The following is a 68,611-nucleotide window of genomic DNA, read 5'->3' on the forward strand; positions in this document are numbered from 1 at the left end:
GCTTGTGATAAAGGAACAGGCTAGGCTAGGAAGCGCACTGAAGAGCTGGGCCCTGGTCTCCCAGGCGCTCTGTGGCCTGAGGGAACGTGCCGGTGCACAAGCCCCCACCGTGGCAGTTTCTGGCTGCGCCTTGCAGGCAATGGAAGGGTGCCTGGGCTCTCCTGGGCCTGCGCCCCGCCCCTCCCATACACCCAGTCGAGGGCCTGCGTGGTTGTGAAAAGCATGACCATCACGCACTTCCGGGTCAGGCAGAGCCTCACGCTGCTGTGTGTGCCCACCCTTACCCAGCATGAGAACTGCAACCCTGGCTCTTTGTTCCTGGTGGTGGTTGGGGGGGGGGGGGGTCAGACAGTACTTAATGAACACTGGTTATATGCCAGGCAGTGTTCTATACTGCGCGGGGGAGTTTCGGTGGCATTCACGGAGTCTACACTCTAGTGCAGGAAAATGACAGTGAACGAGCAGGCATGGAGTTGCACACCGAGAAACCAACTGTAAATGAAATGTTAGAAACAGCAAATGTAAGGTGGGGAATCTGACAGAGACTGGGGCGGGAGTGGGGCTGCTGAGCTAGGGCAGCGGGGCCACTGTGAGAGGGCGGCAGCCAGAGTGGGCAGGTGAACGCAGAGGCTGCTACACACTGCAGTGCAGGGGAAGCCAGGCTCGAGACGGGCAGCAGAGGCGGACTTGAGGGCTGCAGGGAAGGCAGGCGGCCTGGGCAGGCCAGAGGAGCAGGCTGGGGTGGGTGGGGCGCCGGCTCCGGCTCTGAGTGGAGCAGGAAGGCACTGTGTTAAGCTCAGGAGTGGCTTCACCCAGGTCACCCCGGCTGTAGTATGGCCTCGGCGCAGCTTTTGCACTGAGGGGCTGTGGGCAGGTCAAGGTTGGCGCAGAGGCGATGATAAGGGCTGGAAGGTGAGCCAGCAGCAACGAAAGAAAAACAGGATGGGGACACAAACCCCAGGGAGGCTGGCTCTCGGGCTTCCCACCCAGGTACCTGAGGCAGGATTGTGGGCATGGGGTGTGGAGGAGTTGACGGTTTTGAGTGTAGCTCATTAGGTTGTGACCTCCATGAGGACCCATCAAAAAGCCTGTGGGAGGGGCCCGCATGGTGGCATAGTGGGTAAAGCCCCTGCCTGTGATGCCAGCATCCCACATGGGCACTGCTTCGTGTCCTGGCTGCTCCATTGCTGATCTGGCTTCCTGATGATGGCCTGGAAAAGCAGCAAAGATGGTCCAAGTGCCTGGGCTCCTGCCACCCATGTGGGAATCCTGGACAAAGCTCCTTGCTACCGCCTGGCCATTGGGGGTAGATGGAAGATTTCTCTCTTTGTAACTTTGGCTTTCAAATATGTAAATCAATTTTTTTTTTTTTTGACAGGCAGAGTGGACAGTGAGAGACAGAGACAGAGAGAAAGGTCTTCCTTTGCCGTTGGTTCACCTTCCAATGGCCGGTGCACCATGCTGATCTGATGGCAGAAGCCAGGTGCTTCTCCTGGTCTCCCATGGGGTGCAGGGCCCAAGGACTTGGGCCATCCTCCACTGCACTCCCGGGCCACAGCAGAGAGCTGGCCTGGAAGAGGGGCAACTGGGACAGAATCCGGCACCCCGACCGGGACTAGAACCTGGTGTGCCGGCGCCGCAAGGTGGAGGATTAGCCTAGTGAGCCACGGCGCCAGCGTAAATCAATCTTAAAAAAGAAAAGTTTGAGGGACATGATGTTGTCTACTTTCTTGCAAAGACTTTTGAAATCCATGCAATTTTTTCACAATAGGCAATTCTATGACTGTGTGAAGATCCTTCATGTGCATGAATTTCAAATTTCGGGGGTACCAAATGAGGCTTATCTTTTAATTCTGCTTTCCACAAACATTAAAAAAGTTTCTAATTTTTGTTTATTTGAAAGGCAGGGCAACAGAGAGAGACTGAAATTCTATCTGCTGGCTTCCATCTGGATGCTCCCAGCAACTGGGGCTGGTCTAGGCCAAAGGCAGGAGCCGGACTCCAACCAGGTCCTCCTCCAGGGACCCGAGCACTTGTGCCACCACCCCCGCCTCCCAGGATGTGCATTAGTAGGAAGCTGGAGGGTCAGCACCATGCACTCGGATATTGGATGTGGGTACCTCACGTGATGCCACAGTGCCCACCCCTCCATGGCTTGCAGTGGACAGCCAGGTGGTGATGTCAGTGGGCAGTTTTTTCATTCTATCAACAAACATCTGTGGGGCACCTACTGCAGATCTTCACTAGAGCAGTCTTCAAAGCTGCTCCTTAGGGAGCCTAGTTTCCAGCTGGGGGAGGCAGACCACAAACGGGGCCTGCTGGGCCTGGATGGCACAGGGTTTTCAGTCTCACGTGTGTCTGAAGTAGAGATGGGGCCACCGAAGGAAGCTCCTTAGGGAGTCTACTCCCCAGTCTTATTAATGACACTAATGGAGAGAGGTAAATTTAATCCAATTATGGCACCCAGAGCTAAGTGCTTAGATTCAACCAGGGCACTGGGGTGGGACCCATGACTGAACCCTGGTGGCTTTTTGTTTTTAATGAGAAAACCATATTTATCAATCACGATTCACCAAGGGCACTTTATTAAATATCCACAGCTTACGTTGACATCTGTCAGCAGAGAAATCTTATACATTGCTCTCATTAAGAAAATTAGTACTTTTGCAAGGTAAATTTAGTTCCTTCAAGTAGCATATTTGCTAATTCTCCAGTAGGGTTTGGTTTTACTTAGCTATTGAAGACAAATCTCTCTGAAATTTATCCATTAAATCAGGTGGGCACAAAATTTATTCTCTGCACATAAGAGACACAGACGGAGATGGTTACTTGCTCCCTGTCTTGTCATGAACCACCTTGGGACTCTCCCAGCAGGAATGCCATCACCAGGGGTCAAACAATGGTGGCCACCGATCTTGGCCTTGAAACTCTAAAACTGGGAGCTAAGTCAACCTCTTTTCTTCATAAAGGAAGGCTGCCTCAGGCACTTAGAGTAACAAAAAGCTGCCTAATGCTGACACTGAGAAGTGACGGAGGAGGGAAGTCGGGCGTGTGGGGTAACAGAGGTGGGTTTCAGGAGGGAGGGGACAGCTGAGCAAATGCAGATGAGGTCAAGCAACATAGAGAACTGACCACTGCTGCTGGAAAGAGGCATTCGTCCAGTGGGAGCTGTTCAGAGGAGCAGTGAAGGCAAAAGCTATGTCCTGGTTTTCATTTCGGCACACTTCACCCAATGCCACCCACACCACCACCAACGCGACCCTGTCCTAGTTTGCTCCGTTTCATGTGACCCCTGATCCACGATCCCTTGCAGGGTGACTTAAATATCTGGTGTTGACTGGGACTCTCTGGATGTGGTCTTACACCCTCCACTCAAGTCCAGGCGCTCAGGCTGTTGGACCAGGCCGGAACTCTTTCTGTGAAAGGTGTCCTGAGGGCCAGATCCTGGCTCTGGAGAGTAGTGTTTCTTTGGGCCAAGCTGACCATGAGACAAAACGAGTGAACTCCACTCAGTGCCTGTCCACTCTGGACCCCTCTGAGGGGCCCCTCAGTGGACGGCTGCTCTGACATTCCTGTGTTCAGCCTGTCTCTGCCTGTCTACTTAGCACTGTTCGTCCTTCACAGCTCAGGAAAAATTAGCAAGAACGTTAGTGACTCTGATTTTAATTTGTCTAGCACTCTTGTTAATGATGTCTATTTAAGACATCCATTAAAGGCCCATGAGGTTAATTAAATGGACAATTCCAATACGGTTCTATTAGAACCCCCTCTATTAAATTAATATTATAGACATTTAACAGATGTCTTAATTAGGCATTATAGCTAAGCAATGCAAACTAAATTAAAGCTAAAGCCATTGTCCAGAAAGAGGCTTTTAGCCATAATTTATAGCTTTTCGGAGGAATGTTCATGTTTACTCTTTAGAACCTGAGAGATCGCTTGTTTGATGATCTTTTCCAGTATCCAGAAAGTGCTGGCCCCACAGTCTGCAATCTTAAATCGCAGCCCAGATGTCAGAGCTGGAAGAGACTTTAGGCACCATCTGGAGTCCACCATCCTCAAACATCGGTGATGGCAGGAAGCAGCTGGGGTCTTGATAAACACGCAGCTCTCCGGGTCCCACCCCGGGAGCTGGCTGCTTTGGACTCGAAGCCTGCTGACTCCGATGCAGGAAGCTTCAGGACGGCATTCCAGGAGAACTGGACCTAGTCACAAGGCCCCACTTGATGGATGGTGACACCGAGGCCCGGGACCTCAGGACTGGGTGTAGTATCAGTGGAATCTGACACCCTGCCCCGTGGGTTAGAACTTTTCTCACAGTTCCTGCCATCTCTCCCCTTCTACTACATTGGGCAGAACCTTAGGCAATGTCCTGTGGGCTGGAGCCTGGCTCGGTGCCCTGTGGGCAGGCCCTCCCAAGCCCTCTGGATTTTCAGGGTGGCTCTGCAGGCCCCTGCCTTGAGCACTGATGCGACCATGCCCTCACAGCTCCACAGCCGTCCTCCCAGGAGCCTCCTCTGCTTGCTCTGCCCACCTGTGTGCACACTCATTCCCCCAACAGACTGGCCCTATGCCGGGGGAGGGTGGAAAGTGTGCCTGTCTGCGAAGATGAAGGGAAATCTAGCAACCCTGGCGGGAGCAGCCCTGAACCTAGACACCTGCGTGACCAAGTCATGGAATCTGGGTGAGCGGAGCTCAAGGTCCAGCAAGGACCAGGTGAACTGCACCACAGGACTGGTACTGGTGCTGTCCTGTGAGGCTTCCTGGCTGCTCCGGACTGAACTGGGTCATTACGGAGATAATTAAAGTTAAAGAGGTCATAGGGTGGGGCCTTGATCCCATAGGACTAGGGTGCTATTAAGCAGAGGGGGAGACACCAGAGCTCGCGCTCATGCAGAGCAAAGGCTGTGTGCGGACAGTGAGAAAGTGGCGTCTGCAGGCCAGAAGCAAGACCTCACTAGAAACCAACCTCCCAACCTGGGAGGAACAAATCATTCCAGATGCCCGTCTGTGGCGTTTATTTTACGGTGGCCAAGCAGACTGCTAACGGCCACGACCCATGCCGCCCTCCCTCTCCTCTCCAGGTGCTTTTCCTCTCGCAGAGGGGCTGCAGCCTGGCCTCTGTGGCCTGCTCTGCAGCCGAGTCCTCCACGCACAGAAGTCCTGCGGAACCACAAAGGGCCTAGGCCAATGCCTTCCTGTGTCCCGTCCTGAGGTGCTCACCACTCCTCTCCTTGGGCCTTGACAGCACCTTCTCTGGGCGTTCACAGGAGGCAGACGGGCTTCATCTCACATGGGCCTACATGCCCAAGGCCTCAGCTCCAATAGGGTCCTATTTCTTGGGCAGTGAGGGTGGGTGAGATTGGATACATTACCGTACATGATATGCCCCACGGGACTGGCATTGTGGCACAGTGGAGGAGTAAGCTGCTCCTCGCAACATCAGCATCCCACATCAGAACACCTGTCTGAATCCTGGCTGCTCCACTTCCTGCTAATGCGCTGGGGAAATCAGATGTCCCAAGTGCTTGGGTCCCTGCCACCTATGTGGGAAACCTGGATGGAGTTCCAGGCTTTTGGCCTGGCTCACCCCTGACCTTTGAGACCATCTGGGAAGTGAAACAGCAGATGGAAGATCTCTCTCTCTTCCTTTTTGTCAATGTGCTTTCCAAATAAAACAACACACATAAGCCATGTGCTGCAGCTCAGGGAGGGGAGCAGGCCAGCTGGGGCCTTGCTCTGTGCAGCAGTTAGCACACCTCCGTCAGGCAAGGTGCTCTGCCTGGCCTGGACCCTTTCCCCTCCTCTGCACAGGACCCAGAGGCCAGGAGACCTTGGGGACAGGTGTGCCACAGGAGCAGCAGCAGCTTTGTGGCAGGTGGGCGTTCTCACCAAGCCTCGTAGGGAGGGACAAGTCTACACATGAATCAGTGCTCACACGGAAACCTGAGTCTCCACCAAATCAGAAACAGATTTCATGTGGCAAGTGGTACCAACAACTTTTCTGGAACACAACTGTGTATCTATACAACGTGGGGTGCCTGTGACACTGTAGGGGTGGGAGGCAGTGTGGTCTGGGAAGTTACAGCACCTACACTGCTACGAATGGGGCCCGCTCAGACGGCTGTGTCCACTGCAGACAGAGACTTCCTCAGCGGGAGACCAGGCACTACAGGGACCACACGATGTACTTCACAGCAGTCTCTCCTTCGTCCTTGCAAGCACCCTGCTGTTCTGAGCACAGCTCTGGAGCCAGACTGTGGGTTCAAATCCCAGTTATTCCCGTCAGTCCGTGAAGCTTTGGGCAAGACAGAACTTGGGAGTCTGAGGCTCCCTGTGGCAAAACGTGGAGGGCCACACCCCAGGGAGCAGCTGCTGGACCAGGTGGCACTGAGGCTTAGCTCTGTCTGTACCCTGGGCAGTGGTGCTTGTGCGCTAAGTGGGGTAGCACTGAGCTGCCCGGGACAGGTGGGGAGCAGCAGACACCCCAGAGAGGGAGGCAGGGCCAACACTCTGGGTGCAGGCTGAGCCCCTGGAGGTACAGAGGCAGAGCTGGGCCTTCCAGCTCTCCTGCCACAAAGAAGGTCACGGCTCACACTCCCAGTATGAGGAAAAGCACATGAATCCTGACCCTGTGGCTCTCCTAACACCAGACAGTGGAGGCTGCCCCTCCTCCCATTCCAGTCCCCGACCTGTGTTCACTCTGACCCTGCACTGAAGGGCCTCATCTATGGGCCACACGCACACGCTGGCACACAGAACTGTCAGACTGAGGTCACGTCTTTCAGCAGCAAAAGCACACCAAGACACCACAAGGCGCCTCTGCTTGGGACCGTGGCTTTCCCAGCAGGCTGGACCCTAGAAAGGGCTGCAGTCTCGCCTTCCTGCAGGCAACCCAGCTCTGGGGTCCACCCTGCTGTAGAGTGACAGTGCTGCTGCAGGTTCTACCCGCCTGTACCAGAACCACCACTGAGACGCACAGCCAGGCCTGGCATCCTGCCTATGTGGCCCATCTCAGCCGGAACTCCCGGAACTCCTGAGCCGAGTCCCTGAACAGCGGTCCCACTCCTGCCCCTGCCCCTTTCCTGAAACAACAGGGTAAACCGCTCACGAGCTGTCAGGGTTTGAAGGAACGCGTCAGTCACGCTGCGCCACTGTGAAACACGGTGCCCTGGGGCAGGTGCTTCCCGAGACAGGTACAAAGTACCACCCAGGTGCGACTTTGGGTACCCCTTTCCTTCCAACCTGGCATCCAGAACAGCAGGGAGACTTCCTCCACTTACAGCCTGTTTATGGCAACACGTGACCTTCATTATGATATGAACAATTGAGTCTTTGGAAAACACAGGGAAGAGTGAGAAAGACAGACCTGAATAATCCCACACTTCCAGTCAACCAGTCTTCTCTCACCACAGGTAACGCAGAATTGAGACCACCTGGAAACATCAGTTCTTCTGTTCCCTGCCCTCTTCCCTCCGTACCTTGTGCGGCGTCCCTTGCTCTTTAATTAAATGTCCTTAACTCAGATTTGCACTGGCTGGAGGTCAAGAACCAGAATATTTGGGTGTTTTCCAACTCCAGCCGTCATAAACAACTGCCTTGGGTAGCAAAGGGTTCACAGGTCAATGGTCCCCTTTGCCTTGAACTTCTTTGCAGACCGTTCACTTGATCGCAGCTGGAACTTGCTGCCATAAATGTAGGAAATAAAGCCATCTATTTCCACAGTGAACACACAGTTTAGCTTGGGGATCACTGGAAAAAAAAGCAAGAAGAAAAAATGAGGGACAAAATCCTGGTTACATTTACGTAGAATATGCAAATACTTCAAAAAATACATGGAAAAATGGAATTAAAAGAGAACGTGGGGCCGGAGCCGCGGCTCACTTGGTTAATCCTCCGCCTGTGGCGCCAGCATCTCATATGAGTTCTAGTCCTGTTTGCTCCTCTTCCAGTCCAGCTCTCTGCTGTGGCCTGGGAAGGCAGTAGAGGATGGCCCAAGTGCTTGGGCCCGGCACCCACATGGGAGACCAGGAAGAAGCACTGGCTCCTGGCTTCAGATCAGTGCAGTGCCAGCCTTAGCGGCCATTTAGGGGGTGAACCAATTGAAGGAAGACCTGTCTCTCTCTCCGTCTATAATAATCTGTCTCTCTCTGTCTATAACTCTACCTGTCAAAAAAAAAAAAAAAAAAAAAAAGAAGAAGAAGAAGAAGAAGAAGAACATATGTGTGAGGGCCAGTGCTGTGGCGTAGTGGGTAAAGCTGTTGCCTGCAATGTCAGCATCCCATATGGGCACTAGCTTGTGTCCCAACTGCTCTACTTCCAATCCAGTTCCCTGCTAATGGCCTGGGAAAACAGCAGAGGATGGCCCAACTGCTTGGAGCCCTGCACACACATGAGAGACCAGGAAGAAGTTCCTGGCTTCTAATTCTGGCCTGGCCCAGAGCTGGCTGTTGTGGCCATCTGAAGAATGAATCAGTAGATGGAAGATCTGTCTATCTCTCCCAGTCTCTCCATAGCACCAACTTTCAAATAAATAAGTACATCTTAAAAAAAAGAAAAAGAGAAAGGATCTCGTGTGGGCATTTGGTGCCGTGGGTAAGATGCCATTCCTGGCTCCTACAGTCCATACTGAAATGCCTGGGTTTAAGTCCTGGCTCTGCTTCTGATCCAGATTCCTGTTGCTGCGCATCATGGAAGGCAATGGTGATGGCTCAAGTACCTGGGCCCTGCTCACCCAAGTGGGAGAGCCAGACTGGGTTCCAGGATCCTGGCTTGGCCTGGCCCAGCCTCAGCTATTGTGGTCATTTAGGGAGTGAACCAGTGGAGGGAGAATCTCTCTTGTTCTTTCAAGTAAAGTGAAAATTAAAAAAAAAAAAAAAAAGATACTGTGTACTTTCCATGAACTTTCTGAAAATTCTTTGTATTAGTCATAAAACACCTGCATCACAAAGAGCAAGCTATTAGGAATCGAGGAAATCCAAAGGTAGCAACCAAGGACCGTATGTGATTATTCATACTTTAAATATAACTCAACACCTAGTTTTCAGGGTCAAAGGCTACGGATCAAACTCTCAGCACCAGAACTTCCCAGAAGGTCTGCCGCAAACAGGTTTTTCTGCGTAACTTTCAGCTGAGCTCTTGGCCTAGGCTCCGCAGTGCGGGAGGGAGGGGGGACTCTGACACCATTTGCTGAAGTAGAACATGCAGGGAAAGGATAGGAGTGGTAAAAAACTCACACCCAAAAACTAAAGCCACAAAACCTTGCCTCCACTGTGGACGTCTCTGGACTTGTGCAGCAGTCCCAGCAGTCCCAACATGTCTGCTAGAGCACGGCTGGCCACCAGCGGAACCCGAAGTGTCACCACCACAGCACAGCTGGTGGGACTGATGGCCAGGCGCTGCCTTGCCTTCCTCCCTGACTCTCCTCTGGAGGCAGCAGGCGTGGGCCTGGGGAGGCCCCAGACACACCCAGGTCTCCCGAGGCACAGCCAAGCAGCTCTTTCTTCCCCTTGGCCCACTCTGGCTGGGACCACTGGCCCCGCTCACCAATGCCTCCAGGGAAAGCCTGGGCACGGAGGGACCTTACAGGCTGTGACGTGTGCTCAGTAAGCATCAGCAGTCTGTGCTCACTCAGGAAGCCAAACCTAATTCTTGGAGGCTCCAGGGAAGGGTAAAAGCAGCAGCTGGGGAGGTCACAGCCCCAAATGCCTTGAGACACGGTTCCTACCTTTCAGGCGATCTTCTTTGGTGATAATTTTGAAAACGTGCTTTGTTTCCTGTAGAAGGATTCCTGTGACACCCACATACGAGGGGCATTTGGATTTTGTGACTGAAAGCAAAAAAGCAGTGGAAGTCTCAGGTCTCTGTAATGCTGGGGGGGGGGTGGTGTCTCAGGGTTCAGGGTGCTGGTCCCACCCTCCCAGTTACCAGAGGAAGAAAGGGAGCACCCAGAGGGTGGAGGCTCCCTAGCTGGGTGAGAACCCAGCTTCCCAATCCCCTGCTCAGTGCTCTGCATCCCTGGGCTGTCCTGACTTGAGCTTCTGGGACCACAGCCTCAGGGCTCTAGGAAGGATTCTGGACCCTAGAGGTCAGCCGAGTGCCCAGCACCCCCAAGGCCCAGTCTGGCTGCCTGGAAGGACACGAGTCTCACTTGTAGGGTCTAAATGAGCATCTGTCTGTCACACACTCCCCAGCCTTGCTGCAGAGCTGCCCAGCAGTGGGTGATGTGAGGCAGGCCCTACAACAGGCAGCAGGCCCCTGGCCTCTATGTAGTCAAGAGACATTCCCTAACCACCTTCCAGTGCTGGCACCGTCCTAGGTAGGTGCTGGGGCCATAGCACTGACCAAGGTGGCCCAGGATTCTGCTGTCACGGAGCTGATGTTCTAAAGGGGGCAGAGAGGGCTGTGCGGCAAAGCAGTTACCTTTTCTGACAGTTATGTGCTGAGAAGAAAACTGGGACAGGTTAATGAGCACGGAGGGGCTGCCTTTCGGACTGACAGGCCCTTAGGAAAAGCAGTGCCTGAGAGGAAGGAATTGGTGGAGGGAGGGGGCACACACAAAGGCCCCAGGCAGGTCCAGCCTGATGTGGGAAGCAGGGAGCAAGGCCAGTGTGGTCAGCCTTCTGGCCATGGCTCTGCAGGGGCCTCTTAGACCACAAGAAGCAGCCTGAATTTCACACAAGGGGCAGCTGTCAGGAAGTTTAAAGCAAGGAAGGGGCATGACCTGATTTCTGTTACAAAGCCTTCTCTCCGGCTGTGGGGGGTGAAAGGGAGAGGAACAGTGTGTCAGCCAGGGCAGGGCTGGGGGCTGCTGAAGGCATCCCGAGGTGGCAGTAGTTTGGGTTCAGGTGCTAGGATGTGCTGCTGGATTGGAGCTGGGGGTCAGGAAAGGAGAAAGCTTCACACTTCCCAGGCTGTGGCTCTGACCCCCGGGTAAACAGTGGCAACCTCCAAGGGAGGTGGGAAAGCTGGGGTGGGGGGCTCCATTCGAGGAGAGTCTGGGAAAGTCTGCGATGCCTCCTGGACATCTCTGAGGCATTGACGTGGATGAGGAGGCTGGAGTCTGCACTGCAGATCTCAACACGGGAGCTGTCAGTCACAGCTGACATGTGAAGCCACAGCACCGGATGAAAGGGACCCTATGTTCAAGATTCCAGGCCATGGGGGAGTGCCAGCAGCCGCTGGGCTGTGTGGGATCCACCAGGAGTTTGTGTGGAGAAGGCACAGAGAGACCATTCACAGCTGCCCAACAAGGAGTCAGCCTGGCTACGGGAGCCCCCACTGCTGGAGACGTGGAGACATCTCAAGGAACCCATGTGGCGAGGAACACGTCTTACGCTGCAGCACCAGCGAGTGATAGCGTGAGCATCTGGGTGGCCATGTGCTCTTAGACAAATTACCTGAAATAATAGCTCCATGAAGATCTGCCTTTAACAGCTTGGCTTGAATCATCTGGGGCTGCCTATGAAGTAAACAGAAGCCCTTAATTTATACCATGATAAGGAGTCTGAAAGAAGCAAACGGGTCTACAAACTTGTGCAGCCAGGCATGAGACAGCTGGTTCCCAAGGCTGCATTTATAAGGATCTAAGACTCGGGATGTACCCCAAAGGGCAAGGCTTCAGAAATGCAACTCACGTGTCTGGCTTAAGACCATTGCACAGGTCCCGGATGTACTGTTTCCAGAGCTCGTGTAGAGGGAGAAAAAGACTGTACCTGTGATAAAGCCAGAAACAGGCAAGGAGTTAGGCATCCTGGACTTGGGATTTCAACACCCAAGCAACACAGAGCTGGGCAACAACACAGGGATCTGGGATCATCCGGGACCGGGTGCGAATCGTAGCCCCACTACTGAGGATCTGACTAAACCCAGCAGCTTCACTCTGGGACCTATTTCTTTACTGCCAGAATTTCTTGAGGCTAAGTCTCCACTAATGAGGAAAGGAAGGAGTGGTTCTTTGCCCCTCCATCCTTCCTAAGGGCTGGATGCAGCCACGATGGCTGGAGCTCAAGCAGAAACCTTAGCCCATGAGGAACATAAAAGGTGGTAGCACCTGGGTCCCTGATGGCTGTGGGTCTGCCCGCCACCCCAGCCCAGGGTAGGGTCCACCTGAACTTCTCATCATGAGAGAGAAATACAGTTCAGTCATGATGAGGTTTTCTATTACATGAACCTGAACTTGTAAGTCCTCAATTAGCAGGAGCTGCTGGTTGTCATGCAGGTCTTCCTGTTTGGTAACAGGTCTGTCTGGAAGCTGAGTGAGCGAGTGGTGGGGGAAGGGGAGGGAGCAGGTGGGAGGGCCCCAAAGGCCTTCCTCCAGGGCTGCAGCTTGTCTTCTGGGGAGCCTGTTTATCTGCAGCCGAGAACCACAGCTCAAACTCAAAGTGAGCTTTCGGTGTGAGGACACCAGTGAGGCAGACACAGGGCAGGTGGCAGCAACTCCTCCACCCAGAGCCCAGCTTATTTTGAGAGAGAGGTCATGGGCAAAGTGACAAATGCGGATGGTTTCCTGGGAATGTGGGAGGCCGCCTGGCTTTACAGCGCTCAGCAAAACCTACACACAGTCCCAGGACATGCAGACTCAGACCCGTCACCCAGGAGAGGCAGGGGTGGGCCAGGGCGAAGAATACAGGGGCCAGCCCTTGCAGAAACTTCCCAAGTGCGTAGGCAGCATCTTTTTCTGGCAATAAAATGCCAGTGGGTGATTCTGTCCAGCGCTATTAAAAGCTCCTAAGAGTTGTATATTAAGAAATATCAGTTCCTCTTTTCTAAGAAAGCCGAGAGACAAACAGCCTGTTGCCACAGGCAACAGACTCACTTATGGTACTGGTGTATTAGTTATGGCTAGGACAGAAGCCAAACAATAAGCTCTCCGATCTCACCATGCCTTGCAAGGAAGTCAAACCCAAACACGTTTCAAATTGGTAAAGGAAGACTGCCCCCTTGTGGCAGAAGACAGACAGGTTGCCTAAGCACTAAGTGGGCTCCCCTACCGCACTCTGGGCCCAGCAGGGTGGGCACAGCGGGCAGAAAGCCGGGCTCACCTCTGCTGCTCGGGTTTGATGTCAAAGAGCCGCAGATCCCTCCTCTGCCTGGCAGACAGGCCTTTGGGCTTCTTCTTCTTCTCCTTTGGTTTTCGGCGGGTGAAGTACTCCAGGACCACAGCTTTGCGGTGCAGCTGGTTCTCTCGGGCCTCCTGGCTCATGTGGGGCGTGCTCCGCTTCAGGAAGGCCTTCACGAAGGCCTCAGCCCGCTGGGCTCCCAGGTGCTGCTTGGACATGGATATGAGGCAGTCTGGTGCCCTCTGCTCCGGTGTGGGCAGCCCAGGGCCCCGGGCACTCCCACCCACCACTCCCAAGCCGCTGCACAGCAGATGGGCTGCCTGAGCTGACCCATCTGTCTATCCACTAAAGCTCACACAACCTCTCCTCTGCCAAGTGTTTGCCGCCCACAGCTGTCAAGATGTGAAAGTCACTCTCTATGCTTACTCGTGAGTTTGTCACATACAACAGCCATCGCAAACACCGACTTCTTGTCTTGCTCATCTGAGGGTATGCTGGGGACGATAAAAGTCCTTTACATTGTAGGCCGGCGCCGTGGCTCACTAGGCTAATCCTCCGCCTTGTGGCGCCGGCACACCGGGTTCTAGTCCCGGTCGGGGCGCCGGATTCTGTCCCAGTTGCCCCTCTTCCAGGCCAGCTCTCTGCTGTGGCCCGGGAAGGCAGTGGAGGATGGCCCAGGTCCTTGGGCCCTGCACCCCATGGGAGACCAGGAGAAGCACCTGGCTCCTGCCATCGGCTCAGCACGGTGCGCCGGCCACAGAGTGCCGGCCGCGGCAGCCATTGGAGGGTGAACCAACGGCAAAGGAAGCCCTTTCTCTCTGTCTCTCTCTCTCACTGTCCACTCTGCCTGTCCAAAAAAAAAAAAAAACAAAAAAAAAGTCCTTTACATTGGGAAGACGACTTCTGCCACTGCTGGTGGGGAGGGGAGCTGGCGAAATACATGACAAATGTATTTAATCAGACATGAGCACCTGAAGGTGGGCTCAGAGTAAAACCCAGCCACGGCCGTGAGGGACGTGACACTTAACATCAGGGAAGCAGCAGAACCCGGTGCTCCAGGCCGGGCCAAGCTCAGAGGGTGGGGCGCCCGTCACGGCCCACTCTCCTTGGGTTTCCAGCCCCGTGGCTACGGCTCAGCTCCACTCCGAGAGGTTGCTCCTGCACTGCTCAGAAAAAGGAAGCGTCAAGTGCACCCCCTGTACGCACAGCAGAGCCGACTTACCGTGAACGGGCACAGGCTCTGAGAGGCCTTCTGGGCAAAGTAACTGGCACAACTGAGTGACTCCTGAAAAGCCCCAGGCACTGCGACCTCTCCAGCCAGAGTTCCAGCAATCTGCTGCTTACTCGGCAGTGGCGCCCTGGCCGGAGCTCTCCACGGAGGTCCTGCCTCCTGGCTGGGCCCTGTCCTGGGCCCTGTTTACATCAGCCAAGCTGTCCACGTGGAGACTTTGGTTAGCCCACGGACTGAGACTTAATCTGTCAATAGTGATCGAGCCCTCCCTCCAAGGGAGAGAAACCGGCACACAGTATGGATGGCAGGAACTGGATCTGTTTGTTTTGAATCTTTGGATGTTAACTACAAAGTACTGCATTACCAACATTATTACTATGAGGACAGAAATTTGACTCTTTTCAACACATAAGGATACCCTCTCTCACGGAGAAGAATAAAGGCCTGCCAGTCTTTCAGAATCTTGACTTCAAGCCGTGGGTGGAGCTTCTGTGCAGCTGACAAAGCGTGTCGGAGCATCAGGATATAAGCTCCAAGTTTCACTTAGGGAATACGATTTGCAAGCCTTCCTAAGAAGGGAAGGGGGGCACAAAACAAGGTCACACAATGGGGCTCAGCAGGGCAGGTCTTACGTGGGCACGGCCCGGTACCCCCCAAACAGTGGGAGGCGACACAGACCAAGAAGCCCCAGTTTATGAAACCTGACTCTGGCACAACAGGAAAGGAGGCTGGCGAGTGGACCAGGCCATCAGAACAACGGAGCTTGGCCAAGCCTTGGATATCTCCTGGAAAGATGAGGCGTAGGATGTGAACCAGGGTTAGAGGTTACCTCCTACAGTGCTCCCAGGCCTCCTGCCAAAAACCGTACCTGAACATCCGATTCTTCTTCCTCTTTCTGAGATAAGCCATGGTAGATCACACCTGCAGGATTAAAGAAAGAGAAGAAGGAACGATAAACTCCTTTTGGGTATGGCTGTGAGATCCAAGGCCTTTAAGCGCAAATAGCTACGCTTATTCAGAAGCAGGAGATGGGGTCAGCACAAAGAGCAAAGCACCAAAGCTTTCTTGGATTCCCCTTGTGCCCTATGCCACATCTATCCTGGAAGACCCAAGGTCGTGTTTAAAAAGAGTGCCTCTCAGGGGCCGGCACACGCAAAGCTACTACCTGTGATGCCAGCATCCTGTATGGGCACTGGTTCTCATCCCAGCTGCTCCACATCCAACCCAGCTCCCTGCTGATGGCCTAGGAAAAGCAGAAGATGGCCCAAGTGTTTGGACCCGGGCCACCCATGTGGGAGACCTGAATGGAGCTCCTGACTCTTGGCTTTGGTCTGGATCAGCCCTGGCTGTTGTGACCATCTGGGGAGTGAATTGGGATGGAAGATCTACTTCTCTGTCTTTCCCTCTCTGTATCACTCTCAAATAAAAAACAAAAAACACGCCTCTCAAACTTTAAGGGCATAAGAGTCTCCAAGACCTTATTAAAATGTAGATTCTTGGTCTCCATCCCCAAATTCTGCATTTCTAACAAGTCTGAAAATGCTACTGTACTGCAGGTCAGCGGATCACACTTTGAGTCGCACTGGTTTAAAATGCCACAAATCCCACAAACCCGAAGCATGAGCAGTTGCTATACCTAATGAAGTTACTCACTTAAAATTATGTGATATAGCTGCTGAGGTCACATCTTGGAAATTCTGCATTTCGTTGATTTTAAGATGTTTAAAAATATTTTTCACATTTTAGTATCTATGAAACTGGAATCTACGATTGATGTCGTGAACAGACAAAACATACCAGGTCTTTTTTCAGACTCAAAACACTGATCAATGTGGTTTCAGTTTCTAAAAACTTCCACACTCCTCTGTTTCTTACTCAACTTATCTACGAAAGAAAACGACGACATTGGTGACAGTACAGGCATGAGTGCTAAGAACGAGGCCAGAAAATGTGCATCACACCATAAATCTCACCCTAGTCCTCTCGTGCTGCCCTGCAAGCAAACCAAGGTGCTTCCAAGTTCTATAAAAGTCCATTTCTTCCTCAGACGCAAGATGGGCATTACAAGCTCTCCGGAGCACAACTTGCAGGGTCTGGACTGCTTACCTGTCACAGCTGTCTAACTTCAGATCTGGAATTTCTTTTTTTTAAAGATTTATTTTATTTATTTGAAATGCAGAGTTGGAGAGAGAGAGAGCTCAATCTTCCACTTACTGGTTTACTCCACAAATGGCTGAACCCTTTATGCCACAACGCTGGCCCCCAGATCTGGAACAATACATATCTAACAGTTGTTGAACACTACCTCCCTCCCAGGCATCTGATTAACAGCTACACATATATGACCTCACTATTTACTATGCAATCCTTTAAAGCAGGGATTCCTACGGTGCACACGAAGCTCAGGTAACGCTGAGACAGTCTGTTCCCATGGGCAAGGAGTGGCAGAGACGGAAACCAGGATTCCCATCCAGGAGCTGGCGTGGTGGTGCAGTGAGTTAAGCAGTCACCTGTGACAGCACCAGCGAGTATCAGAGCGCAGGTTCAAGCTCTGCTCCGCTTTCAATTCAGCTCCTTGCTAATGCGCCTGGGAAAGCAGTGGAGGGTGACCCAAATAAATGCTTGGTGGAGCCCTGCACCCACGTGGGAGACTTGTGTTACATTCCTGGCTCCTGGCTGGCCCGGCCTTGGCCACTGGGGCCATGTGCGGAGTGAACCAGGGGATGGAAGCTCGCTCTCTCCTACTCTGCCTTTCAGATCTTTTTTTTTTTTTTCCTTTAAATCCTCACCCAAGGTGGTGTCTAGGCTCAGCTCTCCTGTAGGTCCTAAGGCACCGGGGTGGTAATATCACTCCCAGGAGCCCCCAGCGCGGTACAGCAGACAGGTTGCAGGCAGGGGCAGGACGCGGCCACAGTCACCTGGGGAGGTGGGGCTGGCTCAGTCGGGCCCTCTTGCAGCACCACGCACCAGCGGGCGGCCCGGGGAAAGCCTGCCTCCAGCCCGAGACTCCCCCCCACCCCCACCCCCAAGCTGACCGCACTCTGCGCCTCGCCTTCTCTTATATGAAGGTGGGCAGTTTCCGTGGCTGTTTTATTTGTGCTCTGCAACCGCAGGCAGAACAAGTCCCCAACCCTTCACCAACCCCGACCTAGGGCAACTTCACGGCCCTTAACTCACTTACTCTTCATTCTGGGGCCCCTTCCGGTGCGCTCTGATGACGTGTCTTTCAGGCGTCACGCACGTTTTCCCTTTCTCCTCTGCGTTTAGCCGCTCTTCTTCACCACAGCCTCTCTCGTGGAAGTCTCTGGTGGAATGATTCCTTGCACCCAAGCCTGAGCAACCCGAGCGACGAAACGACTTCTCAGCTTCTACAGGCAGCTGAGGTCTGCGCTCGGAAATGGCGCCTCACGTGACGTCACCGACGCGCGCCTACCTAGGATGGCGCATGCGCCCCAGAGCGGACTCCACTGTGCCGAGAGGCGCTTATGCTGCGGGGCGGGGTCGTGGTTGCTTGTGTTTCGTGGGGGGATTTCAGCTTTCGTCTCTTGAAGGTGGAGCCGTAGGGTTGGAATGGCGGCGTGTGGGATATTTGTGAAGGCCTAGCGTGGAGGGGAGACTGGCAGTGCTGCAGTAAAAATCCTAGACCAGCACCTGTCAGAGGTCTGGCCTTGCCCTACCTCCGCAGCCACCCACAGCGGAGTCCCCTGGAGTCGACAGCCCCAGCGTTAGCTTCTGCTGTTTCGTTTGCGGCTGCGTTGTGGGGCCGCGGGGTAAGCCGCTGCCTGCGCGGCCAGCATCCCATTTGAGCGCCAGTTGGAATTGGGCTGCTCCACTCCTGCACATCCAGCTTCCTGTCAACGTGCCTGGGAGGGCAGTGGAGGATGGAACTGGCAGATCTGTCTCTCTCTAATGTGGCCTTTCAAATAAATAAATCGTTAGAAATGATCTAAAGTTCACATTAGTCTAGAGTTGTATTGTGCAGCTAGAGCTAATAACAATATGCTGGAAGCTCACTGAGAGTAGGTGTTGAGTGTTTCTCACCACAAACACTAGATAAGTCTCTTAGGTAGTGCGTGTTAATTAGGTCGACTTAGCCATTCCAGAACGTGTGCACACTTCAAAACATCATGTGGACACCACAAAAATACAATCTTCTTGGTAATTTTAAAAATAATGAAATATTAAGTTTACATTTGGTGGTTCACACAGTCTCAGTCCCACAGAATCCTATTTTCAGGCAACTGCAAGTCTAATGCCCTTTGGTTTCACTTGAGAGTTTATATTGACAGTCACCTACATACAAAGTGAATGCATTCCGGCTTATTTGCACGAGCCACGTTATTGCCACTGGATTGCAGGGCTTACGTTCTTAAGTTTAAGATCAAAATGGCACAAGGTCCCACCGAAAAGAAAACTTGAAGCCCTGGGGACGTCACAGTCGCTGCTTTCCCACCTGTACAGGTTTCTTTCAATGGCTTTATGACAGACTATGTTGAATATTCTAGAAAAATTTTGGGACAGGCATTGTGGTAGTGGGTTGAGCCATCACTTGAATACCAGCATCCCATATGGGTGTGGGTTGGAGTCCCAGCTGCTCCACTTTGATCCACCTCCCTGCTAGTGCGCCTGGAAAAGCAGTGGAGGATGGCTCAAGTGCTTGGACCCCTGCACCCACATGGGAGAGATGGAAGAAGCTCCTGACTCCTGGCTTTGGCTTGGCTCAGCCCTGGCTGTTGTGGCTGTTTGGGGAGCAAACCAATGGGTGGAAGATTCTCTCTCTCTCTCTCTCTCTGCCTCTCCTTCTCTCTGTGTAACTGCCTTTCAAATAAATCAATAAATCTTTAAAAAAGAGAGGCCCTCTTTAGGATGCTTGCATTCCATGTAGGAGTTCCAGGGTTTCAGTTACATCTCTGCTCCCAATTCTTAAAAAAAAAAAAAAGGAAGATTTCATATACAAGCTCAAAAAGGCTAAGCTACAAGAATTAAATGAGTGCCTATCTGAAAATCAGAACTCTCCTTATAAACACCACAGCCATGGATCTAATGCTTGTGACCAAACAGTGGAAAAGCTTTTTCTGCATTGCTCTCCTCCACTTTTTGGCTAAAAGAAAATGCCATTGTTAGCGGCATTTCCTGCCGTTCCTCTGAGTACAGTAGGAGCGAGGATGTTGAGCCTGAAGAAGCACCCACAAGCCTGCAGGGAGATCACTGAACCTTTGTCCTCTGTGAAAGCTGTGGTCCACCACGGTAAGAACTATCCAAGTCACATGTACATACATCCACATGCGTGTACATGTTGATACGCTCGGATATTTGTGTGAGTACGCAAGGATGCACATAATCCCCCCTTTCTTCTGTGTCTCCTTGCCATGATTTTAGCAGGTGTGTGTGAGAGGGATGAGGCTTTCCTCCTTTTCTCCTCCCCGACACCCTTGTCTGCACCGTGGCTCCGTGGCGGTACCATGGCTCTGTGGTGGTACCACGCACACGTTCAGGCAGGGCCTGGAAGAGCCAGCGTCACCTGCATCCTCACAAAGCTGGAATAGGCCCTGAAACTCAAGATGGTGAACTTCCCCAGACCCTGCTTGACTGCTGCTCTGTCCACCACGCAGTGGGTGGAGCTGGGCTGTGGTGGGGATGGGGAGGGCCTGAGCCCTGTGGCACCTTCAGATCTAACGGTGCCACAGAGGAGTGTCCACTCTGAGAGAGACGGAAGAGACCAGGCTTCAGGGTGCCAGTGCTAACCCTGGACTTGTCTGCAGGTGAGCCGTCCTGCAGAGTAAATGGGTTCTTTGGCTACAAGGTGCCTGTGTTAGGCTCACCCGTGGGACTGTGGTCTTGGTGCATACAGCCTGTGTCCATTTCTGAAGTGTAAGTTTCCCAGGCTTTCAACATGGCCTAAAGGAACAAAAGACCCCTGGTTCTCAATCTTGAACTCCGTGCTTGACCCACTGAGGGCAGCTCTGTTTTGCTTCCCGTGCTGGAGTCTGCGTGGGTGCAGGGCTCTCGCGGGTCCTAAGACACCTGCTTCACTGGGTTTAGGAGAAATTCCCAGAACACTGGCAGAGCTGGCAGGGAAGGCACTGCCGGCCTCATGGGGCAGGTGTGTGGGCAGCTCTCAGGGTCCCTTGCTGGTCCGGCCCTGGGCTCAACTTCGGGGCAACCATGGGCTCCAGGCTGTGTGTTTCCATGTGAATGAGTCCACTCTGGTCCCAAATAAAGGACAGGGGGAAAAAGAAGGAAGCTGATTAGAATTGGAATTGGGACGGAGCAAGGAAGCAGGAGGGCCGGCTTTGTGCTGCTGCAGTCTGAGGTGGGGACACAGCTCCTCTTCAAGACACTGCAAGTCGGGGGGTCGGGGCAGGGGCTGAAGCCATTGAACCCAATTCAGAGAACACGGTGGCCCTGCAGCACAGCTGCCTGTTGGAGGAATAGGTGTGCCCTGGTGTGAGAATTGTGGTACAGCAGGTGAGGCTGCCACTTGGGATGCCCACGTCACATATCAGAGTGCCTGGTTCAAGCCCTGGCTACTCTGAGCTTCCAATCCAGCTCCCTGCTCCCTGTACCCGGGAGGCAGCATGTGCTGGCCCAAGCACTTGGGTCTCTACCACTCACAGGGAAGAGCCAGATGGAGGTCTGAGCTCCTGGCTTCAGCCCCGCCCCGCCCCAGCTGTTACAGGTATTAGGGTAGTGAACCACTAGGTGGAAGATTCATTCTCTCTCTCTCTCCCTCCCTCCCTCCCTCCCTCTCTCTCTCCCTATCTTTCAAATAAATAAAAAAGTTTAAGTGAGCATTTTTAAACAGGGATGTCCTTGCCCGGGGTGGGGATGGCAGTACCGTTGCGTCTTTTGCAGTCTCTTCTGTTCTTTAAGACTCCGCTCCCGGCTGCAAGTACAGAATGTGACCTCCCCACCCGCCCCGCCCTGGAAGCTGTGGCCCCGAATCCCGAGGAAAGAACTTTTAGTCACTAGACCAGAACCAGAGGTGACCCGGATGTTTGAACTGGATGCCACATCAGTCATTTAAATGCATCAAGCAGCATAGAAGAAAAGCTAGATGGAAGGAGTGAACAAATGTGAAGTTCCAGAGTGAAAAGCTACTTCCAGGGGCTGGTGTTGCGGCACAGCCGGTTAAACTCACTCGGATGTCTGCTTTGCAGAGAACCAGGAGTGCCTCAGTGGAGCCCAGCTACTCTAGCTTCATGCTGATTCACAGGGGAGGCAGCGGGTGATGGCCCAGGTACTTGGGTTCCTGCACAGATGAAGGAGACTTTGGTGGAGTTCTGGGCTCCTGGCTTCAGCCTGGCCCAGCCCTGGCAGTTGCAGGCATTTGGGGAGTGACCTGTTACGGTGGCTAGGCAGACATGTGCAAGAGGGGCCGAAGACACTGGGAAGAAGATGAGAATGTTTAAAGAACATGAGGAGGGGCCAGCGCTGTGGCGTAGCGGGTAAAGCCGCCGCCTGCAGTGCCTGCATCCCATGTGGGCGCTGGTTCAAGTCCCAGCGGCTCCACCTCTGATCCAGCTCTCTGCTATGGCCTGGGAAAGCAGGAGAAGATGGCCCAAGTCCTTGGGCCCCTGCGGCCACGTGGGAAACCTGGAGGAAGCTCCTGGCTTCTGGCTTCGGATCAGCGCAGCTCTGGCCATTGCAGCCAATTTGGTAGTGAACCAGCAGATAGAAGACCTCTCTCTCTCTCTCTCTCTCTCTCTCTCTCCCCCTCTTTGCCACTCCTAATCTGTAACTCTGACTTTAGAATAAATAAATCTTAGGCCGGTGCCACGGCTCACTAGGCTAATCCTCCACCTTGCGGTGCCGGCACACCGGGTTCTAGTCCCGGTCGGGGTGCCGGATTCTGTCCCGGTTGCCCCTCTTCCAGGCCAGCTCTCTGCTTGTGGCCAGGGAGTGCAGTGGAGGATGCCCCAAGTCCTTGGGCCCTGCACCCCATGGGAGACCAGGATAATTACCTGGCTCCTGGCTTCGGATCAGCGCGGTGCGCCGGCCACAGCACGCCGGCCGCAGCGGCCATTGGAGGGTGAACCAACGGCAAAGGAAGACCTTTCTTTCTGTCTCTCTCTCTCACTGTCCACTCTGCCTGTAAAAAAATAAATCAATAAATCTTTTTTTTTTTTTTAACATAAAGAACACGAGGAAACAAGCCCCCGAAGCAGAGCAGCCATTGCACCTGCCCTCACTGCCCTTGTTCAGTAGCCCTGTTAGCCGGGGTCCCGCCCTCTCCCTGGGAGTAGCTCAGGGAAACCCCCTGCCCTGCACCAAGGAGACAGGTAGGACCGATAACACTGCTGATAACTTCCTGGGAGGATTTTCGGGAACTCCACATCCAGAAATCCCCTACCCACCGTTTCCCAGAAGGGTGTGGGGTGGGGGAAGCAACGGGGGACCCACACTCACTACCAGGGCAGGTACATGCTCCGCCCTTGTCTGGGACGCCTGCCTGGCATGGCTGCTCTGCTCTCTTCACTGCCTCATGCTGCCTGGTTGACCACTGCACGCCGTCTCACATCTGAATCCTTCCTTGAGCAGAGACAAGAGCCCCTGAGCAGCCCATCTCCAGTGACTGCCTCTGCGTCTCTCCCTCTCTCGGTCACTCTGCTTTTCAAATGAAATAAATAAATCTTGGGGCCAGCGGTGTGGTGCTGTGGGGTAAGCCACTGCTTGCGATGTCAACATCCCGTATCAGAGCACCTGCTCGAGCCCCGGATGCCCCACTTCACATAAAGGTCCCAGCTAATGCGCAAGGGAAGGCAGTAGAAGGTGGCCCACGAGCCTGGGTCCCTGCCACTGATATGGGAGACCCGGATGGAGTTCTTGGCTCCTTGTATTGGCTTGGCCCAATCTTGGCTGTTGCAACAATCTGGGGAGTAAACCAGTGGATGAAGGCTCTCCCTCTCCCTCTCCCTCACCTCCTCCCCTCCCTCTCCTCCTCCCCTCCCTCTCCTCCTCCCCCTCCCCCTGTCTCATTCTATCATTCTGCCTTACAAATAAATAAATCTTTAAAAATAAATGTCTTTGGGCCCAGCGCCGTGGCGCAGTAGGTTAATCTTCCGCCTGTGGTGCCGGCATCCCATATGGGCACCGGTTCTAGTCCCAGCTGCTCCTCTTCCAATCCAGCTCTCTGCTGTGGCCTGGGAAAGCAATGGAGGATGGCCCAAATCCTTGGGCTCTGGCACCCGCATAGGAGACTGGAAAGAGGCACCTGGATCCTGGCTTTGGATTGGCTTAGCTCCAGCTGTTGCGGCCATTTGGGGAGTGAACCAGCAGAGGGAAGACCTTTCTCTGTCTCTCCCTCTCACTGTCTGTAATTCTACCTCTCAAATAAATAATATATAAAATCTTTTAAAAATATCTTTAAAAATACACCCATTGTTCCCTATAATGGGGAAGAGGTTTGTGTTCAAACTTAACATTTTTATAACGACTGAGACTTCTCCCGCAGACCACACTCCCTCTTCCTTTGCAATCATCTGATAAAGTGTTTATCGCCTGGGGGCCTCCATGTATTTTTTAAAAGATTTGTTTATTTGAAAGTCAGAGTTACAGAAAGAGAGACAAAGAGAGATAAATCTTCCATCTGCTGGTTCACTCCCCAAATGGCCTCAATGTCCAGGGCTGGACCAGGCTGACACCAGGATCCAGGAGCTTCATCCGTGTCTCCCACTTGGGTGCACGGGCCCAAGCACTTGGAAAGTCCCAGGCACATCAACAGGGAGCTGGATCAGAAGTGGGGCAGCTGGGACTTGAACTGGTGCCCACATGGGATGCCGGCACTGCAGATGGCAACTTTATCTGCTAAGCCACAGCACCGACCCCTTTTGTTTTAATCAGGAAGCATGCTGGCTGGGTTTAATGGAAAGAAATACTAGGGAGTGTACACCTGCTAGACCAGACGGGCGACCTGGAAAAGCACTGAGGACATAGTCTGTATCCAACTGGGGCTCGTAAGAGAATGCGGTCCAGTTCTTTGTGCTGTTCCTCCTCCCACCCCCTCCTGGACAGAGGGCTTGCTGGCTGTGACGTGGGCACAGTTCCTCCCAAGGTCTTATTGCCCAGTGCTGTCAGGCTGGGGAGCCCACCTGGTGCCTGGCAGAGGGTATTTCCCTAGGGGGTCTTCCTTGATGAAAGGCTGGGACCACCCACAAAGTTTTTCAGGCCCCTCACCTCCACGTCTCATTTGTTAAGTGCAGGGAGCCCTGGGGACTCTCACCAGCCCCACTGCAGCCTGTGAGCCCCTGTGTTAGCAGGAGAGGACTTGGGAAAGCTGCTGGGGGGAGCTCAGGGCCCGAGAGCCACTTGGCACTGCCAGGAGTCCTCTGAGGAGCTGGGCGTGGAGCAGGCCAGCCTGGGGACTAGACCCACTGCTCGTGTGGGCTCTGGCCACAGTCAGTCCCCAGGAGGGAGGCTGCAGCCCCTCCAGGGCGCACTGGCCCTCACGTCGCACACTGCACTGGTCTGCAGAGGCCTCAGGGCCAGGACAGGGTGCAGCTGCGTTTCTGGAGCTCAGGGCGGCTCCTGTATTTCTCGCAGGTCTCGGAGTCACGGTGGGGCCCCTGAGCTGTGTGTGTCCGGACAGGATGCATCCTCAGAACACGCCCGGGGCCCGTGGGTGCTTCCTGGTGGAGCAGTGATGGTTGACAAGAACGCTTTCCCACTGGGAGCCCAGAAGAGCCTGCCTGGTGCCTGGCCAGGGGTGGGTGATGGGAGGAGGTGCCAGTGACAGCATCCCCTTGTTTTTTGACAAGGATCGAACCTTCTAAGAAATGACAAGGCTCTTTCACGCCTGAAGAATAACTGGATGTGACATTAACTTGGCCACTGGACGATGACGGGTTGTATTGGCAGTTATTATTTATCATGGGTTTATCTGTTTTTTCCCTTCAAGTCTAGCAGTCTACAAAAGTACTCGATTGGCCACTAGATGGCAGTCTGACACAAAGAATGAACCTTGGGCTTGCCGCGTCCGCCGCCTCCCCCACACTTGTCCAAAAACCAGGTTTATCGGCTGCCTCAGACAATCGCAGCCCTTGTGAGTGACTGGGACCTCGGACATCCGGGAGTAGGGTTCTTTCCGTACACGCCGTGTAACTGGATTTTCACCATCACCCGCAGGTCACACCGTGCAGAGTGAAGAGGTTTAACGAAGGTGGGGGTTAAAGGCCGCGGGGAGCGCGGGGAGCGCGGCCGCTGCGGGACAGGGCTGCACCCGCCGCCACACGGGGTCTGACTTTCGCCCGCTGGCCGCGAAGCGGGCGTGAGCGCCTGGGCATCTGCTCGGAAGTCGTGCCCGACGCAGGGCAGCTGCTGCCCGTCGGGTTCCTTTATCCACTTGGAGGACACAGAGTGACCAGCCGGTGACACTTGTGGGGTACAAGTGACGCAGGAGCCACCCGATTGCAATCTCCCCTGTTCTTCGCGCGGTGTGCAGCAGAAGCCGCAGGCCAGGCGCACGGCCGAGCAGGGTTCCCGCGGGCCGGGCACAGCCCTGAGCGTCCGCAGGGAGGCGCGCAAACCCCGCGAGTGCGGGGCCGAGGAAAGCCCAGGCTCCCGCGGGGGCTGGCCTGGCGCCCGGACGGCGGTGGGCACGGAGCCGCCGTGGGAGCGCTGGCGAGGCAGAGGCTAGGGGCCGGGCGCGCAGCTCCCCCCCTCCCCGCCGATCTCCCGGAGCTAAAATTGCGCGGGGGACACCCCTTGAGCGCCGCCGCCGTGCTCTTTCTGGGTGGGACCCTTGCCCTTGCCTGCCGGGCGCCGAGGGTCCGGGCAGGTGGTCGCCCCGCGCGATGGCCGGCAGAGGGGCCGCGCTGTGGGGGCTCCCGGTCACCGACGCCGTATCTGTAAATTGCCCCCGAAGCCCTTCCTTCTTCCTTTGTTATTTTATAATTTTTAATTAGGTCATTGACCAGCAACATGGATCAGAAAGAAATCACGCCTTGTTGGCCACATTCTTGGAGGAAGATCCCTGGTGTGCATTCTCATTAATTACCGCTCTGGGCCCGCGTTGGAAGGTGGGGGGGGGGTGCCAGTCGTTGGGGGAGGGGAAGACTTGCAGGCCTGCAGACCCCAGGCTGCTGAGCCGCCCAGTGCGGAGGAGGAGGACCTGTGCCCGGGAGCAAGGACCCTTTGCAGCGGGCGCAGGCAAGGCCCTGTCCAGGGCGCTGGTGACACGGGCGCCTGGGCTGAGGGTAGGGGCGGAGACAGAGCCCATGGTCGACCCCACTCAGGCCTCCTCTCCTGGAGCCCCGTGCTCTGCCCCCATTATGAGAAAACATCAAGTTCCAGGGGCTGCCCTGGCCTGGGACCACGCAGCCGGCCTGGCCATGGTGTGTGCTGGAGCTGCTGGATTCCGGGACACTGCCCTCTGACCCTGCACCTGTTCAGGGCCTTCCACTGCCGTCCAGCTGTCCTGAGGGAACCTGACTCCTGGGCACCGCCCCAACCCCTTCCACTTCCCAGTGGCCCATTTGACTTTGGATCCGTTTAGGGGAATTTTCAGCCCAAATCACCATTATAATAACCAGGTGTGGGTGTTAGTGGGACCAAAATATCAAGAAGTTGGGTTTTGGTGAGCTCAAAAGGGAGTGTGGGGCCCAGCGCTGTGGCTTAGTAGGTAAATATTCCGCCTGTAACTCCAGCATCCCTACCCTCCACTTCTGATCCAGCTCCCTGCCATGGCCTGGGGAAAAAGTAGAAGATGGCCCAAGTCCTTGGGACCCTGCACCCTTGCAGGAGACCAGGAAGAAGCTCCTGGCTCCTGGTTTTGGATTGGCCCAGCCCTGGCTGTTGCAGCCATTTGGGAAGTGAACCAGTGGTTGGGAGACCTCTGTCTCTGTCTTTTTCCTTTTTCTGTATATGATTTTCCAATTAATAAATAAATCTTTTTAAAAAAGGAATGTGTTCCTGTATCGTCAATTTGGGGTCAAACATCGGGTGATTGAGAGAAGGAGAGAGGATTCCTGCTTCCCTGAGATTTTTCTTAATGTTTTGTGTGTGTGTGTGTGTGTGAGAGAGAGAGAGAGAGAGAGAGTTCCCATCCTCTTGTTCACTCCCCAAGTGCTCACAAGGGCTGGGGCTAGGCCGGGTCAAAGCCTGGAGCTGGCTGAGTCTGGGTCTCCCATGAGGGTGACAGGGACCCAAACACCTGGCCATCACTGCTGCCTCCTGGGATTCATATCAGGGCTGGAAGCAAATCCAGGCTTGCCGGTGGGGCATGTCCTAACCACCAGGCCAAAGACTTGCCTGAAGTTTAAAAAATGAAATAATCAGTAAGCTACTGCAGATAATGTTGGCATGCCCGCCCAGTGGCAGGCGGCTGGACCAGTTGGTGTGCAAGGTTCCCCTCAGCTTGAGGCCTTGAAGGGGCTGTGCTACACGGCAAACCTGGACTCCGGACCTCCCGACGGCACTGGTCTCATATGTGGGGACCCCAAGTCCCCGGGAGCTGTATTTGGAGGGGGGCTCTCTGGGAGGTAGTAAGGTTTCCGTGAAGGGTTAGACACAGACGCTGTTCTCTCTGTGCTGTGGGGGAGGACACGAGGAGAAGGCGGCCATCTGCCAGCCAGCAAGAGAGCCCCAGACCCCCAACCATGCTGGGGCCCTGACCCCCAGCTGCCCAGAACCGTGCCGACGTGCACAGCTGTTGTTCTATCCCCTCCACCTGCGGTACTTCTGGACACCGCCTGGGGAGGCTGGGCCGCTGCATCTCGGGCCAGTGGCTCTGGGCTGCAGGAGGAGGACCCCTGGGCTCACAGTCGGGCTCCCCTCCAGTTCTGGTGAGGTGCACCAGGCTCCTCTAAAAAAGCCCTGAGGAATCTCTTTCCTTCAGAGTTTCCTGGCTATCTTGAAAAAAAAATACAAACAACTCAACAAATAATCCTTTATCAAAATACTGTCATGTGCTCCCAGGTACACTCATCGATGGCTAGGGGCACGTGCGTTTTCCCTGCTCAGGAACCAGCCAGAAAGCAGCTGCAATCGGCACAGGGCAGCCTGCCTGGGAAGACACAAGACTCCTGGGTCAGGGGGAGGCCGAAGACTTTGTTGTCCCGACAACAGCAGTAGCCAGGATAGGAGCAGCGTCTCGTATGGGTTTCCTGCATTCTGATTTCCCCAGGGCAAGGCCGGGGGCCAGGGGCACGTGTGTGCTGGCAGTGGGTTGTGTTATAGGCAAAGTGCCCTCGGGGTCCCTGACCTCTAACACGCAACCAGCATGCTCCAGAGGGAGAGAAAATCCGTCTCCAAGGCTGCTTGCCATATAAATAGCCTGAAGAGAGCCCAGACAGAGGCCTGCAGTGCGTGTGCCAGGGAGATGGGCTGACCTGTGCTGCAGGGGGCGCCCTCCTGGGGTACCTAGGAGGCCTGCTGGACACCACCTCCTCAGACCGACCGTGTGCACTTGCGAGTAGCTGTTGTCTCTGCAAGCAGCAGTGCCTGAACCACTCCTGGCTGGTTGAGGTGTGGGTTGAGGTCGTCTTGTTCCCAAACCAACCAGGCCCAGGCTGCTCGCCACTGGACGGCCAACTCCCCAGACGAGAGCTGGTTAGAAGGGTTCACTCCACAGAGCTGGCAGCCTTGGGGAAAGCACAGTCTCTGGATCCCAAGTGTGCTCTTTCCCTCCCGCAAGCCGGCACGACGGGGCTTTCAAAGGGAAGGAGTCGCTAAAGCTGGAGGCTAGAAAACCCGGAGAGTGCTTGGATCAATGATGGAGCCTCGGGAAACCCAGGGCGTCTGCCAGGCCGAGGCTTCCCACCAGGGGGCGCTCAGCTGCCACGGTTCACGGCTGCACACTTTCTCCTTATGCAGGGTGCCAGGTTGGCCGTTACAAGCCCTCTCCCCTCAGCGGGCTCCTGCAGCTCACGCAGCAGCGTCACTCAGGAGACCAGCCACAGGTGAAAAGGGAGGAGGGGGGTGCCGGACGCCTTCGTCAGGGGGGCACTTGGCGTTCCTCATCTGGAGTGAGGTGGGGGATGAATTCTGCATATCCAGTAAGAAATCCGAGGTCACGTGGCAGACGTTCACTGAGCAGTTACAGTGTGTGTGTGTGAGTGTGTGTGTGTGTGTGTAGGGGGTGGGGAGGGATAGGGACATCCCTGTCCATTGCAGCCCGGTCGCTGTCCTTGCAAAGCTTTCGGCCAGCTTGGAGGGACCACGCCGTGTGTGAGCTGGGGCAGGAGGAGCCCAGGCTCGCTCTCCTGCACCTGGACGGCCCTGCGCTCTTCAGTTCCCCACAAGGGGCTGGCCTAGAAGAACCCTCACGACCTGCTTCCCTGGGGGCCAGGGCCAGCTCCGAGCCCTGTGGCTCAGGGTTTCTCACTTGGCCATCTCAGAGTCAGTGGGGGCCTCGGTCATCTGCAGGCTTAGCTGGGCTGGAGGACACGCCCTCCTCCACGATGGCCCATTGCAAGGGTGGGGGCAGGGGACTGCGTTCGTGCCACTTGTGTCTTTCCATTGGGCTGTCCCAGTGTCAATCCATCGGCTGACTGCTCCCTGAGGGGAGGACCTAACAGAGAGCAGGGGAGAGACTGGGTGTCGTCATGGCTTCCTGGGCAAAAGACACCCGCATGTCTACAACATCCTGTTGGTGTCCTGACTGTGGGCGGGGCCAGCAATGCCAGGAGGCCTGGACCGTGGGGACGGTTTTAGAGGCTGACAACTGCAGGGACACAGAGATGGGAAACAGCCCCCAGTCCTCCCTCGACAGTCCTGCTCCTCCCTCGGCCTCCTGGTGGCCCCGGCAGGTGTCACCTCTGCCTTAGGTCCCAAGCAGCCAGGGGAGCTGTGAGGGTGCCCTGGAGATGCCTCTGGTGCCTGCTCATGACCACACAGCTGCCCATTGCCAAGGGCTTTGCTGGCGGGAAGTGGGGAGCAGCAGGTGGCCCCCTGCCCTGGCTCCTGCTGGGCCCCCTCGTTCTGCTCCAGGGTGGAAGCTGTCTCTGCCTCCATGGCAGCTGCACCTCACGTACCTGGGGGGGGGGAGGGGGAGGTGGCAGTGGCAGAACAAAACAGCAACTGTTACTTTGCTGACCTACATTGGTGGCGGCTAAAGCAAGGATGCATTTTTCTCCCAGGGCCCAAGGCGGCCCCCAAATGAAGTTTATTTAATAAAGGAATTAGTTCCAGTTGAATTCTCCAGATGGAAGCAGGGGTTCATCTGAAGCAAAATGGAAGAGGCAGCTCCTGAAAGCTGTTTCCTAAGCACGCGTGACTCACCGTGGGGAAAACGCTGTGCCTTCCATGCTGGGGGTGTGCTGTCGCCTTCCTCTGCACTCCTGCCCCGCACAGACCGGTTCCTGTGGCAGGTGCACCTTGGGGCAGGGTCTCCTGCGTTCTCCACTCCCAGAGAGACCTCTCAGGACTGCTTCCTTGGCGTGGGCCCCCCCTTTTTTTTAAGGATTGTTTATTTATTTGAAAGGGTTATATATAGAGAGGGAGAGGTACATATAGAGAGATATGCAACAGCCAGGGCCGGGCCAGGCTGAAGCCAGGAGCCAGGAGCTTACTGTGGGTCTCCCATGTGAGTGGCAGGAGCCCAAGCACTTGGGCCACCTTCTGCTGCTTTCCCAGATACAGTAGCGGAGAGCTGGATTAGAAGTGGAGCAGCCGGGACTTGAACCAGTGCCCATATGATATGCCAGTGTCACAAATGATGGCTCAACCCACTGAGTGACCTGCTGGCTCCTCCTCCAAGGGGCCTCTGTTGGGTTTGCCTCACAGCATCTGCTGCCCTCCTAGGTGAAACTGACCTGAGTTTCACTCAAGGATCCCTCATCCTGTTCTCAGCCCCATGTACCCAGTGAAGCTCTGACCCCCTCCCACCCCCCACCCCGGGTGACCTGGGCTCACCCAGTGGGCACATGCAGGTGCCCTGCCCTGGCAGTTGGCTCTGAATGAGCACACTGCCCAGGCTGGGCCCTGAGCACCAGACTACTCAGCTCCAGGACATCCACTGGGCTGGTGACCTGCCGCCTCCAGCTCACCACTGGCTGTGGCCACCTGCGCACCAGGCCGACCTGGGAGAAGACCCCAGGACACCTCCGTGCTCCGGGTCCTGCCGCAGCTGAATCTGGCCTCTGGAATTCTTGCTTGGCATCAGCTGGTTAGGACTGCCAGTTTGTGAGCTGTGGGCACTGCAGCCCAGGCATTCATAGAAACCAGGAGGCTGCACCTCGTGCGAGGGCCACCGGCTGCAGGAGCGGCTGCTGTGAAGTCTTCAGTGTCACGGACGTGGCTCCGTGCACACGCCTGCTTCCCTCTCTGGAGACTCTGGTTCTCCTGTAGCCAGAAACCAAGCCGCGTCCATCTTCACATCCCTGGCGCTCACAGCAGGTGCACAGCAACAGCAAGAAACTTCACATCTCTTCACGAGCCTGTTTGGCTGCAAGGGGCACGTGGGGTGCCATCCGAGGGGTCTTTGTTCTCTGCTCTGATGTGGACAGAGATGAGATGTCCAAACGGGCAGCTGGGAAGGGAGGCCGGTCCCCAAGGTGAGCCCCAGCCCTGGGCTTGGCGGGAAGTGGAATGCTCCAGCCCCCTGGGAGTCCCAGCTCCCGTGTTACAACTGAAGCAATTAGAGATAACACAGCAGTGATTGAAAATGCATCATTTAAATACTGAGCTTGGTGCAGAGACAGAGTAAACGCACAGATTTCTGGCTGCTATTTCAGCCTCTCGAGGCGGTTGTGGTTCTGATTCATTACTTGTGTCCGGCCCGCAGCTCTCTGCTGTGGGACGCCGAGAAGGCTCCCGGGTGGCATCCACGCTGCCCGACTGCCCGGCAGCAGCACTTCCGCAGGCAGATCACGTTCCTCGCGGCTCTCGTGGCCCCCTGACGCTTTGCCGTGCCTTACTAGAGGACTGGCTGACAGCTGCCTTGTGCCTTCCAGCTCTGTGCCTCTCTTGGGGCTAGTGGGGCCGGCTGCTGGGTCAAGGGGTGGAGGAAGGGGCCGTGGAGTGAGAGCTCTGTCCCCAGAGCACAGGGTTTCCAAGGCAGTGGGCCCAGCCTGGGCTTCCCTGGCTCTTTTTTTTGGTCATGATGGAGAAAGCCAGCCCTGGAGACTGCGGAGTGCATGGCTCCCGGCCCCTGAGACTGCACCGTGAGCCCGTAGGGATGGCTCAGCAGGTGCTTGCCAGAGCTTGCTGTCCGGCGTCCCGACACTGCGACCTGCCTACCCTATGGGTTAAATGTCTTTCCCCTTTGAAGGGTTGGTGATGGGGTTTTTACAATGTTCTCGCTCCTTTCCAAACTGTGTGGTATTAGGTTGAGCCACGTGAAATTGCCAGTCTTAGCTGGTTTGGGCCTACAAACATGGAATATTTGTTGTTATTTCATCCTTTCCACCAATAAACATGGCAACATTGGAGGGATGGATTGAACACTTTTACTCAGTCATGAGAAGTTGAGTGTTTGGGACCCCACAGTGTGGCAGGAGGGCCTTCCTGGCAGGATTCAGCTGCAATGGGGTCTGGCTTGACGGCCCCCTCCCAGCAACCCCCGGTACTCCCTCCCTCTCAGGTGAGGCTTGGCTCATGTCAGCAGCATTCACGATCCACTGCCCCCCTTTTTTTATTAAACATTTATTTTATTATTTATTACAGAGAAAGAGAGAGAGAGAGAGGTCTTCCATCCCGTGGTTCACTCCCCAAATGGCTTAAACAGCCACAGCTAAGATGATGCAAAGCCAGGAGCATCTTCTGGGTCTCGCATGTAGGTGCAGGGGCCCAAGGACTTGGGCCATCCTCCATTGCTTCTCAGGTACATTAGCAGGGGGCTGGATCAGAAGTGGAGAAGCTGGGATTCGAACTGGTGCCTATATGAATGCTGGCGCTGCAGGCCGGGACTTTAACCTGCTGCGCCACAGCGCCGGCCTCCCTAACTGCCTCTTAAACCATGAGGTTCTGTGATGTTGTGATACTGGCCTGCCATTGAGATGATCCCAAGTGCAGGGACAAAACCTTCGGGACAGACTCTGTGCAGGCAAAGTGCTCAATTTTCTGTCTTTGGGATGGAAGTGCCAGGGACCCACAAGAGGCTGTGTGTGTTGCACATTTGTCATGCTTCCCCTGGCCCAAGCCAGGACAATTGAGTTAAAAGTCAGTCTGTGGCTTTGTCTCCAGGAGGATGTGCAATCAGTTTGAATCTTAAAAAAAAAAAAAAAAAAAAATCCGGGCCTGCGCTGTTGGCACACTAGGTTAACACCCTGTCCTGAAGTGCCAGCATCCCATATGGGTGCCAGTTCGAGACCTGGCTGCTCCACTTCCTATCCAGCTCTCTGCTATGGCCTGGGAAAGCAGTAGAAGATGGCTCAAGTCCTTGGGCCCCTGCACCCACATGGGAGACCTGGAAGAAGCTCCTGGCTTCGGATCGGCACAGCGCCGGCCGTGGCGGCCAACTGGGAAGTGAACCAGCGGATGGAAGACACACACTCTCTCTCTGCCTCTCTCTCTGTGTAACTATGCCTTTCAAATAAATAAATAAATCTTATAAAAATCGACTTAAAAGCCCCCAAACTTGAACTTCAGCTTTCCAGTCTCAGGGTGGCTTAGAGACCATGCTGTTTACAAGGTTTCTGAGATTCTAGAGAAGAGCACAATCAAAGAGGAATAAAGTATTGCTTTCCAAGCACACATCTCTAACTTTCAAACTGCCTAAAGTGATTTTATTCAACAGTCCACCTGCCAAAAATCTCCCGACTACATCTGTGTAAAGGGCTGAGACAGTGGTAAATGATATTCCGATTACAGAGCTAGAGGAATTGCAAAAGCTCTGTCAAAGTGTCAGTGACCGCTCACTCCTTATCATAGCTCAACTAACAGGCAGTCTCCCTTTCTGTCTTTGCCATTCCCATTGTTGGGAGGGGGAGATGGGCAGCTTAGTGGAACTGACGAGGGGATGAGTGGGTCCTCCTTAGCCAATCCCATCATGCCCTGCAGCTCCCAGCATGCACAGTGATGTCAGCATCAGCTGAAAGCTTCTTGGAACTCGGGCTCTCAGACCTAACCCCAGACCCCGAGAAGCAGGACCCGTGTTTTAATCCGATCCTCCCGTGAGCTGTGTGCAGAGACATCCGAGAACCACAACTTTCCACCATAGAATCTTCCCACGTGGCAACGGTGCTGTGTCCCTTCCTCAGCAGCAGGGGGTGAGGCTGGTAGAGTGTTGGGTACCACAACTCCATGTCATGGTTGATTGGATCAGGATGGACACGTGACCCAAGCAGGGCCAATCGGAGCCCTTCTCTGGGAATTTAGATTAAGCAACAGGAGAGGAGGAATGGGTGGTTGGGGGGGAGGAGTTGCAAAGGGAGGGAGGACAGATCGGGGAGGGAGACAGGCACAGTCCCTTCTCTGGGAGCTGGTAGGGTAACACGTGCACTTGAGAAAGGGTCATTTTTCACTGGCAACGGGAGCCGGTGGGTAAAGAGAGATTGAAGCAGGTGTGTGGACAGTGGGCAGTGGTGGTGTCTGCGTCCAAGGTCAAGTTGCTGGCAGACTCGGTGTCTGGGGAGGGCCCTCTTCTTGGTTCACAGACTGTATCCTCTCTTGAGTCCTCACAAGGTGGAAGGGGTGAGGGTCTTTAGACAGGCGCTAACCCCACGAGAGTTGTCACAACAAACTCACCTCCCAGGGCCCCGCCTCCGGATGCCACCACCGGGATTTCAGCAGGACGTGGATGTCCAACCCTCAGCAACGCCTTTATGAGCTGGTGCCAGCCCCACCCTGCAGCACAGCTGGGATCCCACCCCTGGGTTCACGAGGCTTCCGCATATCCCGGTAAATAGCCCAGCTGACCATCTCGGCCAAGGCATGTGTTGGCATCCACAGAAACTGACTCTGCATGATCCTCTGTGGCGAGAATGTCTTGGTGGGGCTGTGAGCGTCGGGGTTCAGGGAACTGAGCTGATGAAGCCGTAGCCAGGGCCATGCAGCAGGCATAGGGGGATCCACATGGCCACTGCCACTGCTACTGGCCCAGGAAAAGGGCTGTGCACTGTCCCTCCCTGCAGGGAGTCCCAGTGGCTCAGGCTCCCTTCCGAATCTACTGCCCACAAGTCTGCACACATCAATTTCCCCAGGGAATGCCCGGGTTAGGCCACCATGAAAGAGCAGGTGCTGGACAGTGGAAAACCCGGATATGCATCCTCATCAGAGCCTGGGGCAAGGACTTCCGGGGGGAGCAATGTGTTCATTTATAAGAAAATTTTTTTGACAGGCAGAGTTAGACAGTGAGAGAGACAGATAGAAAGGTCTTCCTTCCATTGGTTCATCCCCCAAATGGCTGCCATGGCCAGCGCGTTGTGCCGATCCAATCTGAAGCCAGGAGCCAGGTGCTTCCTCCTGGTCTTGCATGCGGGTGCAGGGCCCAAGCACTTGGGCCATCCTCCACTACCTTCCCAGGCCGCAGCAGAGAGCTGGACTGGAAGAGGAGCAACTGGGACAGAACCCAGAGTGCCAGCGCCACAGGTGGAGGATTAGCCTAGTGAGCCATGGCGCTGGCCCATTTATAAAAAAAAAAATTTATTATTTATTTTAATTTATTTGAAAGGCAGAGAGAGAGAGTCTTTCCTTTGTTGGTTCACTCCAGATGATCACACAGTCAGGGCAGGGCCAGGAGGAAGCCAGGAGCCAGGAGCCAGGAGCTCAATCCAGTTCTTCCATGCCAGTGGCAGGGACCCAAGTGTGAAACCATCACCTGCTGCCTCCCAGGGTGCCCGTCAGCAGGACGCTGGAATTGGAGCCAGAGCTTGAACCAGGCTCTCAGCTGTGGTACACATTTTAACCCCTCTTCCCAACACCCAGCTACAGGGGAAGTAATTGACCTGGGAGTGATTCCAGACAGAACCTCGTTGAAGGCGAGGCTGAGACAGGATGGGTTATCTAGGTCTGTTGTGGGCAGGGGGCTTGGTGGGGGGCAGGGGCCTTCATGTTCACGGATCCTCCAGGCCACCTCCTCCTCATGCCCCCATGCACTCCTCGTGGCTTTGCATAGGCACTGGGTGGACAAGTCCTGGCACGTGTGGATGCCCTCCTGAGTGATCTCTCTCTGCTGTACAGCAGGCTCAGTGTTCTGGAAGCTTCCACCCTCAGTGAGGCTGAAAGCTCCGGCACACCTAGAGGTCACATCTTTATCTGGTTGAAGGAACGAAGTAGCTGCCCCTGAAATTGGGAGTAATTACCTCATGAGCTCCACGTTGAAACCCTCCTTTATATCTTTACCAGGGCATGAAGTGGGCAACAGAGACCTGCATATTTAGTAATATGCAAGGACAGACTCGCTCACTCTCTGGCTTTATGAATTTCTATGATTTCCAGATTGGAGAAAATGTACGCTTAGCTTGCCAAATACCATTCATCTCTGTAATAAATGAAAAACAGTTTCTGAAATACTTCTGGCTCAATAGGTCATTTTCTTTCTTTCTTTTTAAAGATTTGTTCATTTACTGAAAGTCAGAGTTACAGAGAGAGAGAAAAGAGATCTTCCATTGCTAGTTCACTCCCCAAATGGCCTTAATGACTAGGGCTGGGCCAGGGCTGGGCCAGACTGAAGCCAGGAACCAGGAGCTTCTTCCAAGTCCCCAATGTGGGTGCAAGGGACCAAGCACTTGGGCCATATGCTGCTGCTTTCCCAGGCGCAGTAGCAGGGAGCTGGATCAGAATTGGACCAGCTGGGACTCGAACCAGTGCCCATTTGTGATGCTGGCACTGCAGACGGCGGCTTAATCCACTGTACCACATTGCTGTTCCCACGATAGGTCATTTTCTTAGTTCCTGCGTCATGAGATGTAGTGGGAATGGTCAGTTCCTCATTTATTTGACTGATCTGAGTTTTCCACCCAGCCTGCAAAGGCATCCTTTGCAAGGGGACCTGCTGATTCATTTACAAAATCACCTGGCCCACTTGCCCTGTTTCTGTTCTCTTGGGTGACTCTCTGGCCAAGCTCTGGCCCAGGTAGTTGTATCCCACGGGACTTTTTCGTGCTAGGTTTGATTTGTGGTGTGTGTGGCTGACCCCGCCCCCTCCCCCCATCTAGCTCCATCAGGGCAGGTGCCTCCGGTGTCTCTCCCAGGCGCCACCTGCTGGATGGCTCAGGACGCGCCCCTCTTCGGCGGCTGGCTCCGTGTTGGCTGCCTGCTGTGTGCTGCAGCCCTTGTCTGGCACTTTGCTCATGATCCCGAGTCTCCTGCACGGCTGCCTTTGGCTCGGACACTCTGAGACGCACTGGCGCTAGTTTCCACACCTCCACCAACCCCGGAAAGAGATGCACTAGGGCTGCCACTTGCAGTGACAGCCGCTGTGAGAAAGCGCTGGGTTTGGCCCAAATGGCAGCAGTTATGGTCACAGGGGAGACCCAGCTGTCCTGTGTCTAATTGGACTCCAAGCACCGTGGAGAGGGGAGGGCCTCCCCAGGCCATGCAAACGCCACTTCAGCTCAGTTCCAGAAGTGTCTGATGAGCCCGGCTGCCTCCTGCACTCCTCAAAGGGTCACAGTGAGCTACTTCTCCTCTTGGGTCTGCTCCTAAAGCAGTCTCACTGGAGTTTCACTTAACTGTGGATGTGTTTATTCCTCTTGCTCAGTCATTAGCTCCTTTACGGACCACAGCAGCTCTTGCTCCATGCGGTGCTGCAATAATGTGTGTTTGTTGACTGAATATATGAATGCACTCAAGGTCCGGGCTCTGCAGAACCTACGGGTCCATCGCACCCAGGACTCCCCACAGTCCCCAGGATCCCCTGCCCCTGAGTCCTGGATGCCACCGTTCCAGCTCCTGGGAGGTGTTTTGCAGTTGGGAGGATGCAGTAGGAGCTCACCCACCGCAGCTTTGCCTGCTCCTCAGGCATCGTGCTCCCACATCAGTGCTCCCACACCCAGCCACCAAGGCGCTGGGATGGGAAAACACCATGTTTCTGGAGATCTTCTTTTCTTAGACTGCATCTTCTTCTGAAAACAGGTCCTAAGTTACACCTTTACAAATTGAATCTTAAATTTGAGGGGATGAAATTGTCTCTTTTTTAACCAGAAATATTTTATTGCTTTCACCTTATTACAGAAGCAATGCAGATCGGTCACAGAGAACTCGGCCAGCAGCCGGGGCATTGAGTGCGCACCCTCCCACTGCATGGAGACATAAACTGCAGCAGCTCGGCGGATAACCTTCCCGATCTTTATTCGTGTGTGTGTGTGTGTGTGTGTGTGTGTGTTTTCTTCCTCTGTATAATAAAACTGAGATTCAAATCCTATTTTAAACATGCTACAGGAGCTTGCTATTTAAAGGAATTCTAAAGTGAATCCTTTTGAGACATAAACAATTCCTGGGGGGATTTACTTGTGCTCTTGGCTCAAAGTCCAGGAGATATACATTGTTTATATTTGGGGGTAGGTGATGTCTGACAGTCTTTGCAAATTTCTCTCTCTGTCTCTGCCTCTGTATCCATGCATGCATCCATCCATGCATCCATGCATCCACGCATCCATCCACCCATCATCATTCACCCATCATGTATTTCCTAATTGAATGCTGAGAGATTGACACAAGAAGGCAGGCAGGAAAGCCAGAACCAGGTTGATTGAGTGCCCTCCACAGGGAGCCTCATGCACACAGTGCCACATATTTATGGCGTTCCCCAAGGACTGGATTACATGGCAAAAGATTAACATCCCTCCTGCACAAATTAAAAATGCTCTATTATTTGCAGCATGGAGCGGACTAGCTGAAGATCAGCATCGTCTCTTTGAACAACATAATTGAATGTCTCTCAGCCTGAACCCCTCGCTGTATTGATTTGAATTAATTATTTGTGCATTTGTAATCTCCTGGCTTCCCCAGCCCAGGAGTGCCCCAAATGGCAACCCTGCATGGCTGCTTCCTCCCAAGCCATCACCCCTAGTCTGGGAGCCTTTGACAGTTCTTAGGACAATTAATCAGTCAAATGGAATCAGTTTTTGCTGATAAAGGAGAGTCTAGCCTGTAAAACTGACATCCCATTTTATGGGAATTAATGCTGTGAAAAGCCACTGTGGGCTGCTTTAGGTAAAAGCACTGATTTGGAGATCTTGGGAGGGATGGAGGGGGGAGAAAAATTGACCATGTGTGGCTCTGAGCAGGTCAGAGGAGGGCACTTAAGCAATAACAGCCAGGTCTTTTGGTATTTGGGGAGCCGGAACACACTCCGTTAATTGGTTATGTAGATAAGAGTACGTTGTAGGCACACTGTAGACCTTCCAAAGCAAAACAGAAAATTTTATACAATCCCTCCTTCTTCCCTCTAAAAAAAGAACAAATAAAGCACAAGGAAGCAATATTTGCCAGGCAGAAAACTCAGGTCATCTTCTATCCAGTTTAACTGTGTTGCTGTGTTCTTACTAGGAAACTGGATACATGGTATTTGAAGACATCAATTACCTGCCTGGGGACCTGGACTTCTTTAACTTCAGCTCTCTTTAGGGAGCATCTCACCCTGAAATGTCCAAAGGTGACCACAGCTGTCTTCTGACCCTGGATTGGCACAGGGAGAAGGCAGCCCACAGGCTGGGGCTCAGCCCCTCTGGGTGCAAAGACATGAGTCCCAGTTGCCCAGAGACCTCTACCTGCAGGAGGCAGGTGGGCGTGGGGGCATCAGGGAGCAGTAGGGCTTGTCAGAAAGTGGGGGCTGTTTGCCCTCTTGCAACGGGAGGGTGGCTGTTCTTTGGCACCCACCAATTTTTGCCAGGGAAGAATGTAGACCGTGTGTGACTACATAGTGTCATTGTTTCAGGAGAAGCCAGAAACGGGGATTTTCACATGTGAGCTCCTGATGTTGTAGGGTCAGGGTGAAATCTTTCTGCCAGCCAGCCAAAAAACACAAGCAAGTGACCTCTGTTGGGATGTTGAGTTACCTGTGAATTTGTCCTGGAGGCTGTAGAAGGGCAAAATCGTTCTTTTGATTTTATTGTAACATAAGTCCCTGCTAGGATTCTTTTCCCCTTTCATTTGCTTTTAACTTCATCTGCACAGAATTGATTAATCACTGTCCTTGTTTATGATATGCTATCCCCACTGATCTGTGAATGACATCATTCATTTGTTCATTCATTTTTGATAGCACAGTAAGTACCCTAAGAGCCTGACAATCACCTTCGGCCACCTGTGGACTCCTGCTCTTCCTAACCCTCTCCCCACTCCAAGGTTACTGCAGTCTAGTATGCATATTCAATGCTTTCTTGCTTCCTTTTCAGATAGGTTATTCTTCTTTATGTATTTGTCATAGGAAGTCTGTCTGTCTATCCATCAATCCACTGATCCATCGGTCCATCAACTCATCATTCCATCAATTCATCCACCTACCCATCTAACTATCCATCCATCCAGCCAGCCAGCCAGCCAGCCATCCACACATCCATCCATCCATGCATCCACACTTTTAACTTTATGAAAAGGCTGTTATACTGTATGCAATCTTTTTTAGAAAGTTTGTATTTAATAAATATAAATTTCATAGGTACAACTTTTGGATTATAGTGGTTCTTCCCCCATACCTGCCTTCTCACCTCCACTCCCTTCCTAGCTCCTATTCCCTCTCCCATCCCATTCTTCATTAAGATTCATTTTAATTATCTTTATACACAGAATATCAACTCTATATGAAATAAATATTTCCATAGTTTGCATCCACACAGACACCCAAAGTATAAAAAACTGTTTGAAGACTAGATCTACCATTAATTCTCATAGTACCACTTATTAAGGACAGAGGTTTACATGGGGAGCGAGTGCACAGTGACTCCTGTTGTTGAATTAATAATTGACGCTCTTATGACGTCAGTGATCACCCAAGGCCTGTATGCAGTCTTTTGAGACTGTCGTTTCTTGACAAAGAGATGCTCAGAGTCACCACTCGGTGGCTGGCTGTTTGTGGTTCACTCACGGTGACACTTGTATCAGTTTCCACCGTGAGTCGCTCCTCTCACTTGTTTGTGGTGAGACCCACTCTCCTGTATACGACAGCTTGTCTGCTGCCAGGAAGTTTTTGCTTACATGTCACCTGGTGCACATGAGCAAGAGTTCAACACTTAGGAGTGGAATCTCTGGGTCAGAGTGCATTTGAATGCTCAACTTTAAGAATTGGCACCCAAGCGCTTTCCAATGTGGGTATAACAAGTTGTGTTCTCTGTGCATGAATAAGCTTGTGGATTCACACCCTCTCTGACATTTGGTACTGTAAGACTGAAATGTTTAGTATTCAGTGGGTGTGATCATTGTGGCTCTGATTTGCAGTTCTGTTCATCACCCCTGAGGCTGGATACTTGAGATCCATTTATGGCCTGTGTTCTCTCTCCCGTGCTAAGGTGTTCACGTCTCTTGTTCATTTTTCCCACTGTGCTGCTTGTTTCCTTATTGATTTCTAGGAAGTCCTTATACACTCTTTTAAAATATATTTATTTACTTATTTGAAAAGCAGAGTTGGGGGGAGAGAGAGAGGGAGAGAGAGAGAGGTCTTCCATCTGCTGGTTCACTCCACAAAGGCCACAATGGTCAGAGCTGGGCCAGGCTGAAGCCAGGACCCAGGAGCTTCATCCTGGTCTCTCATGTGGGTGGCAGGGACCCAAGCACTTGGCCATCTTCTGCTGCTTTCTCATGCTCATTAGCAGGGAGCTGGATCAGAAGTGGAGCAGCTGGGACTCAATCCGGCGCACCATATAGGCATTGCATGTGGCAGCTTCACCTGCTGCACCACAACACTGACCCCCCTTGTATACTCTTGATATGATTGTTTACTCTTGCTGATTGTATTCTCCAAATATCTTCATTTTATTTAGGGTGGCTTGATGAACAAGTGGTTACAACATAGTCCAAATTATCCATTGTTTCTTTTATAGTTAGCACTTTTTGAGTCTCATCTTGGGAATCATTCCTCACTACAAAATCTAAAAAGCGTCACCTGTATTCCTACTGAGTCTCCTGATCACTCCTCCCTTTAAAATGAATCAGTTGCAGATCCGGTCTTTGCTGGGATTGGGCTAGTTGGTGGCGGGTTAGACTTGGTGTGAAGTCACGCTTTCTGTGACCTGAGATACCTTTTTGTCACTCCCACAGGTCTTTGCCTTGTATGAGAGGTCACCTCTGGTGGTGTTTCCAGACTTTACCTCATGTTGTGTCTGCAGCCACAAAGGATGGGGCCCTCATACAGGCTACAGATGTTCTACGTGTTTCTGGGAGGGGCTAAACGGTATTTATGCAGGGGTGGGGGGTGCTGGTTCTTCTGGGAGCCCCAAGGGTCAGAGGCACCACTGTGTGAAGAGTGGGTGTCCCGGTTGGCTGGGGTCTCGCTGGGGCTAGATCATTCCTGCTGCTGTCGCTCACTGGGAGGAATCTGCTAACACGGACATGTGCATACACACAGGCAGCACTTGCACCTCGGGCCTTCTGTCACGGTGGATGCACAGTGCTGCCCGACCTGTCTGGAAGAAGCAGTGCAACAGTGAGCAGGAACTGTCCCCCTGCCGGTGAAGGTCAAGGCCCTTGGCCCCGGCTCAGCGCTCCCCGCACGGCCGTCTGATTCCTCCCCACCCATGGCAGTCTCCTTTGCTTCTAGGTCAGAGCTGCAGCCAGGCGTGCGGGGTTATTGAGTGAGAACTGAAAGCCAGAGCCCCACTGCCCCTGTTCACGTCACCTGTCAAACACTTTCGTCCTTCCCCAAGGCCAGGCCTGACACACTGGCTGCCGTCTCAAGGGCACAGGTGCAGCAGCAGCACCAGGGCTGCAAACCCATGGAGGAGGAGGCAGCCCTCGGCCCACTGCGGAACGCAGGGCTCCTGCACTGGCTATGGAGTGTGGCTCCCTCTCCCTGCCACCCCTGGCTAGCTCAGCCTCTGGCTGGGATGGGGTTTGTACTCCCCTCAGTTTGGTGTAGATGGCGACACTGAACCACGCCCTTCCACAGCCCCTTCGAGCAGAGCCGGCCGTCCTGGCTGGCTGGGGCCAGGGTGCCTGCTTGCCCTCAGCAACTTTCTTAGACTGAAAGAAATCATCTTGTCTTTGGGCTCCCTCCTGTGTCTGCCCTGTGCGCAAACCAAAATGCCAAGGAAAAGCGGTTTGCGTGGTGAGTGCAACGCTGTGTCTCCCGCCCCTGGTGGGGACTTATCACTCTTGGTTTGCATGGCAGCTCATAAAACACAGTGCGGGCTGCCCGTTCTTTGTCCTGGTTCTCAGAGTGCTGCACAGGAGACCCCCAAGAGCACCAGGCCACGGTCTGCATTGTGAACTCCGGGCATCTGTTGGTCATCTCCTTGCCTTGTGTCCAGGGCCCTGAACCAGCACGGGTGCTGACACTGGCCCCACAGCAGGCAGCCCCAGGGGGGACTGCTTGAGCTTTGTCTGTGGCCTCGCTGGGTCTGAGTTCCACCGGCTTCTGGAGGCAGGAGAGGCATCTGCTTCAAGGACCCTGGCCAGCTTCATCCGTGGCTTCCTTCCTGGAAGAGCTTGGTGCCCGGATGCAGACTTTAGGGTGACCCCTCTGTGTCTGAGGTGCTACCTCGTTGTGCAGAACCAGGCGATCAGTTTCTCCCAAGCGCACCTGCCTTCCCTTCCCAGCATGCATCACGCCAGGATCAGGAGCTCCCGGGCCAAGGCAGGACAGCCTGTGCACTACAGAGGGTCTGGTTTTGGTGACGGGATGTGGCTCCTCAGCTCCCTGCTCCCTGGAGTGACCGGGCACAATGTCGTCAGCCCAGTCCGGGAAGCTCATCATGGACACTCCGTGCTCTCCGTGAGAACCAGGTGTGCGGGAAGCGCCTTCTTTACGGGCACCAGGGGCCAGTATCAACAGGACATTAGCCCGCTGCAGTACTGAGTAAACCAGAAAAAAAGAGAGGCTCCTCCTGGACAGAGTCACTGCCCAGCGGACAGAACGACTGACTTGCAGCTCGCTCGGTGCTGAGCGACAGAATGAAACAGGAGACAACCTCGTGTACCCAGCGGGAGCAGCAGTCCTGAGCTCTCCCTCACACAGCCGGGCCCATGCACAAGCTCCACACGGGGGTCTCTTGCCCAGATGCAGATTCTCTTTCCTTTCAACCAAATGCAGCCAGTCAAGTCAGTCCTGAGCCAGTCGGGGCGCAGGGTGGGGGGCTTCGGCTGCAGTAATAAGCAGCCCCCAAACTCAGCAGCCTCAAGTGGCCAAAGCGGACTCCTCGTCCTGCTGCACATCCAAGTGCTGGCCAGCAGGGGGAGGCTGTGCCCACTGCAGTCCCTCAGAGGGCCCTGGCTGCCAGAGCTTTGGGAGGCCTTGGACTAGCAGCACAATGCTGGGAACTGGTGCTCCTGCTGCACCGTGCGTGGGGCCAGAGCTGGCATCCCAGCTGCTGCAGGCCAGGGAGCACAGTCCTACCAAGTGCCTGGCCACGGGAGAGTGGAGGCATTTGCTGAGCAGTATTAATGGCAACCTTGCTTATCTAAACTGCGGGTGCAAAAATCTGGCTAGATTTAAACCCGTCCGTGATAATGCCCCCTGGGCATATCAGTTTCTTTTCTTTTTAAAAATTTATTTATTTGAAAGGAAGAGAGGCAGAGAGAGAGGGAGAGACATAGAGCCAGGTTTTTTCATCCCCTGCTTCACTTCCACTTGGAAGTGGAGCGGCTGGGGGAGGGGCGGTGCTGTGGCACAGTGCCACTGTATACAGTGCTGGCATCCCATATGGGCACTGGTCCTCGTTCCGGCTGCTCCACTTCCGATCCTGCTCCCTGCGAATGTGCCTGGGAAAGCAGCAGAAGATGGCCCAAGTGCTTGTGACCCTACACCCATGTGGGAGACCCAGATGAAGCTTCTGGCTCCTGGCTTTGGCCTGGCCTAGCCCTGGCCGTTGAGGCCATTTGGAGAGTGAACCAGCCGATGGAAGCTCTCTCTCTCTTTCTCTTTCTGTTTCTCCCCTTCTCTCTGTAATTCTTTCAAATAAATCATCTTAAAAAAAAAATAGGAGCAGCTGTGACTCGAACTGGCACGCAGATATGGGATGCCAGCGTTACAAGAGGTGGCTTAATCCGCTGGCCCTAGATGGGGTTCTTTTATGACAAATGTAACTTGCTCCAAACCCACAGATTTCAGTCTCAAGCAGAGAGCCTGTGCGGAAGGTCCCACCAATGATGCTTATTAATGATAAATGCCCAGAAATTGGGTCTGACGAGGAAACTTCATGGATTTCAAAACGTTTCTGCACAAAACAAACTTGGCTTTTAATTCTGTTTTTCCATGAAGCTCTTGAAATGCCCTCCTAGACTCCAAGCAGGCCAATGGTGGCACAACTGGTCTGAGCAAGCGGCTCCTGATTTGCATCACAGTGCCCCCTAGTGGTCTTCTTCGCTTCATGACAGGCTGGGCGCTCCTGTCACTCCTCCCCTGGGGAAGCCGGACAAGGGCGCCCATCTGTTCCAGCTGGCCTCAGCCAGGCGCCCTGGGCTGTCCTCCACGCTGGGTGACATCCAGGCAAGAGTGCAGCTGGTGTCAGGGAACAGGAGGTTACGGCATTCAGGCCGCAGCGAGCACCAAGGCTTAACATTCATAGAGGGCTGTAGAGAGGTTATTCCAAAGTTGTTTTTTATTCAACTGTTATTCAGCAATATACAATACGGTTTATAAACAAGTGTCTGGCCTTGTTTCCAATCTTTATTTAAAAATAAATATTATTGACAGTGGATTTTAATTATGATAAGATGTCTTTGTTTAATCAAATGTCTCAAAAGAAATAATTTAATTAAAAAAGCCCCCAAAGGAAAAAAGTAAAATAAAAAAAAATCCTAAACACAATAATCTACTAAAAAATATTTTGCTTTGTCAGAAAGGCGTAGACCCAACATTTTCCCCGTATTATCCTAAAGATAACTGCTCAACAGTTCGTGCAAAATGAAGACTTGGAGGAAAAGTGTAGAAAAGAAAGATACATCAAAGTAGAGAAATGTTGAGCCGTGCACACTACACGGTCCAAACTCCATCGTATTTGGAAACTAGATGCATTATTTTAGGTGTTCTACATTTGTGTAACTTCCCCAAAAATATGATTTATTTTTATTTCCCACGTGGCTTCTTCATGCTTTTCTCAGCCTGTCCATGTCCATCTGGCGACGCGGCGGCCCCCAGGGGGTGCGGCAAATGGTGTCAGTGCCCCAGCAACAGCCGCAGGACCTTGTGCACAGCTAACAGGAGCAGGGACAGCAGCGGGTCTGTGGCGTAGCTCGGGCCGGTGCCTGCAGAGGGCGAGAAGACAGGCAAGGCTAACATCCCGACTCACGAGAACCCGGATTCACGAGAGCCTGGCGGCCCTGCGGGCAGGCAGGTGGACCTGGGGAGCCTGGGAGACTTTAGCACCTGGCTGAGGGCCGGCGCCCATGGCCACTCTGGTCTAAGGCCAGAGCAGTTTGCTTTTCACAGCTCCCACTGCAATGGGAGGAACCCACTGCGGTCAGACAGAGGTGCCCCAGGCTGGGAGGGCCTGTGCTAGGCTGCAGTTCCAAAGCCCAAGTCATTCTCTTCCTTCCATAAAAGGACAATGGCTTCCCCAGCCCCCAGGGCTTGGTCACAAAGTGTCCTCAGCTTTGGAGACCCAGCTTCCTCCCCTCCTACGTGAAGATGCCATGATTGCACCCAGTTCCATCCTTGGTGGGTTCCCTGACTGCCCGCCGAGTTGGCACAGTTCAGCCCAGCCTCAGGCACCCTGATGTTGCTGCACCTGCATCTTTCCACAACAGTATTGTCAGTAAGTACCTCCCCATCCCCCAGCTGCTGTGGGAGCCCCGGCAGCACAGAGTGGGGGCGTCCTCAAGGACTCACCGTAGCTTCCTCTGAGCCACTCCCACTGTTGTCCAATGCAACTGCTAACCTGGGCCCCTGGGCAGACCACTGGGGCTAGAACAGCTGTGCCTTCATCCTGCCTCCCCTGGGCTACCTGCCCAGCTCCTCATCTGCCGTCAGGGTCTGCCCAGTCATGATCCAGATTCTCACCTGGCAAGTACACGCTCCCTGCAGGGTTAGGAGAGGAGCGAGCACAGAGTCACTGCACCTGCCCCTCGGAGCAGCCAAACCCTGGGGGGCATCACTGCTACTCGCTGACACTTAGGCACTGCGACAGAAGCGGTCTGCAGCCCTGCCCTGCTCACCTGTACACCTGGAAGCCTCTCTCCTCTGCCTGGGGGCCTTCAGCCTCAATCAACAGTGATTTGTGGACAAGGCTGGGCCGGCTCCCAGGCCATAGCAGAGAGCTGGATTGGAAGAGGAGCAGCCGGGACTAGAACCGGCACCCAAATGGCATGCTTGTGCTCCAGGTGGAGGATTAACCTACTGCGCCACAGCGCCAACCCTTCCCTAATCACTTTGGCTCTGGCTATGAGTGTCCGGGTCAGAGTTCACATCTTGAGTGTTTCCTCCCTGTCTCCCCTTTACTAAACGAGTTGACAAAGGATCCAGCATGGAGCTCCAGGGTTCCGTGTGTCTGTCCATCTGGGGAAGCGCCGGCTGTGCCCAAACCTCTGAGTGGAAAGGGGCCTGCTGTGCAGGCCATCCATGGCTCGGGGTCTCCGAGCCCGGTTCTGAGACCCTGCAGAGCAGCACGGGACGGGCCAGCCTGGCACGTGCTGCCCTTCCCTTCAGGGTCTCATTTGTCAGAGTCATCAGTGCTGGCCCTCCTGCAGCTTGGCCCCGAGTGCCACTGTGCCTCAGGCCGTCAGCAGGAACAATCGCAGTGCAGGGGCTGTGCCAAGGACTCCGGTCCTCCTTCCCAGCTCCTCACTGGCTCGCATCCCTGGGGAGGCCAAGGAGTGGAAGCAGGGATGGCCGGGTGCCTGGGTGAAATTCACCGAGGAGCAGGTGTTTGGAAAACAGGGATCTGGCCAGCAGAGCAGAGGGTGCTGTCGCCCAGGCACGCGGGACTCACGGGGCCAGAGCAGGCTGCGTGTCTCCCAGATCTCCTGGCTCACATCTTTATTCTCCTGCAGACCCTGGGTCTCAGGCAGGTGCAGGAGAGACAGAATGAACTCACGTGAGGCATGTAAAGGGACACACATGTGCACAGGATGCCAGGAGAAATGGCTCATGGGCTGGTGAGAATCCACCAGCCTGCCACTCTGTGCCCAGCCACGCTTGGAAGCCACAGGGCCAGGAGGCTGCAGTAGTGGTCTCCAGGGGACTGTGCCCATGGAGGGTACATCCCAGGGTCTGTGGGGTCTCTGCTGGTGGCCAGTTGCCTGGGGGAGGGGGGTGGGCTTTGGGTGAAACTGCATTTCCCCCCCGGCCCAGTATTGCCTCACTGGTGGAGGTGAGGCAGTGGGCTGGCCCCAGAGAGAAGGGCTTCCCAGCCTAGCCCTGTCGCCAGCATGCTGTGTGACCATGGACAGCACTTCCCACCTCTCTGGGTCTGTGTCACACATGTCCATCAAATAGGGCTGTGCATGGCTCTGTAAAATTGGAGGCTGGTCTGTCCCACCAGGCTGGAGTTCAGAAGCAACACCATGGTGGTAGAAGCGCTATAAAAAATGGCCACAAAACCCCCTCTGCACCCCCAGCACCCACTTCCTACACCAACTCTGGGCTTGGCAACATGGCTTGCCTTGGCCAATGGCGTATTATCAGGTGTGAAGTAAGCATAGGCTGGACAAGTGCTTGTGCAGTGGGGCCTGGCCCCTCTGTTGTGGCTCTTGGGCCCACTGCTGTATGAACAAGCCTGGGCCAGCCCAGCTAAAACCCATGAGGTGCCCCAGCTGAGGTCCCCCAAACCAGCCAGCTCCCAATGGAAAGAGCCCACCCAAGGCCAGCATAACTGTCCAGCTGGGCAGTGCCCCCATTGCTGAGCCGCAGAATCGTGAGCTAAACCCGTGGCTGTGGCGTCTCTCGCTGAGGATGACGGTCCCCTGTTACGCAGCAAAGCTCGCCAAGGCAGGCACGCCAACAAAAGTGTCTGGCTGCCAGGCGCGCAGATGCTACAAGGAAGCACCTGCCTGACTCCTTCTCTGGAAAGGGCTGGAGAAGAACCTAGTTAGGGGTGACTGTCAGGAGAACTTTCCAAGCTACAAGAGGCAGAACAAGCTATCTCCTTCACCACTTATCTCAAGACAGCCTTGGGTCTTTGTTACCAGGGTACAGGCCCTTTTGCTCCAGTATTCATGGGACACACACACACTCCCTTTATGCTTCTCGCACGAATCAGGGCCGACCAAGGAAGAAGACCCAGCAATGGTTTAGAGTTTGGGAGTCACACAGCCCAGGGCCAGGTGGTGCCTCCCTCAGTGACAGAGGTGGGCCATTCTCCAGCTCTTGGCTGTGGGACCCCCTGCACACTTGCTGCCCAAGCCACTGCTCACTGCTGCCTGGATCACTGTCTGGGTGACAGGTCCCTCCTCACCCTGACACCACACAGCAGGGCCCGGCACGGGGCACCCGGTTCAGTGGAGGTGGGATCTCCTCCCGAACCCCGTGGCTGCTTTTCTTAGGTGGCATGGAGACACCTGTGCTCCTAGGGGCAGGAGGCTGGGCTGGCAGGTGGGCCGGCTGGCGTGGAGGCTGCTGTGTGGGCTGGAGGCAGTCTCTCCATCCCCTCTGTTCTTGGGAGTCCCAGGAGAGCCCCAGCACACACGGTTTATCTGTCTAGGTGGAGCTGGCTGCCCCGGCTGCCTGGGAAGCCAGAGGAGCCCTCTAGTGGGAGAGGAGCTGACTCACCCTCACACCACATGGGCAGCGCCATTTGCCAACCGTTCTCAGAGGGATCACAGCTTCTTTGGCTCACGCTTAAGATGGTAATTAACTGTTATCATTTTATCAATGACTGCAATTTTCATCATTTCAACAGGGGACAGAACGAGCGACACACAGGGGCCATTTAAAGGAGACCTCTGCAAAACACAGGGGCACACCCCTTCCCACCAAGAGCCCACCAAAGGCTCCAGCCCAAGTGGCTTCTGAGTGGGAAACTCCCTGTCCCTGTTGTCTGGTGGTGGAAAGTTCCAGAGCCATCCGGAAGCTGCAAGGTCCCGGATGCCTCGCGATGACAGAGGACAGGAAGCCTCATTCTCCCATCCTCTGTGTCCACACTCTGCCCACGCTGTCCACAGGCCAAGCCTGAGTTAGGCTCCTGCATACTCGGGCCTGGGTGTCCCTGGGCACAGAGCGCCTGGTCTGTGCGTAGAATGGAGAACTGAGGGACCACCCTGTATGCATCAGGCTCACAGGATGGGGACAGCCAGCCGGGGCAGCCTCTGCTCCCTGCCCACCATTCTGGGATCAGGACTGCTTCCCTGTGCCTCGGGTCGGGGGATGGCTGCTGCCCCTGTTATAGTCTGCAGCACCAGGCCTGGAAACAGCAGCCAGGGCCAGCCAGGCCCAGGGGCCTGCAAACAAGGGCTTGCCCAACTTGGGTCGCAGGCTGCTTAGTTTGTTTTTCCTTTTCAGGTTCAAGAAGAGTGAGAGAAATTCAGACGCATTGGAGGCCTGGTTCTGCACGGAGAAACAGACAACAGGCTGGATCTGGCTCTGGCTCTGGCAACCGGAGTTGGAGTTCGTTCTAAAGGGTGACACGGAATGCTTGGCCGGTGCCTGACTTGCTCTCCGCAGTGTCCCACAGCCAGAGATGAGCTGGACCAGAGACGAAGCCAGCCCACAGAGAGCTTGGACGAGGACAGGCCCTGCTGCATCCTGCGCCTTCAAAACCCATCCTCTGAGCGGTAGGAAAGTCAGAGAACCAGCCACGGCCTGGGGGGGGGGGGTGTCTTTGCACTGGGGTGGGGGTGCGGTTCTGCGGCTAAGGAAGAGGTTAAGAGGGCCGCTCTCAGGCCGTAACGGGGCCCTTGAGGACATGGACATCATCTAGCCACAAGACAGGAGCAGCTGGGAGTGGACCGGCTCTTACACCTGCTCTGGGCTCCCAAGCGGCCTCAGCTGCACCCTGGGCACAGGCCCAAGGAAAAGGCCCCCGTGCCCAGCTTCCCGGGGCCAGGGTGCACCGAGTTCCTCTGGGTTCAGCGGCTTGTGGAGGAGACAAGGAGAGGGCGTTCAGCCCGGCCCCTCACTCTTCTCCCCAGCTTCCCACTCCCTGCTCCACAGCCACAGAAGCCCCATCTTGCACAGAGCCCGCGAGACACAGAGAGGCCCTGTGGGCTGAGCGTGCCTTCCAGAAGGGTCTAGTTTGGATGCCTACATATCAAGTTTGGTTTTATTAAGAGATGGCATTTTCTTAGTTTTTTTTTTTTTTATTTTGTTTGAAAGGCAGAGAGAGAAGGGAGAGAGAGGGAAAGAGAGATCACCCATGTGCTAGTTCATTCCCCAAGTGCCCGCAACAGCCAGGGCTGGGCCAGGCCAATGCCAGGAGCCAGAACTCCGTCCAGGTGCCAGGGACCCAAGGACTTGAGCCATCACCAGCTGCCTCCCAGAGTGCACGGCAGCAGGAAGCTGGAGGCAGCAGCAGAGCTGCTATGGAGAGGATCTGGGGACCACCGTGCCAAATGCCCACCCCAGACTTGTAGTAATTACAAATTCTACCCCCAGGGGTGAAAACTGGGAGAGGTTTGCCCAACAGCGTGGCAGAACATCTACTGTCCTGGCTGCTGCCCAAAGCATGCTATCCTGGGTTCCCAGCCGTGGACTGCCGCATGGTGGCTCCTGGCAGGCGTCACCCCAGCCTGCCCTCCAGCCCCTCAGTGCCAGGTACTGCCCCCGTGCCTGCACGGCTGGGTCCCTTTTGCTCAGTCTGCCTCACTCACACCCATCACCCAGACCTGGCCCTCTGTAGGGGGCTCCCAGCCACCCCGGCGAGAAGCTTCTTCCCTGATGTGGGGACAGGCCCTCAGGGCTTCCTTGTGGTCACCTGAGCCTGCCCTGTTCCCCTCCCCTCCACCTCCGTGGGCCCTGCAGCAAGGCCGGCTGTGCTCCAGTCCAGCCGCCGCGGAGCGACAAGATACCACCTTGCAAGGAGCCAGCTTCCCTTGTTGACATTTTAATTAAAACCTCTTCACGGATATTTATTCAAAGGGAGTCAGCAAGGAATAATTGAGCACTAACGGAATTTGTTTGGGTAGAATTAATTTCTGCCGTAAAATTAACGAGTGCTGGCAACTGGGGCAAGAACTTGGAGCAACTAACGCCGCTGGGTTTTGAAGGGAATAGAGATCTTTGACAGAAAAGTCAAGCGTGGGATTTGGAGCAGTGAGACAGCCGGTGAGTCGCGGGCCTGCCCGTCCTGTGCCGACTGTGCCCTGTGCACCTGTCCCGTGCTGCCCCATCCTGCTCACCTCCAGCCCCCTGGCAGCAGATCCCAGGTGCGAAAGAAGCTGTCCTTCCTGCAGGTGACATCATGTCCACTGGGGGTGATGCCTCCATGTCCACTCCCGGGATGGATGTGGGTAAAGGCTGGGGGGGGGTGTCGCTGGCTGTTTTGGCCATTTCTTGCTGCACACTCCCTCCCTGCCACAGCCCAGTGACAGACGTGGCCTCCAGGGCACATCCCAGCCTTCGATGCCCACCTTCTCCTGCAGGTGCACCTGGGCGACTCTCCCTTAGGTGCAGAACCTTTGCCTGGTCCCCTCTGCCTGTAGGACAAAGCCACTGGCTCAGGGCCAGGCTGGCCTGCTCCCCAGGCCTCTCTGAGAACTGCCCTCTGCTGCCAGCTGTGTGCGCTGGGCCGAGGCAGACCCTGCAGAGTGGCTCCCCACTCCTTTGTCATTGGCTACATCTGAATGAGTATTGCCATTGCAGATAAAGAGTGGACAGGTTTTTTTTTTTTTTTTGTACAAGAATAACCCCTAAACAGCAAGGGACACATTCCTGTTAAGATATTAGTGCTGGGGCTGGCATAGATATGAATGCCTGTGACTCTGGCATCCTATATGGGCCCAGGTTCAAGTCTAAGCTGTTCTGTTTAACCAGCTGTCTGCTAATGTGCCTGGGAAAGCAACAGAAGATGGCCCAAGTGCTTGGGGCCCCTGTGGGAGACCCAGAAGAGGCTCCAGGCTCCTGGCTTCAGCCTGGCCCAACCCTGGCCATTGAGGCCATTTGGGGAATGAACCAGTGCATAGAAGCTCTCTCTCTTTCTCTCTCCCTCATTCCTTCTTTCCCTCGCTCTCTGTGACTTTGCCTTTCAAATAAATAAAAAAACCTTAAAAAAAAAAAAGATGTTATTACCCTGTGTATCTGAAACCCAAGTGTAACTGGCCACCCTGGGTTTTGTTTGCCAAATTGGGCAGCCCTATCAGGGCCACACTCGGGTAAACCACACGGCCGGGACATGAACCCCGGCTGCGTGGCACCTGTCCCTTCCCGAGCCACCACACTCAGCCCTCTCAGGGTCAAGGTGGGGGGACTGACTTCCCCCAGCGCCTCAGCTGCACCCAGCCCCAGGCAGCTCCCAGGGGAGGGGGATGTCTGAGTGTTGCTCCCGGGCTTCCACATTCACCTGGCCCACCTTGTCGCCAGCTCCTCTCCAGCCTCTGTCTCTTCTCAAACGAGATCTGGCCCCGTAGGACCCTCGGATGATGTCACCTCGGGAAAAGGGTAAAGGGGTCCTTTCTCTGTGGGCCGCCGGCAGTGGCGGCAGAGGGGCCACAGGCGGTCCCCAGGCAGGGAAGCTGGGGCTGCCTCCCTCGGTGCAGGCCCAGTCTTCACCTGGGGAACCCTGACCCCATTCTGGGTTCCCTCACCCTTGAGGCTGCAGGCGCTAACTGTGTACCTGCCGCCAGGAGGCGCACTCAGCCCTTTATAAGAATCCTTCACCAGCTCGGTAGCCCTAGCAGGCAGTAGCCATTTTTCCTTTTCCAGGTCAGGCCCAGAGAGGTGTAGTGCACTGCCCAGGTTCACACAGCCGGTGGGAGGCAGAGGGTTATCTCCTGGGCTCCTTAGCTGGCCGGAAGCCCGCTGGACCACAGCCAGTGCATCACGGGTTGATCACCTGCCCCATACTCCCTCAGTGCCCCAACAAAGCTCAGTGCACCCGCAAGCTGGACTCCCACATGGAGGCTGGGTTTGTCCATGTGCTTCTGCGCCAGGCTTTGCTTGCACTGTTCCCACTGCGACAGCGCTCCTTCCTTTCCTCTCTGGCTCTCCAGAGACCCTCCTCCTTTCTCCCACACTCCAAGTCCAGCCCAGAGACCCTTACAAGGCGACTCAGTCCCTCTGCTGTGCCTTCCTACTCCCACAACAGCTCTCCCCCGACCCCAGCAGGCCAGTCCCCGAGCCCCCAGCACTGAGCTGTGGCTGCCAGTCCCATGCAGAGTACACCACCCTCCCTTCAAGGCCTTCGCTGCCCCAGGGTGAAGATCTAACCCTTCACCCATGCTTCCGTTCTAGCTCCATCACCCGTCTACACCGCTGCCCTGGTGCCTCCCATTCACCCAACCTGCCCATTCTCAATATCTTTGGCTGTCTTAGACGCTGGGTTTTCCCGGCCCTGCCCTGAGACTCCCTTTGTCCCCTGTCCTCCAGAGCAAGTTCCATCTCCCATCTCCTGTGGGCTGTGTTTGGGCAGCCGTGGCTGTGATTAGCTTTTTTTTTTTTTTTTAAGATTTTATTTATTTAATGTGATTAGCTTTTGACATTTGTCTCCTGTGCTGGGGGCCGAGTCTGGGAGAGCAGAGCCCAGGACTGGCTCCGTTGCGTGGATCCCCAACACCCAGCACTCTGCCTGCACCCTGAGATCTTCCTGGACTGACTGAGCTGGTCACGGGGCACCAGACGCCAGGCCCTGTGCCTCCCACACAGCGTCCCATTTTCAATCTTCAAATCCAAGCCGGGGCTGGCGGCCTGGCTCTCAGGTCCTCTGGGAGAGCACAGGGCTGTCAGAGCGAGCGAGCTCTGACCTTCCACATGCCCGAGGCTCACTGCGTACCTCTCTCTAACGTTTGCTCAGGATCATTCCCTTGGTTCCAATCCCTCTTCCACTATGCTGCACACGGTTCTTTATAAGCCACTTCAAACTCCTCCCTTACACAGTGGCACACTCACACATAAAGTATTTGAATGATTTTATATAACCTGAACATTGATATATAGATTATATATTCATATACAAGGGTACTTCAAAAGGTTCTTGGAGGGGGGCTGGCATTGTGGCACAGTGGATTAAGCCACCTACTGCAGTGCCGGTGTCCTATATCAGAGTGCCGGTTCGAGTCCTGGCTGCTCCAATTCTGATCCAGCTCCCTGCTAAGGCACCTGGGAAAGCAGCGGAGGATGGCCCAAATGCTTGGGCCCCTGCCACCCGCATAGGAGACCCAGATGGAGCACTTGGCTTTGGCTTGGCCCAGCCTCAGCCATTATGACCATTTGGGGAATGAACTAACAGATGGGTTCATCTTTCTCTCTCTCTCTCTCTGTGCGTGTGTCTACCTTTCTCTGTAACTCTTTCAAATAAATAAAACAAATATTTTTTAATAAAATAAATCTTAAAAATGATAAGTTCATTTTTGGCACAATTTTGAAATCTATGCATAATTTTTTGTAATCTGCCTTTTCCATGAGCTCTGGAAGACCCCTCACGCACACGCGTCCAGATGCTGTTGCTTGTTTTCAAATCTAGTAAAGGAGCAGAACCTGCTTCCCAAGCTAATCCCTGCATGCAACCCACTGATGAAAGCACCGGAAGCCAAATGGCTCAGGCTGGAGCTGAGGTCTAAGGGGCTCGCTGGGGCCCCTCCAGATACAAAACTCCCAGGATTTAGGGGCTCCGGAGTGCTGGGGGCCCGAGGGAACAGGCAGGTTTCTGGCTGAGAGGCCCTGCCCCTCCAGGAAGTCCCCTGTGACAGCTCTGGGATTTAAACCCCAGCTGTCCATGGGCAGCTCCCCTCCCACTGGCGGTCATTCCCAGGTCGGGCCAGTAGGGGGCGCGCAGTCCCTGGCCCGCCCCACAAGGGCTGCTCAGTGTGTAGGTCCCAGCCTCAGCCTCAGCCTCAACCTCCGGAGCCAGGGTTGGCCAAGCAGAGGCAGGAACCACAGAGCCGGGACCCAGCAGCAGCTCTTTCCTGTTCCGATCTGCTTCCAGGTTCCACCTCGGTGCCACCTGGATCCTTTTCTGTGTCACCCTGAGGACTTTTCTTTGCAAGCACAATTTAAGCGAAAAGGTTAACGCATTGTACTGCCCAGGAAGAGTGCTCTGAGAATTCTGTAACACGCGCTTGTTAAGTAGAATTAGCACAGAGGCGCTGCCCAGATATGTCACGCATTAAAACATGACTCTGTAGAATAGAGCGCATTATGAATTACTGCCTTGTGTATTTTTTTGGTTACATTAGTCTTTAATGCACCTACAGTTCTTCATCTGCCCACCTGCAGGTCTGATTTTTTTAAATGCCTGAAAAAATACAGCGACATTAACTTTTACATGGACGATAATCACCCGGCGTCCAGCCTGCAGAGGGGTTAGGGGAGCTGGGGACCGGCTGTGCCCATTGCCCTGCTCATCTCTCTGTTCGTGTACAACAGCCCAGGTGCTGAAGGCAGAACCACAGGATGGCATGGAACTTTGGGCCACGCTGCCGCCTGGGACTTTCCTCCCTAGAGCCACCTCCCTGGGAGACATGGCCCAGGTGTGCAGTCTTCAGGTGCTGGGAACTCCAGCCCTAAGCATGCTGAAGCCCCAATCCTCCCCCCGCCCCCGCAGGGGTTCACTTGTGTCCACTACCCAGCCGTCTTTCCACCTGCTCATCGTCCTCTCTATCTCTCAGTCACCCACACAGCCATCTTCCCACCCACCCATTGGCTATTTTCCCACCCATTCTCAACCCACTCATTCTTCCGTCCACACATTCCTCCTTACTTCTGCCCATCTATCATCCACCTTCCCACCCACCACTCACCCTTCCCTCTGCTCCTGCCCTCCGCTCACTTCCCGGCTGCCTGTGTCTCACCCATGCACCTCACCACCCACCCAGACGTCTTTCCACCTGTAGTCACCCTCCTACTTGCCCCCCACCCCACAGTCCTCAGGGCAAAGCCAAATCTCCCCAGCCCCTCATAAGAGGCTGAACAGTGAATCCCTCATAACTTATTTTGTCTTTTGCTCCCCTTCTTTGAGTTCACTTCCCCAGATGGAGCAACCTGGCTCTCTCCCACCCCAGGACTTTGGCACATGCCATTCCCTCTTCCTGGAAAAATCCTTCCCTAGCAAACTCTTAGCTATCTTCTAGATCATGGCTCAAGTGTCGCTTGCTCAAGGAACCCTTCCCTGACTGGGTCACACTCATAGCCTCTGGGTTTCTCCCGACTGCTTGATTGGTGCCTGTCCTTCCCTCTGTCAGACTCCCAGGATCTCACTGATCCTAGCCATACTGTGCCCTCCATGCCTAGAGCAGCTCTTGCTCCGTGGCCATTTGTTGAATGGATGAATGAATTAGTGCCAGGTGCAGTGAATGTGGGAGTGAGAGTCAGGTCTGCCCTCCAGGGGTGTTTGTCTTGGTGGGGTCCTCTGCCAGGTACTGACCCCAGGAGAGAAAAGAAAGGCCGGGTGCGCCAAGGCACCTCTGCATTCCCCTGACGACGCAGGGACCAAGAAGGCCGCTCCCAACCAGCCTGCCTGGGCTCCACCTTTCCTGAGAGCCTCCTGGGTGCCCTGGCTGAGCCCTGAGTCCGTCCTCAGAGCACCTTCTGCAAGGCCAGGCGGATGCTCTGGGCAGCCCCCGCCCCTTGGCTTGGGCCAGGCCAGACGCCAGCTGGCCAGGAACTCCCAGCCCCAGCTCAGACGGAGCCTGCCATGACGTCAGCCCTCCCTCCCCCCCGGGCTTATTAAAGATCCTTCTTCCAGGCCAAGTGGCATTTGTGCGAGAATCAATTGTAATAAAAGTCGCTAGAAGGGACTGACATTGCAGCTGGGTTTTCCTGGCTTAAAGAAAACCCAACTTCCTCCAGAGGAGAGCTGACGGGCAGTGTGCCAGGGGTCAGCAGAGGGAGGGGCTCTGGGTGGGAGAGGCGGGGCTGGGCAGACCACAGGTAGCCCACTCCCACTCCTGGCAGCTCCTGGGAGTTGCACCTTCCTCTCCCGAGTTCCTGGGTGCCAAGCAGCAGCCACACTGGCAGTCACTGGGCACAGCGAGGGGGATGGGCGGACTGTCAGCTTGAAAGGAGGGTGCAGGAGCAGGCGAGGAAGAGCCCGCAGCCCGCCCCAGCCTGCAACAGTGGGCGTCCCCTCCCCACAAGGCACTGTGCTTCCCATGTCTCCCTCCTGGGCACAGGCCAGTGGAGGGGACTTCGGGAACCTCCTGTCCATTGGAGGCCTTCCTGGGAAGCCCTCTGGCTACTAGATGCCATGCAGCGCCTTCTTTCTGCCCCCCACCCCCACCCCACCCAGGGAACTGCACCTCTCCAGTCCCTCAGGGGCTGCCTGGCCGGCCTGGGCCCCTCCCCCTCCCCCAGCCATGGCCACCTGTACAACAAAGGCAGACCAGGCACAACCCAGTGGTGGCTTTCCCCAGGAGCAGAGTGGGCACTGCCAGGCCCCGGGGGCGCGCGTGCAAATGTGGGGATTTCATTGGCTGGTGGAACGAGAGGCAGAGAAGCTGTGCTCGCTCACCAGGGAGCCCCACCTGGCACCGTGCTGGGCCATTGCAACCTGATGGCATTGGCTGATCTGAAGCTCTGTCAGCATGTACTGATGGAAAGCAGTCCCCTGAGGGAAGGCTCAGTGGGGGGCACCCTGTTCACCCACTAAATGGGCCCAGGCAGGAAATGCCATTCCCACGAATCACAAGAGCCAGCATCCTCCCAGGGATTATCTCCTCCCACCCTGGTTCATTTTCATGAGAGGACTGCTGGAAAAGCAGGAGCCGGAGCTGATGTTGGAAGCCAATGCCTGGGGGCCAGTGCTGTGGCTTGGGAAAGCAGTCCTTGGGCCCCTGCACCCACGTGGGAGACCCGGAGGAAGCTCCTGGCTCCTGGCTTCAGATCAGCACAGCTCCGGCCGTTGCGGCCTATTGGGGAGTGAACCATCGGATGGAAAACCTCTCTCTCTGCCTCTCCTCTCTCTGTGTAACTGACTTTCAAATAAATAATAATATATATTATATATATATAACATATATTATATATATATATATATAAAAGAAGCCAATGCCTGTTAAGCCAGCATCCCATATGGGTGCCTGTTCGAGTCCCAGCGGCTCCACCTCCGATCCAGCTCCCAGCTAATGCCTTTGGGAATGAAGCAGAAGACGGCCCAAGTGCTTGGACCCCTGCACCCATGTGGGAGAGCTGGACAGAACTCCAGGCTCCTGGCTTCAGTGTGCTCCACCCCTGGCCATTGCAGCCCTCTGGGGAGTGAACCAGCAGATGGAAGTTCTCGTTCTCTCTCCCTCTCCTCCTTTCTGTCACTCTGCCTTTCAAATAAATAAAATAAATCTTGAAATAAAACAAGCAGGTGCCTGCCCTGAGTGTCCTCGGACTTCCTGTCTGGTGCTGTGACTGCACCTGCCACTCCATGGCCAGGATGGGATGCAGCAGAGCCTCGCTGACACAGGTACCGGGGCGTGGCCCTCCAGAACCGTGAGCGCACCAGCCCCGTTCTCTTCCTAAGTGGCCCACCCCAGGCATTTTGTAACGGTCTGGAAAAGCTGTCACCTCCACTCCCCACTGGGTGTCAGGTGTCCAACTGGGTGCTCTTAGGAGGTGCCCTGTTGACAACTGGCCGTCACGGGCTGCTGAGGGGTCCCCGGCAAGCTGGTCACTTTGGAGCGGAACAGAGCAGGGCTGGTGGGGGGGGGGGAGAGAAGGTGCAGGAAGGGGTGGGGGAAAGCCTTCTGAAACATCCCCTTAGACTCCTCATTTCCTGCTAATACCAGCCTCCCCCCCCCAAAAAACTTTCTTCTTAAATCAGAAACCAGAGGCAACTGAAGCCAGCGGAAGTCGCTGGGTGGTAATGACGGAACAACAAGCCACCCTTCCCAGGAGCGCCCCCTGTCGGCCACTGCCACCAGAACAAGCTTTGCAAGGGCTGGCTTGTAGTGGACAGGTGTGGAAGAAGCCACCGGAGCACAGCCCATCACGCTCCGGCTGGCTGCTGAGGGCGCCGCCGTCCTGAGCTCCCACTCCTGCACCTGCTTCTGTCGCTGGCTGATCAACAGCAGCTAAACGCGACCCCAGAGGAGGTCAAATGGGGTCATCCATCTTGGTATTTATAGCGCATTTTCCCTGAGAGCACCGAAGCCAGGAGAAGTGGGCTTGTTTCCCCAGAAGCAGCACCGGGGAGGCGGGCTTGGCAGCTTCCTAAAGCGTAGGTGGCACTGGGGACTCCCCAGGGGCTGGACCTGTGCGCTGCTCCTGCCCAGGGTTCCCGTAGACCTTACGTAAGACAAAGCAAACCTTCTGCCTCTTGGGCTGTGGCTTTCTGAGAAGGGCCTGGGAACACTCAGCAAAGCTGGGGGGAACAACAAAAAAAAGATGATCCATTTTTTCCCCCTGTGCTGCAAAAAAGTCTGAAAACCACGCTGGTGTCTCCCATGAAGCCCAGGGGTTTAGCCATAGCTGAGCCCTCGCCACTGTTCCCACGGAGCAGAACTAATCAATATCATATCACAAAGCACTCAACCTCGCTCATCCCCACGGACACTTGGGGAATCCTTAATTCACAGATCCACGTGTTTAATGAGGAGGCCCAGCTTCGTGGGCCCAGCTCACCGTGACATTTAGGAAGCCTGGCCCTCAGCACCTCTCTTTCCAGCTGGGGTTACAAGCAGAACAGGGGGCTGTGTCTCTGGGGTGCGGGTGGGGAGAGGGTGGAGCTGAAGTGAGCTGGGGCACACAGTAAGTGCTCAGTGAAATGCAAGTATTATTTACCATGATTCTAACCCAGGGGCAGCTCTTTTGTCCTTAATTTGGGATTTTTCAAACCGAAAGGAAGTGACTAGCCAGAGACTGGAAAGAGAACACCCCACTTGCTGTCACTGTCCCTGTCCATGGGGCACAGGGTGGGAGGGGAGGTCTCAAGGAGCTTTCCTAAGACTCACATGAGAGTGGACAGTACTAGCCACAGGTGTCTTCCCCAAGTCTGCAATCACACACTGCCTACAGGAAGCCTTCCCTGGTTGCTTCAACTGGGTCAGGGAGATCCCCATGGGGATTCCCTTTAACACAGACAATTCTGTTCCAGAGCTTGCTGGATGGCCGGATTCCCCTAGGCCTGGGCCCATGGCTGCCATCCATGGTTGCTGCTCATGGGGAGCGTGGGGGCGAGCCCCGGTAGGGGTGCGGAGGGAGAGGGAGCCAGGCAGTCGACCATTGCCACTGTCAGGGAGAATGCAGGCAGCTCCTACCAGCTGCAAGGCTCAGTTATTTCCTTCCTCCATCCCTTCCTCTCCTCTGTCTGGTCTGGAGGCTCAGGGAGCTGCCCTTTCTCTTCTCTGGGACATCTTTGGCCAGATTTATTTTCTCCTTGATTATGACTCCCATGGCACCTCAGCACTGGGAGGAGGAGTGGACTGTTTAAGGGGTTTGACCCCCACGGGCCCAGGGAGATGGGCAGACCAGCGGTGAAGCCCACCACAGCCTGCTGGGGACCTGCAGGCCCCGGCCCGGCAGGTGCGACTGGACACCGTGTGGGCAGCATCACGGTCTGCTAGGGTCGTGCCGGCACCACTTCCCCGGCTTTGTCATCCACCCCAGGGCGCAGGTCGAGATGCAGCGAGTGTCTTCACCTTGCCCACAGCCCCCTTTGGTCACGGTTTATGGTTGCCATGGCGACGCCCAAGGATGCTCCCCCTTCATGGTTCCCAGCAGCCGTCACACCCATGGCCTTGGCTGTCTTTCTTTCATTAATAACTGAAATATGGAGAACCAGTTGTCCATGTGGGTACCGGGCAGCAGTCTACCACACCCAGCTGTCGCCCTGTGGCGGCCACGGTGCCTGTCTTTGGAGCCAGAGCCCCCAGGCTCACTGGAGGCTCACACGGCACAGGTCTGGTCCTGAGGTCTCTTTGCTGGGGAACCTCTTGCCAACACATGAGCTGTTCAGTTGCAAACTGGATTCTATGGCGGATGCACGCCGCTGCAGTGTCTTTCCAGGTTAGAAGTGTTTGGAAGATATTTCTTCATATTCTTTCTTTCTCTCTCTCTCTCCCTCCCTCCCTCTCCCTGAAACGGCAACCAGCAACAAAGTGTTCGTGAAAAATGGGTCAGCGTTCAGATTAATTAGGAGCCGGATTCACGGACATGGCGAGGAAGACGCCCAGCCTCCCTCGCCGGCTGTGCTTGGCTAATCCAGCCCATGTTTATTTTTAAGCACAAATACCAAAATGTCTCTTGACAAATGAGACGTGAAACGAATGAGTTTTTGCACATAAACTTTTAGTGCAAATATGTATTTGGCTGGGTTGGGCACATATGGGGCCTGGGCTGGCTGCCTGGCTGCAGCCGTAGCTCAAAGAGGAAGGTGAGAGCGACGCTTGCTCTGTCCTTTCTGGCACGGGCAGAGCAGTCCCCTGAACAGACACAGGCTTGCTGTCACTGTCACTGCCATCCTGGGGCTGGGACCACTGCCGAAATCACCAGTCTGACACAGCCACAGTGCTCCTCCCAGGCCAGGGATGAGCTCCCCACCCCCATCCTCCATCCGCCCTGCTCTGCTCTGCTCCAAGGCCCTGGAGGCCCACCTGTAAAGCCCGCATCGCCTGGTGCCCTTGGCTCCAGGAGGGTTTTGCCAACTGGAAGCCCTGGGAGAAGAACGGCAGACAGGAGGAGCGTGAGGGCCTTGCTGGGGCACCGTGCGCTGGCTGTGTCCCTCCCCTGTGGCCATCTCTCCTCTCAGGCAGCTCTGTCGCGCCGCTCTTCTCTCGGAGTTGCAACCCTGGGGACCTGCAGCCTCCCCTGTGCCCTCTGTCCATGCCCCTGGGGGCGCCTGCGTGCCGGTGATGGCTGCCTCTGCCAGCACCCTAGCTGAGACTCCCTATAGCTACAAGTGTCCCTCCACCCAGACACGGCAGTCCCTTCTGACCCCCTTGCCACCAAGCTGCTGAGAATGGTGAAATGCAGGTGCCAGGCCGCCTCTCCAGCAACCGGCTGGCCTGCTGCCTCCAGGGAGGCTGGGTAGCACCCAGCACCAGCAGCTGAGCTTGGGGCACTGCTGGGCAACACAGCACTAGCAAGTGGTTATTACAGCCAAAAGCCTAGGTGGTCTGGAGCAGCCGAGCTGAGATGGGCCACAGGCCTGGACGTGGTCCCCTCCTTGGGATCGGGGCTGTGCAGTGTGTTTGTGGACCAGAGGTTGTGGAATCCACTCCTTGTGCAGAGTGGGACACACAGGTGCTCACAGCAAAGGGACCCTCCTACAGGGCAGGAGGGGCTGCAGCTTTCCTGACCTCTTAGCTGAAGGCCCACATTCTGGGTCTTCCAGAAGGGAGCAGGAGAGAAACTCGGGGTTCTTGCTCAGGTGTCTACACTGTTCCTGGCTTGTTGAGGAGCTGGCAAGGCCCAGCGGGTGGCAGAGACCCCAGGAGCCACTGCATCCCTATCCCAGAGGTACTGCCCTGCGAGTTTGCTGGCTCCCCGTTGGCACTACTTCAGCTCCAGGGAAGGCAGAGAGAAGCTGCCAGCCCAGGCTGCCGCCCTGACCTACGCAGACATTAGCATTCTGTCCTGAGGCTGGAAGGAGCCCAAGGCCCCACTCCTGGGATGGCCCTGGACACTATGCCACCAGAATTGAGCTGACATAAAGACCCCTTATCTTCCAGGAAGGAAGGCACTGTCCACCCCACCTTCCATGGATGGGATCCCTGCTATGTGGGTGACAGGCCCTGGAGCGCCCCCACTCTCTCTTCCTCAGCCCCTTGTAGCTAGGCCAGGCAGTCAGACCAGTCTTGGTTGAGCTCAGGGGTCAGGCTTTGGCCAGGGGAAGAGAGACATTCAAGCAGGAATGAGCTATGATCTTGAACTTATCACCATTCTGTGGGCACTACCAAGTTCACTCTTCAAGATCTCGTTCCTGGGGGGCTGGCATTGTGCAATAGTGGGTGAAGCTGCTGCTTGCGGTGCTGGCATCCCATACAGGCACCAGCTCAAGTCCCAGCTACTCCACTTCCCATCCAGCTGCCTGCTAATGGGCCTGGGAAGGCAGCAGCAGCAGACGGCCCAAGTGCTTGGGCCCCTGCACCCATGTGGGAGACCTGGATTGAGTTTCAGGCTCCTGGCTTCAGCCTGGCGCAGCCATAGCTGTTGTGACCATTTGGGGGAGTGAATCAACAGAAGGAAGATCTCTCTGTCTTTCCCTCTCTCTGTAACTCTGCCTTTGAAATAAACAAATCTTTTGAAAAACACAGATCTCTTTCCTTTGGTACATCCTTGACCAAAGCCTCTGCCCAATCCTGTAGTCTCCAGTTGCCATTCCCTGGTTTGGCCTTCAACAGCCAGCCTCAACTTTATCTCCTTCATCCCCTCCTCTGCAGCCAGAATAACTCATGGCTATAGCGATAGCAATGAGCCTACATGCACAGCAATACCACGCTCCCTCTGAGGTCAGGGATTACCCTGTTTTACAGATGGCTCAGAGAGGTTAAGCCACTTCCCTGGAGTCACACAGCCAGCAAGCTGCTGGAGGTACAACTCACATTTAGCCTCTGCCTTCCAAATCCTGCTCACAACCTGGGGAGCAGCTGGGGGCGTATCCCAGCCTGTGCAGCACAGAGCCCAAAGGTTCGCAGTGGGAGGGTCTTCTCCCCAACTAGCATCAGCTAAGTCAGTCACTCTAGAAGTCAGTCAGCACTTCTCCAGCCTCTTACTGGGTGCTGGACAGAGAGGGCTCACTCCTCCAGTGCTCCACGCTCCCTTTCCACTGCCAAGAGCTGCAATGGGAAAGCACCTGCCAGGCCCAGGGGGCCTTGTACCTAGGGCCAGCCACGAGACCGCAGATGAGGCAGAAGCAATCTCTCCCACGCCTTGGCCTGGCCCGCAAACAGCAACCGCGCCCTCCTCCCTTCTCTGCCAGAATGCCGAGCAGCGTCCTTCCCACTCGCCCAAGAATGAGATGGACTTGGGGCCTCTCCCAGTGCAAAGAAAGGGGCCGATCCTTATACACAACGCATGCCTTTGAAAAGGGTCGGGAACCTCTTCTCTGCCAAAGGCCACTTGGACCTTTAGAACATCACCTGCTGGACGTACAAAGTTACCAACGTAAAAAATGAGCCTGCTAGAATTTTGAATTCTGCCTGTGGTTGCCGTCCGTGATTTTCCGGGCCTTCTACAACTTGCGGGTGGGATTCCCCCCGCCCCGCCCCATCCCTGTCTTAGGCAGGAGGGCTTCATTCTCTGGGGGAACTGGGCCCAGAAGGGCTGCTTCCACGCCTTGTCTCTTAGAGTGACTCTGGAAGCCACTTGCCGAATGAAGTCTCTTAACGACTGCATGCAATGCAGCCCCTGCACTCTCCAGCACAGGACTGATGTGAGCAAGAAATAATACATTTGTCTTGTGCCCAGCCACCGCCATTCTGAGGTTTATCTGCCACAGCATCTAGGGCTAACCCAGCAGGTGGAAAGCTGCAAGCCAGGAGGAGGTTGACCCTCCACGTTCCAGCTGCTACGCCCCCCCACCGTAGCCTGGAGGGGAGTCTTGGGGGTCCATGTGTGCAGCTGAAGAGAGAAGGGGCCTACAGACCCTGAGATGCACTAGGGGGTCCCCAAAGCAGGTGTAATTGAGGGAAAGACAAGTGCTGTGCAAGACAGACAGGCGGTCCCAACTGTTTCCCTGCTTGGAGCATCACAGGAAACCAGGCATGGGGCTCAGGGAAGGAGTGACTTGAACTCAGGCCCTGCAGTGAAGGTAGGAGGACAGCCCACCTCCTTTAGGGAACAGGGGACACCTCAGGAGGAGGGGCACAGGAGCAGTAGGCCTGTCTACCCTCCCCGCACCCCACTAAGGCTGGATGCCCCTCCTGTTTGGGAGTGTCTGTCCCGGCAGTCAGTGGGGTCTCCTCTCCTGCTGCTGGCACATCGCACTCATCAGCTCGCCTCTGGGGACACGAGGCTTTAACCTTCGCGGGTCTTCCCCACCATGGCACAGGGCTCCCTCCCTAACACCCCGTGCCCCGCAGCGGCCCAAGGGGCGCTGGAGCAGTGACGGACAGCAGGGTGCAGGGCCGCGCCTGGGATCATCCCACCTCAACCACAGTCAGAGGCTCAGACACGGCCACCCACGCCGGCGCGGAGGCAGTCTGGTCAATCCACGTGAGCAGCACGGAGAACAACAGGGCCCAGATCTCAATCGCGCTCTCCCTCGCGCTCTCAACCAGGAGCGAGCGCCCTGGCGCGGGGACAGCCCCTCTCCAGGCTCAGACTCGCGAAACCGGTCTGGCCGTCGCCGCCGAGGCTGGCGCGTCCCGGGTCCAGACTTCCAAACCCAGGCCAGGGCGCGGCACTCGGAGGCCGCCCGGACACTCACAAACAACCCGTCGCGAACGCGAAAGACGGCGCAACCGGGGCGGGGGAAGCGCCCGGCAAGCGCGCACGCTAACCACCGCGAGGCGGCACTCTCCGGTCCCGCGCGTCCTCCCGCAGCCACCGCCCTCCCGCGCGCCTGCGCGCCCCTCGGCGCGCCCGCCCTTACCCGAACCGTGCCGCTGGCGCAGAAGGACAGCCTGGCCGGGTGGCAGCGACGCCGACGAAGCAGCAGCCGTGGCCGCGACGGTGGTGGCGGCCGTGTGGGCCGCGGAGGCGACGGCGGCCTCGGGGACTCTGGGCCCGGGGGCGGCGGCAGGGCTCCCGGGCGGCGGGCTCTTGTCGCCGCGACTGGGCTCCGAGGTGGTGCGGCCCGCGGCGCCCGCGGCGTTGGCGTTGGCGTTGGCTGCGCCGGGGGAGCCGTGGCGTCGCGGGCCGCTGCTTTGGATGTGGGACACGGCCTCGGCGGCCTGCATGTGGGGCGGCGCGAAGCGCGAGAGCACGCGCAGCAGCGCCTGGGCCTTGTGCTCCTGCGTGTCGTCGTCGCTGTAGTCGGACACGCGGCACTCATACACGCCCTCGTCCTGCAGCCGGACGGCCGATAGCCGGAGCCGGTGCGAGATGTCATTGCCTTGGACGCGCACCGTCTGCAAGAGAGCGGGGTTAGCAGCCCGGCGGGGCAGGTCCCGAGGCCTGCCCTCGCCACCCGCGCGTCTCGCTGGCGCATCCCAACCCTCCCCGGGCGGGTTTCTGTACCGTCACCCGGACCTCCGCAGGGGCGTGGGGGCTCCCAACCCTGCTTGCATAAGGGCCGGCCCTGCCCCTTTGCACTACGTCCCCAAGGTCCTCATCGTAACCAAACGCCTCATTTTGCACCTCCGCCCCCACAAACCTACGTTGCCTAGGCAAGGCAGACCCACCCCTCCTCCCTCCTTCAAGGGCTGCCTGTTCACTGACAGCCCCGCGCCGTTCCCGCAGCGACGCGCTCCAGCGGAGCCATTCGCCCATGTGTGCCCCTCCACCCCTTCGCTGGCGTCCCTCTTATCTAGAACCGCAGGCTCTGGGGTCGTATCCCAAGGACAGCCGGCCTGCCCTGGGCAAACGCCTGCCCCCTGGTCCCCATCCTTCACAGCTAACTCGCCCTCCCGAGAAGACAGTCGATACCACGGCTCTACCTGACCCCCTGGTGCCTGTCATGAACTCGCCTTGCCGAGCCCGATCGTCTGCAGCCGGCCACAAAGCGCTCCTCCGCCTGCGGCCTGGCGGAGACGCGGGGGAGGACCGGTTTTGTGGTCTTCCCGGAGCACCCGGGGAGCCCTCACCTCTGCAGCGAGCCGACGAGGAGGCCCTCGGCGTCTGAGGCTGCCACGCTCCAGCCGAGAAAGCTTGGGCGCAGCTCCTCCCAGAGTTATGAAACCCGAGACCCGGGCCCCGCGCATCCTAGCAAGCCTGCCCGCTACCATAACTCCCCCGTGAGCCCACAGCACGCCGTGCCCACACCTGCAAGCCGGTGGGAGACGAGAGCTGCAGCGAAGGGGGCCGCGGAGCGCGCGTGCCCGGCGGGGAGCCGGGGCACGGGTCGCGGCGAGGGCGACAGTCGCGCGCTCGAGCGCGCGCGCCAAGAACTGCAAGCAGTGCCAGGTAGCAAGCACCCAGGAGCAAACAGCGGACGCGCGGGAGTTTTACAGGTGAGCGCCAAGCTGAGTTCCGGGACTTGGGCCTCGGATTCTTGATTTACACAAAAGAGAACCCGAGCCCGCTGCTGGCGACAGATGGCGCCGCGAAACGCCAGGCAGCCAACAAAGCGCGGCTGCGAGCTCTGCCCTACGCGGCGCGGCAGCCGAGGCTTTCTAAAGGGGAGGGAGCTGCGGGGCACGCGGCGGCCAGAAGGGGTCTCCCGCGGGCCGCGCTGGGCTCCACACTTACGCTGATTTTAGTTGCATCCTTATTTGTTACCTGGAACGCAAAGAG

General features: G+C 55.4%; 2 protein-coding genes across 6 annotated transcripts in view; both read right to left on the minus strand.

Moving 5' to 3' along the window:
- Positions 1–7,274: 7,274 nt before the first annotated feature.
- Positions 7,275–17,732, minus strand: POP4 (POP4 ribonuclease P/MRP subunit). 3 transcript variants are annotated; one of them, XM_051833403.3, is made up of 8 exons: positions 17,474–17,699; positions 17,082–17,210; positions 15,161–15,213; positions 13,044–13,267; positions 11,637–11,714; positions 11,400–11,461; positions 9,728–9,829; positions 7,275–7,752 (listed from the first exon to the last, which is right to left on the minus strand). In XM_051833403.3, exons 4-8 carry the CDS (start codon positions 13,202–13,204, stop codon positions 7,616–7,618), a joined length of 540 nt encoding a protein of 179 aa, XP_051689363.3. In that variant the 5' UTR covers positions 13,205–13,267; positions 15,161–15,213; positions 17,082–17,210; positions 17,474–17,699; the 3' UTR covers positions 7,275–7,615. The 3 variants fall into 3 exon arrangements, with proteins under 3 accessions (XP_051689363.3, XP_002721189.3, XP_051689364.3); XM_002721143.6 differs by lacking the exon at positions 17,082–17,210 and having other exon boundaries at positions 17,474–17,732; XM_051833404.3 differs by lacking the exons at positions 17,082–17,210; positions 17,474–17,699 and adding an exon at positions 15,946–16,281.
- A 28,182-nt stretch (positions 17,733–45,914) lies between these two features.
- The window catches only part of VSTM2B (V-set and transmembrane domain containing 2B), a 25,671-nt gene continuing 2,974 nt past the window's right edge, over positions 45,915–68,611 (minus strand). The window contains exons 4-6 of one of the 3 annotated variants that reach the window (XM_017350638.4): positions 68,567–68,596; positions 66,810–67,287; positions 45,915–46,512 (exon numbers count right to left, since the gene is read on the minus strand). In XM_017350638.4, coding sequence (XP_017206127.2) covers positions 46,424–46,512; positions 66,810–67,287; positions 68,567–68,596 — 597 coding nt within the window. In that variant the 3' untranslated portion in view covers positions 45,915–46,423. Of the gene's footprint in view, positions 46,513–66,809; positions 67,288–67,962; positions 68,135–68,566; positions 68,597–68,611 lie in introns of those variants that run through there. The other 2 variants (XM_051833393.3, XM_051833392.3) reach the window with 2 other exon arrangements.

Source organism: Oryctolagus cuniculus, chromosome 18 (genome assembly GCF_051225735.1).
Source record: "Oryctolagus cuniculus isolate XC-2025 breed Fujian yellow rabbit chromosome 18, ASM5122573v1, whole genome shotgun sequence".
Lineage (NCBI taxonomy): Eukaryota > Metazoa > Chordata > Mammalia > Lagomorpha > Leporidae > Oryctolagus > Oryctolagus cuniculus.

What these genes read in the sequence shown, in the direction of transcription:
- POP4 (XM_002721143.6), bottom strand. An exon ending in AATGGTCTTAAGCCAGACAC is followed by an intron (nt 11,462 to 11,636) that starts GTGAGTTGCATT and finishes TTTACTTCATAG; the next exon opens with GCAGCCCCAGATGATTCAAG. An exon ending in CAAAGAAGATCGCCTGAAAG is followed by an intron (nt 7,753 to 9,727) that starts GTAGGAACCGTG and finishes TTTTTTTTCCAG; the next exon opens with TGATCCCCAAGCTAAACTGT.